A 72,089-nucleotide genomic window follows, 5' to 3' on the forward strand; every position below is an offset into this window, starting at 1 on the left:
GTGATCCACCTGCATCGGCCTCCTAAAATGTTGGGATTACAGGCATGAGACACCGTGCCTGGCCTAGAGCAGAGTTTTATACAGTGTTGCAGTGTCTTCCCATGGCCAGCTACTGAGCAAGCTGGGAATGAAATGGGTGCCTCTGCCAGGCTTGCTTTCCCTCCCTTTCCAAAGCTGGCAGAATATTAGTCATTCTACAGGGGTGATCCTGGAAGCTCTAAAGCAGGGTTTTCAACCTCAGTGCTATTGACATTTTGAGGTGGATAATTCTTTATTGTGGGGACTGCCCTGTGTGTTATAGGATGTTTAGCAGTATCCCTGGCTTTTACCCACCTGATACCAGTAGCACCCCTCCCACACACAGTTCTGACAACCAGAAATGTCTCCAGATTTTACCAAATACCTCAAGGGGGACAAAATTTCCCCCAGTGAGAACTGTTGGTCTAGAGGAAGAAACAGGGCCAGGCCTCTCATCCTAGGAAGCTCTTCATCTGATTAGGAAAACACAGTTGGGCTCTTTGTTGAGGAGAAAGAAGAGAGGCATGTTGACCCAAACTAGCTGGTCCTGGCCCACCTCAGCCAGCTCCTAGTCTGTACTGCAGGAGGTCTTTGATCCTCAGAGAGCCTGCAACCCTGATGAGGAGTCATTCCTACCATTGGAAATTCTCTTCTCTGATTTTGGTGAGGGTTTTGGGGAACTTGTTCCCTACTCTCAGAAAGTTTGAAGAAGAAATATTGAAGAAAAAGAAACGGCTTCTGCCTTAGAGAATGCTGAATTCCAGGGCCTGAGAGATGAGAGTGTCAGGGCAGGGTAAGCACTGGAGATGATGGCAGGACCCTGGGACAGTGAATCATAGAAGCAACACTCCTATGCTGAGCCACCCCTCTAACAACTGACCATTGATGGATCCCAGGAACCAACAATAAAGACTTAATTTCTCTTCCTAAACAGTGTTTGACAGGGGCCCTTAGGCCATTTGGAGCCTTGGTCAAATGAGCAGTACACTGAAAGCAGACCCTGGGTCTAGCTCTGGTCAGGGCTGTGAGATGGGACAGATTTGCAAGGGCCTTGGTGGTCATTAGGGAGGGCTTCCTGGAGGAGACAGGTTAAGCAAGGGAAAGCTATTGATAGTTACATTTGTTTTACCTTCTTCTGCAGTGTGTTTCCTGGCTGTTAGTGACCTGCCGTCCACCCCTCCCTCAACATTGAGCTCTGTTGTAAATGCATCGCACCAGAGGCCACTGTGATGCCGCTGTCTCCTCCTTCCCATCATGCCCAGCCATGTGACACTGGCTCCCTGTAGACAGGCACCCCAACCTTTTCAAGTATTCTGCCAAAAGCATTGTTTTCCAGGGCCCTTGACCAACATCGGCTTCCCCAGTCTAGGACTCCCCTGCTCCTTACCCTTCCCTATACTGGGGTAGATCCTGCCTGTTCTCCCTGCATTGCTTAGGGTGAAGCCTCCAGATTTGCCATACTGAGCCCCTATTCCTAGTATTAGGCGATGCACCTGAGTCCAAATGTCTTCCCAGGCTCAGGGACCTCCATTCCTTGAAATTGTCTTGGCATGGTCCAGCCCTACCTCATGGGATGGACGGTGCCTCAGGTGGTCCTTATTTTTCCCTCTGAAATAAAATATTAGTCAGGTACCATCTTATCCCAGTCTTACTCTTCCAGGTTTGGAAGACCAAGAGAGGCCAAGATCCCATCCTTAGATACAGGGAGAGGTGGTAGTGGATAGCATGACAAGAAACCAGCCTGAAAATCAGGTCCAGCCAGTCCAAGCACATGGCCTCCCATCTGGGAGAGCCCACTGTCCCACTCCCACATGTCTGGGCACCTGCCCTGGGCTGAGGCCAGGCTGCTCCAGGGTCCCCTTGAGCCCTCACCTGCCGCAGAGCAACCAATACAGCCCATGCACAAAGCCACAGGCTAAAACTTATGGAATTGTTTTTAATCAAATTCAACCATTTTCATAACTGGTTCCTGGAGGTGTACAGTGCCCTCTTGCCTGTTCAAACCTACAGCTTCTCTTTGCTATTTGTGGATTTCACATCACTCCACATAGAAACGTTACAACCTGGCATCCCAGTCTTTGCCTTCTTCCAGCTGCCTCGACACAGCACTGAGGCCTGTCCCTATTGCCCAGGCACGCCATTTCCAAGGGCAGGAAGGGGCAGTGTCCTGAAGCCCATCTTTTCTGTGACTGTCTTAGGTGATGTGTAGCCCCCTCCACCTTTCCACTCAACAACTTCCCACCCCTGTCCTGCTGCGCGGTCCAGAGTCTGGGACCTACTTTGTTTTTTGTTATTTATGACCTTGTTTAAAGAAAATAAATATCTCCCAACCTTTATTGGCCTGGTCTTTCTCTGTGGAGTTGTCCTTATTTCTGCTGACATAAGGACAGGGGACAGCTCATTGGACTTAGTTGTCCTGGAACTCCAGAAACCCCTTTCCCTATAGCCTTTCGGTATATTATGCTCTGCCTGTTCCCCTGATCCAGAATGCCCAGTGGGATGGTCAGAGCCACCCTCCACTGCACCCACGACAGGATTCCAGTTCCATCTCTCCTAATTACTGGCTGTGTCAACTGGTCCAGAGCAGGGTGATCTGTGTACTGTCCATAAGATCTCAGTCACCATAGCTTCACTTACGTGAAACAATCCACAATGCAAATCATCTCCTGAGCTCTGAACAGTTAGGCCCAGCTACCTTCTCTTGTCTCTCCCAGATGACCAAAAACCAGTTCATACTGATTTGTTTCTAAAGCTGAACCCGCCTTCCCCATGAAACTTGCTCTTCCTCCAGTGTTTCCTGGCTCAGTAAGTGATAGGTATCACCATCCCTCCAGTTGTCCAAACAAGATAGGCACAGTGAACTACTTCTCTTACACCCACATCAGTTCTACCACCAAATCCTGTTCATTCTCTTCCATGTCCCCTCTTTTCCATCGCACAGCCACTGCCCTAGCTTAGGCCTCATCATCTCTCACTGTGATCATTTCAGAACCTTCGCTGCCCTCCTCCTTCCCTAGGTGGTCCTCCACACACTGTTGGAGACTTCTTCATAGCAGGCTTTGGGGCCAGGCTGTCTAAATTAGAACCCAAGGCCCACCCCTTATGCTATATAGTGTGGCAACAAACTAACTTTCTGTGCTGTACTTTACTCATCTGAAAAATGGAGATAAACAGTACCTACCCCACAGAGTCTTGAGGAATATACAAGTTAAACTAGGTTAACTGGCTTTCTCAGTAACTGGCACATGGTAAACACTTAATAAGTAGTCCTGTTAGGACACTATTACATTACTATATTATAGTTAAGACCTTTCCTCAGGGCAGTCTGTGGGCCAGTAGCAACAGTATCTCCTGGAAGTTTGTGAGAATTGTGTCCTCATCCCAAGACCTATTGAATCAGAACTGATCTGCATTTTAACAAGTGCATCAATGTCTGAAAATGTCTGGTTTAGTTGATGACTAAATATTTCAGGGTAATGAATGAGCTCCCTAGTAGAGGAGAGAGAAGTTCCTTATGTGTGGTTGATTTCTCTCATGGGAACCCTTTGCCGGTGCCTTTGCTGGACTGTGTGCCCTTTTGTCCACAGGAGGGCAGCATGATCACTTGTGGTGTTTTCAGGGGCACTCAGGTTCGCCAGGTGAAAGTCATAATGGTTACCAAATTTTGAGTATCATCTAATTCACTTGACACACATCTCATTTAATCCTCACAGCAACGCTATGAGGTAGGTTTTGTTATGTTCCAGGTCCAAATTCCTACCGCTTGGAAGTGAGTGACAGTGTCAGAATTCAAAGCTGGCTTGTTTCCAAATCATGCTGCTCCTGGATGCTACAAGGGACCCTGGGCAGAAGTCATTTTGGCCCAGATACCTGACTTAAAAGAGCAGAGGAGGATGACCATGGAGACGAAGCCTCTACACTTGATGGAGGAGGCTGAGAATGAATGAAATGCTCGTGAGCTTTGTGGTTGGTTGTGTTTTAGGCACTTTCATCTCCATCCTTTGTATCTTTGTGAAGTATAGGCATTATCCCCGATTTAAAGGCAAGGAAGTGAAAGCTGAGAGATTTGAAATGGCTTGCCCCCAGCCACGGCCAGGGTTGCCCCACCTTGTCTTCTGATTCCAAGTCTACTGAGCATTCCATTACACCCCAGTAGAGAAGAGACCATTCATGTGTTCACTTAGCATGGCTTTAATGAGCACCTACTGTGTGTTGGTCATAACAGTGTCCTTGCAGAGCCTAAAGATCAGCATGTATGAACTCAGGAAGGGTATAAAGAAGGAGACCCCAGGATCTTTGAATGAAGGATTGCCACAAAGCAAGGAGCATGTTTTGGGTCAAACCAACATTCTGTCACATAGACAGTAGTGAATGTCCAAGGGAAACTCCTTCCCCAAAAAGGAAGGTAGGCAAATTTTGGAGGCAGACAGATCTGATGGGAGACAGGGAGAATCTTCAGACTGGGAGGACTCAAGAAAAAGGCATGAGGGGAATGGGGCATGACTTTGTAGCCCCATGCTCTTACCATATTATTAGGATCATTTATTTGCTTATTAAGCAAACCCAAGCACCCAGTATGTGCTAGGCATCCAATGTACTTTGTAGACAGAGGTAAATAATGAGGTCCTTAAAATGAACTCATTATCTAGAGAGACAGTGATAGAAATAGTGACCACGTGGTAAGAAGGTTGGGGGTGGGGAGCAACAAACCTATTTGGAAACAGGCCAGGGATGGTTTCACAAGAGGTAGCAATTTTTATTTATTTTATTTATCTTTTTTTTTGAGACAGAGCCTCCCTCTGTCACCCAGGCTGGAGTGCAGTGGCATGATCTTGGCTCACTACAACCTCTGCCTCCCAGGTTCAAGCAATTCTCCTGCCTCAGCCTCCTGAGTAATTGGGGTTACAGGTGCCTGCCACCACACCCAGCTAATTTTTGTATTTTTAGTAGAGACGGGGTTTTGCCATGTTCATCAGGCTGGTCTCAAACTCCTGGCCTCAAGTGATCTGCCTGCCTCGGCCTCCCAAAGTGCTGGGATTACAGGTGTGAGCCACTGTGCCCAGCCAAGAGGTAGCATTTGAGTTGAGCCTTGAAGTATCATAAAGTGGAAGTGGAGGAGGAAGGACAAGACTTTTCAGGTAGACAAGCACTAACACCACACACAAGCGCTGGAAACTAGAAAGTCAGCCTAGGAAGATGACTGGCTGGAATATGGGCCGAGACAGGAGAAGAACCAGGAGAGGAGGTGGGAGTCAAGGCACAAAGGCCTTAATTGGCAAGAATTAGGAGTTTCCAGAAGTTAATACGCAGGATGTGACAAGGTCAGGTCTTTTTTATAAAGGAAAGTCACTCTGGTAGCCTGTGTAGATGGATTGGTAGGTGTCAGACACGAGGCCAAGAGGTCAGTAAAGGGACAGTTGTAGTCAGGCAGGTAAAAGACACAGGTATACTTAAATAGGACAGTGGCCACCGGTCTGAGAGAACAAGATAATCTCAATGTTTTCGGAGGTTTAATGAACAAGAAAGAAACTAGTTGGATTTCAAGAGTGAGGGGCCAAGAACCTTTAAGTTGGATTCGGGGGCCTGTCATGAGAAGCGGGGGTTGGAAGTGAAAGGTCAAGATTTTACCAAGAGAAAAGCAAGAAGAGTGCCTACACTAGCAGCAGAGAAAGCAAAAGGCAGTCACACTCCCCTGCAGTCACTGTTTTGTTTGCAATCTTGGAGCCAACTCTGCCGCTCCAGCTGGCCACCCCATCAGCAGCCAGAATCAACACATTCTCAGTCTGGGGCCAGGGCTCAGAAAGTTATGTCAACTCAAGAGGCTCCCTTATTCCTCAAGCTGGCTTCCTCTCCCAGCAGCTTGCTAGAAAACTCCAGCCCATAGCCAGGCAAAACCTTGGAACCTGAGACTAGTAGAAAGGCTGGCCTATTGCAGGTGCAGGGAATAGGTGACTGGGGAGTGAACTGAGTGTCGAGGGAGAACATTTCTTCCTGATTAATGACAGTGATGTCATTCCATAATGATTTATGGAGTGACTAATCAAACAAGCATAGAATAACTGACACGATACAGTCTGTACCGTTTATAAAGCACATTTACTACCTTTAATACCTCATAACTCCTCTGGAGTGGGGAGGGCAGACAAATCAGCACTTCCTACAGATGAGGAATTCGAGGCTCTGTCAAGGAAAGTGGTTTGTCCAGGGTCATACAGTAACACAATCTGGACTAGAGCTCAGGTGACCTGACTTCCAGATCAGTGCCTTTTTAATCCCACACCAAAGCAGACGGAGAGGAGGGGAGCGGCAGGGGCGTGGAGGATGAGGCCTGATGATGAGAGGAATGCTTCAAGCTCAGTTCAGCCTCCCACCAGCTGGGTGACCTCTGGCACATCACTTCCTTCAAAACTTCAGGTTCTGTGTCCCCAGATGGGGTGATAATCCCTAATTTGATAGGTGTTATGAGAGTTAAACGAGACCTCAGTATCCAAGTAAAATCTGCTGCCTGCAGTAGGCAAGGTGAAAAATAGTAAATGCCATGGTGCTAAAAGACAAGGGGATTAATTCATCCTGACTGGGAATCCCAAAAAGGAGAGGAGACCAAGGCAAAGCCATCCCACCCCAGGTGTGCTGGTCTGCTTTCCTACTCCTGCTCTGTGGGGCCGCTCAGGCAGAATTAATGGAAGCTGGTGTGCCCCTGGGGCTGACCTAGGAATGTTCTTCTCAAAAAACTTTCGGCCTGTAATCCCAGCACTTTGAGAGGCCAAGATTGACGGATCACGAGATCAGGAGTTTGAGACCAGCCTGGCCAACATGGCGAAACCCCAACTCTACTAAAAATACAAAAATTAGTCAGGCTGTGGTGGCAGTGCCTGTAATCCCAGCTGCCTGGGAGGCTGAGGCAAGAGAATCTCTTGAACCAGGGAGGCAGAGGCTGCAGTGAGCCGAGATCATGCCATTGAACTCCAGCCTGGGCAACAAGAGCAAGAGTCTGTCTCAAAAAAAAAAAAAAAAAACTTAAAAAAATTATTTTATTTATTATATTTAAGTTCTGGGGTACATGTGCAGATCGTGAAGGTTTGTTACACAGGTATACACGTGCCATGGTGATGGTTTGCTGCATCCATTGCCCTGCCATCTACATTAGGTATTTCTTCAAATGCTATCCCTCCCCAATCCTCCCCAGCCCCTCACCCCCAACAGGGCCTGGTGTGTGATGTTCCCCCCTCCCTGTGTCCATGTGTTCTCATTGTTCAACACCCACTTATGAGTGAGAACATGCAGTGTTTGATTTTCTGTTCTTGTGTCAGTTTGCTGAGAATGATGGTTTCCAGTTTCATCGATGTCCCTGCAAAGGACATGAACTCATCGTTTTTTATGGCTGCATAGTATTCCGTGGTGTATGTGTGCCACAATCTCTTTATCCAGTCTATCATTGATGGGCATTTGGTTTGGTTCCAAGTCTTTACTGTTGTGAACAGTGCGGCAATAAACATACATGTGCATGTTTCTTTATAATAGAATGATTTATAATCCTTTGGTTATATACTCAGTAATGGGATTGCTGGGTCAAATGGTATTTCTCGTTCTAGATCCTTGAGGAATCACCACACTGTCTTCTACAATGGTTGAACTCATTTACATTCCCACCAGCAGTGTAAAAGTGTTCCTTTTTCTCCACATCCTCTCCAGCATCTGTTGTCTCCTGATTTTTTAATGATCACCATTCTAACTGGCGTGAGGTGGTATCTCAATGTGGTTTTGATTTGCATTTCTCTAATGACCATTGATGATTAGCTTTTTTTCATATGTTTGTTGGCTGCATAAATATCTTCTTTTGAAAAATGTCTGTTCATATCCTTTGCCCACTTTTTGATGGGGTTGTTTTTTCTTGTAAATTTGTTTAAGTTCTCCATAGATTCTGGATATTAGCCCTTTGTCAGATGGCTAGATTGCAAAAATTTTTTCCCATTCTGTTGGTTGACAGTTCACTCTATTGATAGTTTCTTTTGCTGTGCAGAAGCTCTTAAGTTTAATTAGATTCCATTTGTCTATTTTGGCTTTTGTTGCCATTGCTTTTTGTGTTTTTGTCATGAAGTCCTTGCCCATGCCTATGTCCTGAATGGTATTGCCTAGGCTTTCTTCTAGAGTTTTTATGGTGTTAGGCCTAATGTTTCAATCTTTAATCTATCTAGAGTTAATTTTTGTATAAGGTATAAGGAAGGGATCCAGTTTCAGCTTTCTGCATATGGCTAGCCAGTTTTCCCAGCACCATTTATTAAATAGGAAATCCTTTCCCCATTGCTTGTTTTTGTCAGGTTTGTCAAAGATCAGATGGTTGTAGTTGTTTGGTGCTATAGCTGGTACCTGGATTCAGGGGTTCTTGAGCTCTTGCCCTCTGTCCAAGAAGAATGAGGATATGCTAACAATTTGAAGCATGAGGATGGGCAGAGAAGAATTTTATTGAGTGATGGAACAGCTCTTGGTGGAGAGTAGAAGTGGGGGGTGATCCTCCACCCCTGCAGTCAGGTGCTTTCTCTCTCTCTCTGGGGCCGGGGCTTTTTATGGGCTTAGAATGGGGAGTATGTACTGATTGGTTTGTGAGTATGTAAAAAAGTTTAAAGCAAAGACATCACTCAAACGTGGGCACGTGTAAAAAACCAATTAGGAAAAGGTAGGTATATGTAAAATAGGTGAAAGGTAGGGAGCAATCAGAGCAGAGTGTACTGAATGGGAAAACAAGTTCTCAATCTGGTCCATGGATTTACCTGGGACTTGTAGTTAGGCTTTAAACCATCTTTGGCTTGAAGGTAGGGTTTCACTGGGGACCCGAACCTATCTGCCTAGGCATTTTTCTGCTTTATATGTCCCTCTTTTTTTATATGTCCCTCTTTTCATTTTATATGTCCCTCTTTTCACTAGTATTTCACTGGGGTTGTAACTATTTTCATATATGTCAGCATTTTCACTAGTATTTCACTAGTATAGTCATTGTGGGTTCTCTTTTCTGGGAGCTCTTCAAGGTCAGAGACTCAATCAGTCATCCCAGCAGCCTCAGCCCCAGCAAAGGTCCTGGCATAGAGGCAACATCAGGAATGCTTAGCTGAATGAATAAATGACAGGCCACACTGCAGTCTGTGCCCATTAAAACGCCATCAAGGGTTGGTACCATCATTTGCCCACTGTGCATCTGTTCCAAGAGGCACCTATGGCACTTTGGAAAAAGCATGGATCTCTGAGCCAGGAAACCTTGCTTCTAGTCTTGAGCTGACACTGACATACTGTGTAATTATGGGCAAGTTGCTTTACTTTTCTGGGGCGAGGAACCAACTACTGCCCTCCAGCCCCATAAGGTGATAAGCAGATGAACAGGAGATGTGGTGGTCATTATTTTATAGTTATACTCCATCTGAAAATATGGTGAGCTTTAAAGATGGTAGAAATTATCTATGGGGCTGCATCTGAGCTATGCCCTTGAACCCTTAACCAAAAACACTGTTACCACCCAGGCATCCTGGTGCCTAGAATCCACCCCTAGGACCTCATTCCTTTGAGATAATCTTTCATTTCACCACGCTACCTATTTCTAATGCAAATATGCCCCTGGCAAGGACAGGGAAACTCTGTCACTCAAACCTTAGAGAGAATTAGTAGATCAAGCACTTGATTGGAGGGGTCCTATGACCAAGGAAATGAATATGAAAGAGGGATGTGGCAGAGAGGAAGAAGGGAAAGAGGCAGGCTCTGATTCCGAAGGGGGAGAAAATTGTTGGGGGTCCACAATGGGGAAGAGAGAAAAGTCCAGAAAGAGGTTAGACGCAGCTAAGGGAAGGGGGAGACCCCCCCAAGCTCCAGATTCTGGCTCTGCCTCTGGCTGTGTGACCTCAGTGACATCTTTTCTTTAAACCCCACTTTCCTCCTTTGCCAAAAGGGATGATAATTGTGAATATGATACAGGAGAGTGATCCATGGAAAGAGTAGGCACAAATGTTTGTTTCCTCCCCCTAGCCCTTAGCCAATCTCATAGTTCTACTGAGTACATAGCAATCTACAGGTAAATGACTCTCTCTCTCCTCACCCCAGCCCCTACACACAGGCTCCTTTGGCTTCTCCCAGCTTGAGCAGCCAAGGTCCCCAACAGGAGACTCTTTCAGTGGTTCCATAAAAAGGCAGTTTGTGCTGCTGTTGGCATTACTGGACAAGAGTCCCCCAGAATCAACACGCTGTTGCTTCAGACAGCTCTCAACACCCTCAGACAGCTCTCTCTGCTGTGCGTGAAAGGGAAAAGGGGGGTGGCTGCTGCACCCTGCGCTTCATAGGCACACATTCTTACTCTTTCCGTGTATTCCTGGAGCTCCAACGTGGACACCCTCAGCATATTCTGGCCATAGGGCCCTGCCCTCTCTCTAAGCTCCCACAATCCTTAGGATGAACAGCACACAACCTCCCACTTGATTCTATCCAATTCTTGCTTACATTTGGGCATGTACCAATTCTGCCTTAAGGAAGGGCGGTGAGCAGGCTGTCTTCTTTTCCTGGATTTTCATGGAGCAGCTAGCATGGGCAGGTCACTCAGCAAATGATCACCATCATACATCTGTGAAACTGACTCATTCCTAAATTCAACAGACATCGACATCTGACAAGAGTTCTTAACCACTGGGCAACAGTGGCACAAGGGATAGACCTTTTCAACACCTGGGAAAATGTTGGAGACGCCCCTTCCCCTAAAACAGTTGGCTCGAAAAGATTATTGCTAATGGGAGCACAGCAATGACAGCAGAATAACATGGAATGCAGACAACAGAGGGCTAGTTAAGGTGTTTGGTGACAGATTGACATGGATTTGAATCCTGCCTCTGTCATTTTGTACTTGGATGACTTCAGACAAGTTATACTTTCTCTGCCTCAGTTTCCCTCTCTATAAAATGAGCATAATAGTACTCATCTCATTTTGAGGATTAAAGGAGACAAATACACCTAAGTTCTCAGCACAGTGACTGGCCTATCATAAATGCTGTGGTTACTAATGGTAATAACAGACTTTAATGTAAAGACTATTATCTGGAATGAGGCTTGCAAGTGATATACAGGAAAATGCCAGAAGTCAAGGTTGGACAAGGCTGTTGGAAAACAGCTCACAGAACAGTGCAAGAAAGAAAGAAACAGGCTGGGTGCAGTGACTAATGCCTGTAATCCTAGCACTTGGGAGGCTGAGGTGGGAGGATCACTTGAGCTTAGGAGTTTAGAGAAAGGAAGAAACAAAATTATAAAAAATCAATGCCCTAAGCCACAGTTGACCCTACTTAGAATTAGCCATCTATCTACTAAGCGGGGCCCAACACCATACCACTTTCTATCAGGATAGTCAGATTCAGAGGGCATGGAGACTAGTGAAAATATAAAATTAGGCAAATATAATAATTAGTTCAAATATAAGCATTAGGTCTTTCTACTCTAGAAGCAACATGGCTTTGAAAGCTGTCTGGTGGAAAGAGCACTGGTGAGGGATACAGACCAGCCCCAACTCTACCATGAAGCCCCAAGAAACGACTAACCATTCCCACCTTGTTTTCCACAGTACCTGCTATGCTCTCCTCCCTGGGGAGGTGAAGTTCAAGTGGAGTGGTAAAGTGTTTTGAAAATGAACGTGGTGGCCGGCATGGTGGCTCATGCCTGTAATCCCAGCACTTTGGGAGGCCGAGGCAGGTGGATCACGAGGTCAGGAGTTCAAGACCAGCCTGGCCAACGTGGTGAAATCTCATCTCTAATAAAAATACAAAAAAAAAAAAAAAAAAAAACTTAGCCGAGCATGGTGGCAACACGCCTGTAATCCCAGCTACTTGGGAGGCTGGGGTGGAGAATTGCTTAAACCTGGAAGGTGGAGGTTGCTGTGAGTTGAGATCGTGCCACTGTACTGTAGCCTGGGCGACAGAGCAAGGCTCTGAAAAGAAAGAAGGAAAGAGAGAAAGCAAGAAAGAGAGAAAGAAGAGAGGCAGGGAGGGAGGGAGGAAGGAAGGAAGGGAGGGAGGGAGGGAAAGGAAAAGAAAGGAAAGGAAGGAAAGAAAAAGAAAGGAAGGAAGGAAGGAGGGAAGGAGAAAGAAAAGAAAAAGAAAGAAAGAAAGGAAAGAAAGAAAGAAAAGAAAAAGAAAGAAAATAAAGTAAAATAAAGTGCTGGCCAAAAGTAAGGTGTTACTATCCCTACAGCATGCCCCCTAGTACATGCCCAGACTGGTCTCTCCTTCTCAGCCTCTAGGGACCCTCCTTATCTTCAAGACTTGCTCAAGTCCTCCCTTCCCGTGAAACTTCCAGGGGTTGGGGAAGCCTCTTAATGCAACCTGATTATGTCTCCACTCGTGGCCACATGGTCTCATGATGATTTGACGGTCTATCTCCATTTCTATGTGCAGGGTCAGCATCTAATTCTCCTTTCCCTCCCTAGTGCCAGCAAGGGTCTGGCACTGAGTATGCACTTTGTGCATACTCAGTGTGACTTGAATAAACAAATGAGGCTTTCTCAACTACCCTAAATCACAAGGCTCTCCTCCCTCTTGATGGCAGCATTCAGTGGTAATTCATCTCTTCCTGCATACAAGATTTTCATATTGTGCTTACATGACACTGAACTAAGGATGCATTTTGTCTTACTCCCCTACTGAACCAGCTTCCAGGCCTGCATCCTCTGTATCCCCACAGCATCCACTGAGCCTAGGGCCTGCCCCTGAGGAATGCTTATTAAGCAGTTATTAATTTGCAGCCAGACTTTCCTGAGTCTCAGTCATCTGGTCAAGATGTTTGATAATTGCCCCATGTCAAACATTGTTAAAAGCACAAGATTTGGGGGACAGTCTGTGGTACTCTGAACAAGTGACTTAACTCTATAAATTTGCCTCCTTATATGTAAAATGGAGATAACTGTATTGACCTCATAGGGTTGGAATGAGCATTAAATATTTAATGCATGAAGCTCTTAGAATGCTGCCATTGCTCTGATTAGCTCAGACCCATCCTGTAAATCTGAGAAGTCCAGGTTCTATGAAGAAAACAGAACAGCCTCCCCTGCAGACAGTCACTTTTCTGCCTTTTCTCAGGCCTGTTCCTCTTGGAACTGGAGGAGGCAGGTTGTGAGTAGTGACGGTAATTTAGTAAGAGGATTTCCAGAATCCTGGTGTGTTCTGCAGAAATCCTGGGAATGTGACAAGGTGTACTTCAGACTCTGAGGAAGCTGGGTATTAGAACATCAGAGGCTCTCGCTTGGGGCCATAGAGCTCTGGGAAGCTGAAGTCCTACAGGCTTGCGGGGAAGGGGCAGAGACAGCGGGCATCCAACCACCCAGTCCTTGCACTGTGTGGTTTCCTTGTAAGCAAGACCATTCCCACAGCCCTGTGGAGGAGCCTGAGCCAAGTGGCCTGAAATGTTATCTTGGCACAAGTACCCAAATATCACAATCACCCATACATGCAGCTTTAGTCCCTGCTAGGCCTTCTGCTGGAAAACACTTCTATCATACCCTGCTTATAAAAAGTATACCTGTCCTCCAGAGCACAGCTCAAAGGATGCCTTTGCAGAACTACTGAATGCCTACTTATGTTGAAGCAGACCTTCTGCTGGGGCTACCAAGAGGAATGAGGAACCCAGAGCCTAGTGGGAGCAGCCTGGCAAATACATAAACATTGACATTCAGTGACCTGAGAGCTGGAATAGAGGCATTTACGAAGTACCGCACAGCCACAAAGCACTTTCCCTGCAAAGAAGGCAACTGACCAAAATTAAACAAATGAACAAAATCATTTCAATCCCGATAAGTGTTTTGAAGAAAATAAAGTCAGTTCATATGAAAGAAAGTGGCTGAGTGGTGTTATGGTCACAGAAGCTCTGTGAGGTAACATTGAGCCACTGCATTGAGTGGAATGAGGAAGAGCTCAGCAGTGGGGAGACTTTGGGGATGGCAAATGCCAAGGCCTGTGAGGTGGGAGTGATGGTGGTGGTGATGAACATGGTGATGATGGGGACAAGAAAGAATTCCAGTCTGGAACATAGCTGGGGACAGTAGTGGGAGGTGAGCTACACTGAGATTATAGCATAAGTAAAATGCTCTACAGTCATCCCTCAGCATCCATGGGGAGTCGGTTCCAGGACTTCAAGAGGATATCAGAATCTACAGATGTTCAAGTCTCTTGTATAAAATGGTGTAATATTTGTATATTACCTGCAATCTGCACACATCCTCCCAGATACTTTGTCACCTCTAGATTACTTATAATACCCACCACAATTTAAATGCTATATAAGAAGATGTTATACTGTATTGTTTAGGGAGTACAATATCATCTATTGCATCTGTGCTGAGCATGTACAAAATAAAGCCTGTTGTTATCCATGGTTTTTTTTTTCAAATATTTTCAATCTGAGGTGGAATTCACAGATGGAGAACACATGAATGTGGAGGGCCAACTGTACTCTGCCTTTTTTTCACTTGGCATTATAATGTAAAAATATTCTCAGTTGGGAAAAATGATTTGTAAACATTTTTAATGACTGCATTTTAAAAAACCATCATATAAAAAGAAAAGAAGGTCACTTTCAACTTAAAAAAAAAATCATCATATGATGTACTGCTCATCTGGGATATGCTTCTGGGAGGGGGACACTCCCTGCTTGGCCTGCAGCAGAAGGCAGTGGGGAGAAGGGCTTAAAGTTGTGGGAGTCAGGCTAGCCCCTCCCACAGGTGTCCTCATTGCCACTTCTTGGTCCCTGTGGTTAAGGTTCAAAGTGGCAAAAGTCCCACTGATCAAACCTGAAACTGTCAAGATGTCCTGTTCCCAACAGAGAGTATCTGAGCTCCAGAAACTTCCCTCTTAGGCCTCCACTCCCCCTTCCTTTGTACTATGCATTCTATTCTGACTCCCATGGCTGGAGCAGATCAAATGTACACTCTCAGTGTTCCCTGGTAACGACCTCTCCCCTGCCTCTGATTTCAAGGCACAGGCAAAGCTAACAAGGCCTTCCTCCAGGAGGCTGCTCTTCTTTCTCCTCTCCTACCCCAGCTTTTGGCTCCTGGCTTCTCTGGAAAGCCGCAGGACTCCACCAGCTTCTCTCTGCCTGAACAGTTCAGTCTTCAGGGCTGGAGCTGCAGGGTCTGCGGAATTCCTGTCCATACTCATGTATCCACTTGTTGGCCACTGGGAGAGAACGGGGAAGAAGGAGACAGCAGGCTCAGCAGAGTGGACAGCAGCAGTGCTGCAAACCGATGCACACTCACAGGGCTATGTGAGCACCGCCTTAAATTCTGCATCCTAGGCAACTCACTTGCCCATCCTAGTCCTGGCCTCACTACTAGACTACAAGCTGTTTCTTCCAGCAGATAAATAGCAAAGAAGACGTTGTCCTCTGGAAAAAATCTGGCAAGTCCTGTCTCCTGTAAACTCATTTTCAAACATTTGGGAACTAGGGTCACTCATCCTTCATTTTAAAAGCCCATGTCCCCCATGAAGCCATTCCAGAGTACTGAGAGAAAAAAGGGTGGCATCTCCTGGCAGCCTCCATCTCAGCTCATGAGCCCCCTTCCACTTCTTTGTCTTCAGAGCTAAGTGCTCCTGGACATATATGTGACATAAACACGTCCATCAGCTTATTTATCTCTTCTTTGTTTTTCCACTTCCTCATGGGGAGCACTAGACGGGAGAGGCAATGGCTTGACACGTCTTTCCTTGGGGTAGAGTGGGGATGGGATACCATATTCCTTTCTGGCAGTACTCAGGAATCAAGGCGTTATCTGGTCAAGTGAACAAACCTTTACCGACACTTACCCTGTAACAGGAACCCCTGCCTGTTATGGGCTCCCAATCTGCTGGGGCACCTGATTCATAATCTGATCTTCTCAATATAATGTGGCACTGTAATGAAGCATTTGGAATGGGAAGGCTGTGCTAGGTCCCACCCATTCCCTGTTTCACTCTACTCTGTACCCTGTACCCTCTTCTCATGCCCAGAAAGGCAGGACTTACCCCACTTATTTCCCACCAGGACAGGACAGCCAGCATGAAGTGTGTCACTGTCCCCTTCACCACTCCTGTGCAGATTCCACCAAAACAGCGCTGCATTCTGAAACAAGAGGGCCCACCCCCAGCGGGGGTCAGTCCAGAACCTCAGTCCTCGGGAAGCTCACACTAAGGACAGATGCAGGCATGTCATTTAAGAACCTCTTCATGCAGTCTGGGAGCAATGCATGCATAAAATGCTGCAAAATGGCATAAGTTGCCATTTACTCATTCATGCATGGGTCACTGACAGAGTCTACTGCACCCCAGGTCCTGGGGATGCAGAGACAAATCATATCCAATTCTGCTCTCCAGGAGCTCACAAGAAACAGACATAAAACAGACCTGAACAAGACAGTTTGGTGAGTGCTGGGAGAAAGGTGAGCACATTTGTCATTGGATCACTGAGGAGAAAACACCCAACAAAACCACATGGTGGAACAAAATACTCCATACAGCTGAGCACGTCATTAACTCAGAAGCTTTTTCTCCCTTAGCCACTTATAACTAACACCTTCAGGGAGTAGGCAGTATCATAATCCCCATTTTCGTAGCAATGAACTGGAGGCTCAGGCCTTTAAATAACGCAACAGAAGAAGGAGCCAAGTGAGGACTCAAGCCCAGGTGTTCTGATGCTAAATCCTGTATGTTTTTCCCCCATACACTGCTTCTTTGCCCTATCTACTTACTGTAGTCAAATTACTTTAGCCTTGGCCCTCAAAGTAGACAAAACCCAGGTCATGAAACCTTCCAGGATGCATTACCAGCCTCTATGTTCCCAAGCCTGCAAGAGGCGCCCAATTCCTAGCATTCAGAGATACCTGGCATTGATTTATCAGCTGCTTAGGATGCACCAGGCACTGTACTACCTGCTTTACAGGAATGATCTCATGTAGTTCTCATCATTTCATTACTGAATTAGGTAAGGGCTGCCAGGGAGTTGGACTGATCTGAAATTTGGAGGAAATATTCATGAAGCAAACCTCTTACACTTGGTTTTTCTCGGTGCCTATCCTTTCCAAATCCCTATTGCACTGCCATGATGCCTGCTGACATCTCTGTAAACTCCTAGATCAAAGGGCTATGAATTTTCCTCTGCAGTCTCTGTGCCCCTGGCTTTCAATGTGGACTGAACTAATGACCGAAGGAACTGGATGCTGTAGAGGATTCAAAGTAAATAAAACAGAGCTCTTATCTTGAGGAGCTGTACTGTGACAGGGAATACAGATGTGTAATCATCTACCTGCAATATAAGTATAAATAAAACAACAAATAGAGGCACAAGTGACAAGGATACGTGTGGTAGTAAAGAAGACTGTGGGTTCATCTGTGATTCTGGGAATCAGGAAAGACCTCTTTTTGGTCCACCTCCCAGGAATGGGCTTGCAAGCACAGACAACATGAAGGTTAGGGGGTTAGCACTGTACTCCCTCAACCCCATCCTGTGGGACCAGGGCCCCACTCACCTTAACCACAGGCACGCTCAAGTTGGCATAGATGAAGGCTGTGGCTCCTCCAGCTTCGACTGAGCTCAGCTACAAGACCAGAGGAAGAAGCCGGAGTTAAAATAGCCACCAACTTCCCTATGGTCGTACGATGTCATTTCTGCATAGATTCCTTCCCCTAGTCTTCTATTCGACTCTGAGAGAAATACTTGAAAGACAATGATCCAACTTAGGAACTTTCAGAGCCTACTCAACGGCACTGGTGTTTGTTTTGGTATTCCTCCTTTATTTTCCCACCTAGCTAACATCCTTTTTGAGGGCTACAATTAGTAGATTCAAACTTTTTTGATTAAGGCCCTTAGGAAAAAATACATTTTAAATCATGACCCAAGACACACACACACACACACACACACACACACACACCACACACACCCTGAAATACAATTTTCATAAAGCATTCTTACTGTCTGAGATAGCTTGTGATCTTTTCTATTTTATTTTATTCTATTCTAGTGTAGTTTTCTTAAATGTTCATCAGAACCATTAAATTAATCTCACAACCTATAATGGATCATGACTTGTGGCTTGAAAACCAGTTTAGATTATGATTTGTTTTGAAAGCTAGGCATCATAGGAACTACTTATTACACCTTTGACGTATTCTCCAGATCACGCCACTCCTCTCCAGAGAACCTAAGCTAAGGAGTTTCATCACTGGTCTGTTCTAAGATTATAGATATATTTTCTTAATGTGAAGGTTTTTTTTTTCTGGTTGTCACAGAAATATATAATAATTGCAAACTTTTCTAAAAGAGGAAAGTATTTTAGAAATACTATCCTTACTATTGATACTTATCAATGTCCATCCAGAAAAAAAGTTACAGTTTACATAGTGATGGTTGACATTTATTGAGCACTGACTATATGCTAGACATTACACTACATCCTTACAAATATATTATCTTTTATTCCTCACAACAATCCTAGGAGTTACAATTGTTATTGTTTTTAATTCTTCACATTTTACAGATGAAGAAACCAAGTCTTAGAGAGCTTAAGCACTTTATAAACGGTCACATGACTCTCCTGTGACAGAGCCAGCATTTGAGCTGAGCCAGTGACATGTGACTACAAAGTTCCTGCTCATACCATTATGCTACACCTTTGGAAATTTAGGTCATATCCAAATGTTTGCTATTATAAACAACACTGCACTGAACAACTTAATGAAAAAAATTGCTTTGCATTTTGGATTATTTTCATAGGAAAGAGTCTTAGCACTAGTATTACTGGGTCAAAAGGATATGTGTAAGTTTCATACTCCTGATACATATTGCTAAATTATTTTTTCAGCAGTTACATCACACAAGAGTGCCAGTTTTACCTCACCTTGCCTAGCACTATCTGCCAGAAGGTTCATGCTCTTTAATCTTAAGGCAGTCAGATCCCAGTACATTTATTTGTGTTATAGAGCAAGAGCTATAGGAGGTAGGATGCTGGCCCTTGGTAGATCCAAGTGAACTGACGTGGTGATTCGAAACATGGAAATGGCAGTGGTAACTGTTAGCATTCCTTGGCTCCTCCTGTAGCACACTGGGAAAGCTGATGAGAACAACAATTGGCTCCCTGTGTTCAGGTAACTAACAAATCAGATAATTCTATTCTAGACCTTGTCAAGAATGGGTCACCTGCACTTTCCTGCATTCTTTTACCTGTGGTTTTACAATACAGTGGAAAGGAATGACATATCCAACACATTAAAAAGAAAGTCATATTCTGCATGCAATGAAACTCATGAGCACAGCATGGGCTATGAGAACAGTGGGGAAGGGAGGTAAATCTTCCCTCTGTATACCTTCTACTGTTTTGTACTGGAGCTCATTTTTTTTTTTTTTTTTTTTTTGGTAGAGACAGGGTCTCACTATGTTGCCCAGACTGGACTCAAACTTCTGGGTTCAAGTGATCCTCCTGCCTCAGCCTGCCAAGTAGCTTGGACTGCAGGTGCATGCCAACACACCCAGCTTGGGACTGGTCTTATGCCCAATCTGAGCAGAAAATCACCAACTGGACTTCAACTCAATCCTCTGTACTTCTTAAAGATTATTTTCTCCCTACAATATGACTCTTAGCTTTCACACAAACCTTAACATTTGTCTTGAGAAATGTTTGTCTTGAGAAATCCCAATATGAAGATGAAAGCCTTGGACATAATTTAGCACTTCCCAGGTCCCACAATACTGCTTCCCCTTTATGAGGCCCTTTCCTTTAATTGCTCTGTGGGATACAATGACAGAAACATATAGTATGAAACTTTCCAGAGTGACATCCCTTCTTACATTATCTCATCAGATCCTCACAACAACACTGTGAGGAGGCATGGGGCAAAAAGTGAGCTCAAATAATAGATGTAATTTGTGCTGAGGCTACATAGTAAGTGGCAGAATCTGGATTAAGTCAACTGACTCCAAACCCAAAGTGCATTCCATTCCACTGTGTCTCAAATACCTAAAGCTCAAATGCACATGCATGCACATATATGTGAAACTGTGCAAGAGTATGTGCATGCACGCATGCACACGCGCGCGCGCGCACACACACACACACACACACACACACACACACACACACACACACTTGCTTTTGCCATTTAAAATTACTGGGCTACCTTCACCATAGTAACTGAGGCCCTGTAACCAGGGAACCAGCCATAGGAGATACTAGAGGATAGAGAACAGAGATATATTGTACCCTAGATGCCCTTTTTTTTTTTGGCAGTAGTTCATTCTTTCACTGCATGTGACCTCCCATGACAGTTGGAGTGATCAACCAGAGATGCAACCAGCTGCAGCTCCAAGATATGTCCCCTGCCTGATAGCTGACTTCAGAACGATCAGAATGACCACTACAGAGGCCAGGCACCATTGTAAATGGAAGCCTTTCAGTTCCACAGGAAGTACAAAACTGAGCCACATGGAGAAACATATTGGAATTGCTGGCATTAAAGAATACACAGAATGCTGGCCTCTGACTGCCCTTTCTTGGCTGTACTGTGGAGACCAGAGACAGTCCTCATAGAAGAGGGAAAGCTGGGGTAGAGGATGTCTGCTATTCTAAAGAGCCTGAAACAAGGACTTCATCTTTGGTTTTTATATAGAGCCCTTATACATAATATGTTTGTCTCTTCGGTTAACAGTAAGATATCTCTTCTAATAAGTGATTACTTCTAACAATCTCTTCCAGTGACAGGTGACTGGAATTATGGCTTGGCCATAGAGAAGGAAGTAAACCCACATGATCTGAAGGGAAGGGGATAGGTGAGATGATACAGACTGGGACCAAATCCTGATCAGGCCAGGAGTTAGGAGAGAAGTACAATTTACTGTTTTATTTTGAAAGGGGTGTCATGGAGATTTTACTGACGATTTTATAGAGAGATAAGGAAGAGAATTTTCACTGACTATCACAGGCAGCACTCACTGAATTCCTCTCAGTGTCTCTGTTCTTCCCTCTCATAAATCTGCTGCCTCATTCCTCCTCCCTCTCTCTTCCCACAGCTCCACAACCTCATCTACAGGTTGTTTTTCAACATTGACTAGTTCATGAAACCTCAGGGACACAAACTCTCATATCTTCCTCTTGCATTGTTCAAGTCCCTCTATCTCTTGTCATTCAATGGAACTCCAGTTCCCATCCTAATCCACTGTCCATACCAAGGTCATATTTAGATTTACACACTGTCAGCACTTTGAAGGTAGAAAACTTGTCTTGTATTTATTCACATCTCCTATAGTGCCTATCAAAAATGCTGTCTGAAATTTGCAAAATTCCTGGAGATTTTTTGCACTGAGTACCAGATAAAATCAATATGTGAAATTGCTTTGAAAACTAGAAAATAAAGCAGAGCTATAAATAGTCATGAAGTAAGAAGCCCAGAGCAAGACTCACATAGATCATAAACGTTGCAACTCGGTTTCCAGACTTCATTCTGTAGAGGGGGCTGCTTGGTGACTAAGAAGAAAACAGAACATATCATTATTTTATGCAGATGGCACCAGTGGAACAGCAAGGATTCCACTATTAATACACATAGAAGTAAAATGGGGGCATCAAGGATGGGATATAGCTCTTAGGTATGTGCCTGTCTTTGCTGGCAGGTACTCAATACAATTTTTAAAAATAATTTATTAGATATTTATATAAAAGAACTGTATACTAACCAAATGGCTACTTGTCAGTAGTGAAAGTAGTATATGAGGGGTTAATTTCACCTTTTAATTCTCTGTGAAATACAGAAATTAATATATATTACAGATAATTATTCTATAGGAATATCAAACCATAAGTCCAGAGTTCTAATTACTTGCTGAAGAGACATACTCTTTTTTTTTTGACATGGAACAGTTTGAGATATGATTTTCATACCATAAAATTCATCCTTTGTAAGCGTACTGTTCAATGAGTTTTAGTAAATAAACAGTTGTCCAGTAATTCCCATAATTGAGGTTTGGAACACAGAACACTTCCATCTGCTCAGAAGTTCCCTCATACGAGTCAGTGTCAATCCCTGCTCCTACCTCCAATCTCAGGCAACTCACTTATCTGCTTTCTCTCTATAGCATTCCATTGTGCAGATATATCAAAATTTGTTTATCCATTCACCTGTTGACAAGACATCTGGCCTGTTTCCAATTCTTAGTTATTACAAATAAAGCTACTATGAACTTTTGTGTACAAGTGTTTGTAGAGACATATTTTCTTTTTCTTTTGGATAAAATACATAGGAGTGAAATGGCTGGACCACAAGTAGGTGAACCTTTAACTTCTTAAGAAACTGTAAAACTTTTTTCCAAAGTGTCTGTATAATTTTCCATTCCCACTAGCAGTGTATGAGAGCTCCAGTTCCTCCACATCCTCACCAACACTTGGTATAATCTTATTTTATTGTAGCCATCATAAGAGAGTCAAGTGTTATCTCATTTCTCTAATGACGTTGAGCATCTGTCCATATGCTTCTTAGCCATTCATTTATCCTCTTTGGAGAAGCACCTATTCAAATAATTTTTTGTCCACAAGAAACTGAATTATCTTATTACTGAGTTATAAAGGTTTTATAGGTATTTTGGATACAAGTTCATTACCAAATATACAATTTACAAATATTTTTTCCTAGTTGGCAGCTTGTCTTTTCCTTTTCTAATGGTGCTTTTTTGAAAAGCAAAGGATTTTAATTTGTTCCAATACCATCTATTGAAAAAATTTTATCTTCTTCACTGAATTTCCTTGGCACCTTTATCAAAGCCAATTGATCATAAATGTGTTAGTTTGTTTCTGGACTCCGTTCTGTTCCATTGACCTCTCCCTTACACTGGTACCACACTGCCTTGATTCTTGTAGCTGTATACTAAGTTTTGAGATCAGGTAGTGTGTGTCCTCCAATTTGTTCTTTTTCAAAATTGTTTTGGCTGCTCTAGGTTTTTTGCATTTCCATATACATTTTAGGATCAGCTTATTAATTTCTATAAAAATAAACCTCCTGGAATTTTTATAAAGTTGGGGTTAAATCTATAGATCAGTTTTGGAGGGGTCATTTTAATCCTCAAAAATTACTACTGGGTATCTACCCAAAGGAAAAGAAAGTATTATATTAAAGGAAAAACACCTGAACTCAGATATTTATTGCAGCACTATTCATAACAGCAATGTCATGGAACCAACCAAAATGTCCATCAATGGTTGACTTGATAAAGAAAATGTGGTGTATATATACATAATGGAATACTATGCAGCCATAAAAAGAGTGAAGTCATTTCCTTTGCAGCAACATGGATGGAGCTGGAGGCTCCTAAGTGAACTAACTAAAAAGCAGAAGATAAGCTATTGCATGTTCTCACTTATAAGACGGAGCTAAACAATGGGTACACATGGACATAAAGATGGAGGTAATAAACACTGGGAACTCCAAAGTGGGGGAGGATGAAAGGGGAGTGAGAGTTGAAAAATTACGTATCAGGTACAACGTTCAATCTTTGGGTGATGGGTACGCTAGAAATGTAGTCCCCACCATTACACATGCAATACCCATATAACAAGCATGGCTGGGTGCCATGGCTCACTCCTGTAATGTCAGCACTTTGGGAGACTGAGGTGGGAGGATCACTTGAGCCCAGGAGTTCAAAACCAGCTTGGGCAACATAGCAAGACCTTGTCTCTACAAAAAAAAAAAATTTTTTTTAATTAGCCAGGTATAGTCCTAGCTACTTGGGAGGCCGAGATGGGAGGATCGCTTAGCCCAGGAGTTCAAGGCTGCAGTGAGCTATGATGGTGCCGTTGCATTGCAGCCTGGGCAACAGAGCAAGATCCTGTCTTATAAAGAAAAAAATACATAAATAAATACATACATAAAAAACAAACACACATACCCCATGAATCTAAAATCTTAAAAAAATTATTTGCTATTGTCAGCAAAGATGGCCAGTTGAGATCATAAGGATAGAAGAGTGACTGGAGGAAGGACAACCCTCACGAGGAAGTCCCTGAATGAAGCAGTCAGATGACTCCATGACATGCCACATTCTTCCCTCACCAGCAAATTTTAGAAGGTGGATGGTGGCAGACAAGAAAATGAGTCAGCAACAATATGCTTGAAACTAAGGCTTTCAGATATTTCTGGAACAAGAAACTTTGTTCTAAAATTTCACTTAGTATTCCCTGAGAGCCTACAAGAGCTCTGCCTCAGAGAAATAAATAATGTCCTGGCTCCCTACCCCAGGGGATTTGTCATTGACTCCACCATTACCGTAGCGTGGTCAAAGTGAGGCTCATAGTGCCCTCCGATGCCATAGTTCACCACCTGCAGATACTCTGCATAGGGAGGCCGGACATCAAGGCCTGTGAGGGCAGCAATGCGGTGGTTGAGGGTCACCAGCATTGGGTCAACGGTGTCCTTCAGCCAGGCACTAAAACACACCACAGATTGGAGCATCAGTGATCTGATGCCTGAAATGATTAAATGATGTCTCTGAATGAATGAAAAAACAAATGAATTACATTAATTGCCAGAAGGAAGGCTGGAAGGAAGGAAGAGAGGAAGGGAAAACAGACATCAATGTCTAATTACCTACTCATCCCTCAACCACCAGGTGTGGTTGCTCACACCTATAATCTCATCACTTTCAGAGATTGACGCAGGTGGATCACCTGAGGTCAGGAGTTCGAGACCAGTCTGGCCAACACAGTGAAACCCCATCTCTACTAAAAATACAAAAAATTAGCTGGGCATGGTGGTGGGTGCCTATAATCCCAGCTACTAGGGAGAATCGCTTGAACCTGGGAGGTGGAGGTTGCAGTGAGCCAAGATTGTGCCATTGCAATCCAGCCTGAGCAACAAGAGGGAAAGTTTGTCTCAAAAAAAAAAAAAAAAAGAGAGAGGTTAATGGTTAAGTAGTTGGTTTAGGATCACAGGGGATCAGGGACTGGTCACATTTCTCTAAATCCCAAGCTTTTCCCATAGTACCCAGGTCCCTCTGTTCAGATGTCTCTACAACATAACAATTTTAAAGGTAGGTGTTGTGTTGTATTCCTCTTTGTATCTCAATATTGTTGAGGTAGAGAACAAAGTGAACTGGTGAGGTGACAGGCATGGGCCACCACAACTGGCCCAACCATTAACCTTATAAGGGTCAGTGTGCTGTCTATAAAACTGGGATGATAACAATATCTACTTCACAGACTTGGAAAGATTCTGAGAGGCAATGCTTACAAAGACGCTTTGTGAATTATACATTAGTGTTACTGTTAAACACAGGAAAATCTCTGCTTTACTGCAAGACAAACCAGAATAGGGCAAAGGCCAAACGGCAGAGTTTGGTCTCTTCCTAAATGTCTTGTTGAGGTTCTGACAAAGTGGCAATTTTGGAATCAGAATTTACGTCCCTGGGAAATGAGGAAGTACTCCCCAAAGCCAGTAGGTCTCCTGGAGAAACAATACAGCTCTGAAGGAAGAGCCTTGGCATGATATGAACGACAATTTCTTTGCTCTGTTTTTGATGGGTTAATGTGTTCATTCTTTCAAATAAAGTGCAAGCAGAGTGTTATGCCACATGCTCTCAGGTTTACAGAGATCCCCAAGACAGAGCTATTGCCTTCTAAGAGCTCATGGATTATGGGGGAAAGGACAAACACAAATGTAACTAAGAACAAAGTGAGGTACAGTGAAAACATGAGAAAGAGACTTTGGTGCCGAGGAGCACAGAGGAAGAGGTTCATTCTAGTGGGGCACTCAAGATGCTGACATTTAAGCCAAATTTTCAAGGGTGCATAAAATTTCAATAGATGGAAAAGATGTAGGAGTATTCCAGCCTGAAGAAACAGCACAAGCACAGACAGGGAGGTGTGGCAATAAATTATACATAAGTAGATAGGAAGAAGTAATGGGAGATAAGGCTGGAGAAGCAGGCTCAGGACATGATGTAGAAAGCTGAAAACACTGTGATATGGAATCTGGACTTAACTTTATGGATAATGGTCTGTGAAAGTGTGTGAGCAGGAAAATTATTTGGCAATTAGGAGTTTCCTGGTGACCTTTGGGAGACCAACTCCAGTGAAGTTGTGAGGACAGAACCAAAAGTCAAAGAGTTGAAGAGTAATGCAAGTGGAGAAAGATAAAGTAGTTTCTTGTTCTGAAAAGGGAAGAAAATACCACCTGCTCCCCTAGAAGCAATTAATCTAAGGCTGAATTTTCTCTCTGACACTAAAATATCAGAAAGATTAGAAAAAGCAATGAAGCTGAGGTCATACAGACCCTTCATAGTTTAGAGAATAACTACTAATATGAAATGCCCTTAATATACCAGACCAAGTAAGTTAAGCCAAATGATTCTGAATCACAGCTTTCATCACTCACCTCCTTTCCCAGACAGCACAAACTAATCTCCATCCTGAGGTCTGGCCTCTCCCCAAGGATGCTGACGTCACTGTCTCACATGTCTTTGGTGGATGCAAGTAAAGGGCTGCAGTGGGTGGTGGGCAGGGCTGGAGGAGTTGGATAAAGCTGGGCTCTCACAGCTGAATCTGCCCCTCTAGAGAAGCCATCAGAGCCAGAGAGTCTATTCCTCCTTCTGGTCTCATTGTTGGCAAGTTGTGCTTTGAATATGAGTCAGGAGGTGGGAATGGAATTTGTAAATTACAAACATGGACAGGACTATATTTTCTGGGAAAGAAATACTGTTTAGGAGAACAACTATAGACTTATTTTTTGGTTTAGGGCAGAGGAGCTCTTCTAAGTCTCTCTTGAATGGCCTTCTAGTTAAATCATCAGATGATCTAACAACCTGGGAAAGGAAAGTTGAAACTTCTTACTCTTGAAAAGAATGTACAGCTATAAATGTGAACTAGGAATTCTCCACCTCCAGCCTGAATGGCTGTTGCTGACAGTCCCTGAATGGCTGTTGCTGACCTGGCAGTCAGCTATGTTACAGGCCCAAGGGTGGGCAGCAGGTATGACCAAGGAAGGGCCCTTCTTACCTTTTGCTGATGCGGTACTCCACTTGTAACTGCTTCTCCCCTGATGCCACAACTGATCTCTGTAGCTGGTGGGAAGGATGTAAGACAAAGTCCAAGTGGTTATGATGCAAAAGGAATGGCTTGTCACTTCCACAGACATGCTCCTCTATTAAGCATAAACATGACAGACACCAGTTCCTCCCTAATTAGAGGACATTTTGCATGTGGGACTAATTAGTGACAGCTATCAATCCTGAAAATAAAAGATCATAAGTGACCAAAGATCGTAGAGTTGAAAATAACATTTAGCACTGTGTGTGGTCGACAGTAAGCACCCAATAAAAGTTTGCTGAGTTAAATTTAACTGTTAATTGAATCCCTTTTGTATCTGCAAGACTGTGAGTTAGGTAAGAACAGAGGCTATTTCTCACCCATCTTTGTTTTCCAGGGTCAGACATAGGGCCTGACCTATGGTAAGCACTTCATGTTTGTTGAATTAAATGAATACCTCCAGCAAAAGGAAATCCTCTACACTCAGAGGCAGCCTGCTCCTTTTGAATATCCTAACGAAAGCCTTTCCTTACAGAGACTCAGAATCTGTTTTTGCTACAACTACTTTTTAAAAAATTGATATATAATAGTTACAGATGTTGAGGGTACTTGTGAGATTCTGATAGCTGCAACTGCCTTGATTATGAAAAGACAGCAACAGGTTTGATATCACTAGTTTAACTAAATGTCTCTCTTTTGTTCTGAATGTCTAGGTATAGAGTTTAAATTATTATCATTATCTTTAGAGACAGGGTCTTGCTCTGTTGCCCAGGCTGTAGTGCAATAGTATGATCATAGCTCACTACAGCTTCCAACTTCTAGACTCAAGCAATCCTCTCACTTTAGCCTCCCAAATAGCTGGGACCATAGGCACATGCCACCAAACCTGGATTTTAAAAATGTTTTTGTAGATATGGGGTCTTGTTTTGTTGCACAGGCTGGTATTGAATTTCTGGTCTCAAGGGATCCTTCCACCTTGGCCTCCCAAAGTGCTGGGATTATAGGCATGAGCCACTGTACTGGGCCTAAATTATTTTTAAATAAAGTGCCTCCTAATTGCAAAATCTAGGAACAGAAAGAGAAATATTATTTATTTACATAAGGGTAAAGGTGTCTACTTCTGCCTCTGTCATCAGAATATCAGCTCCATGAGGGCAAGGACTTTGCCTTTTTCCAGTGCTAGATCCCCAGGGTCCTGAGAATGCCTGACAAGGGAGTAGGTGCTTAGTACTGGTTAAATGAACAAATGAATGAATTAAACAGGGAACTGCACTTAAAGGCACTCATGGGGCTCAGACCCAGCTCTGGTGCTTCTCAAGCAGGCAGAGCAGTGCAATGAGCTACGCAGACAGAAACTCTTTCCCTTCCCTGAAGCTTCCATAACATCATTGTCCCTCCTGCTAAACCAGGTAGACAGTCTGAGAAAAGCCTCTTCCTTTCCTTGGGCCTGTTTCCCCATCTATAAAATGCAGCACATGAACAACATGTTCTTGCAAATTCCTCTCATCATGTGGCTCTACAATCTTACAAAGCAGGAAATCCATTGTCCCTGGTGTCCTCTCCCGGGCCATTTGCAGAGGAGAGACTCATGGAAGAGAGATGCTCCCTTCTGTTCTTTTAGGGCAAAATCAGTGGTTTCAAAAAAGCCGCCTAAAGAATCCCCCCCCACCCTAAATTAAGGAGCCACCTTATGCTTAATTCCTTTAACAATCATGAATTGTCCACCTACCAGTCACTAGTTTTTTGGAACAAATATTTATTGGTTGGTCTAAGTTGTGCTAAGCACTGTGCTAGGCACTGGTTGGTCTAAGTTGTGCTAAGCACTGTGCTAGGCAATGGAAAAACAATCTGTTATCCCAGACAATGTCCCTGACCCTAAGTCACCTAATGGGGCCATAATAGGTAAGTATAGAATGCAGTGGAAATATAGCAAGGGGCACATAGCCCACTCTTATGAGGGACAGGAAGTCTTTCCAGGATGTTCACAAGACACACTGGAATCATACAGGTGAGAAGTCAAGAGCAGTGCGTTCCAGGCAGAAAGAAGAGTGTGCAGCTAAAGCATCAGTGCTAGGGGAGATGAGGTGGAAGGGGTTGGCAGTGGCCAGGCCACGGAGCCTTGTAAGCACTTGAGGGCAAAAGTGACCCATTAAAAAGTTTCAGCAAGGGCTTAAGTGGTCACACCTGACCTTTTAAAGATAACTCTGGCAGTAATGGGCAGAACATTGGGCAAAGCATTTGCAGAAAGATGATGCCTGCTAGTTTACAGTCTGACTGGGGAGACAGGATGCTGACCCATGAAACTGTCAGTGATATCAGACAACACATAAACAGTAGAATACATTTAAAAGTTAAGTACCAACCAGTGAGAAAAAGCTTAGAGTTTAGAGGAGGAATAAGTAATTGTACATGGCTTCAAAAAGTGCTCTGAAAAAGAACAAAAGGAGGCCAGAGTGGTCAGGGCTAGTGGGCCCAGTGAAGGTACAGGGCTTCAACTGAGTCTTCAAAGATGGGCAGGATATGGCAAGAAAGAGAGAGAGGTGATGAGTGAGTGTGCTTTGGGGAAGGGACAGTGACTAGGAAGCAGAGATATTCAACACAAGCCACTGAGGCATCTGTCTTCAGTTCCCATGGAAGAACCACTACCAGGTAAGCCCAGGGCTTATTCCTGGGAGAGCCACAGACAAGACAGGCAGCAGCAGCCCCAGAGAGATGCTTGTAGGGGAAGGAAGTGTAGCAAGGTCTGTGCATGCCAAATGGACAATCTGGCCATGAACATTTAAATCAACGTCTCTGGGTGGGTCACTTCTCCCGTTACTATGGCAACGGGACTGTCCTAAGGAAAAAGCAGCTGCTGGCCAAATGCTGCTACTACTGGTTCACTGCAAAGCTGAACCTGTTTGCTCCAATTCACCAATGAGGCTTAATCATCTCAAAAGACTTCTGTGCAAAGATTCTAGACTTTCCTGGAGAGGCTTTTAGATGAAATGATGATTGCTTCCCTTCTCCCTCCAATCCATATCTGCTGTCACAGTCTTCCTTAAAAATCAGACATGATCATGCAACTCTTTCATTAAAACTGTCCAACAGCTCTCTTGCTGCCTACAGGATAATATCCAAACTCCCCAGCATGGCATTTATAGCATCTGCTAATGGTGTCTCACATCTAGCCTCATCTCCTATCACCTCTTGCCCCCATCCCTTCTTGTACACTTTAGCCACCAAGCATCTGCCCAGTCTCTGAACATACCACATATCAGGCCCTTGCACATACTGTTTTGTCTTTCTGGAATACCCTTTGCCACCTTCTTTCTCTGATAGATGTCACCTCCACAGTGAAGCCTTCCCTGATTCTTCCTCTGTTCCCCACCTGTTCTTTACCCAATTGCCTTTTCTTCAGAGGAAGCCTCGCTTTTTTATGTGCATAGCACAACTCTCTGTACACACCTTTATGACAGCATATATCCCAGCGTAGTGTAAATTTATGTTTTTCCCCATTATGTACTAAGTTCCCAAGAGGAAAGAACAAATACTTCATCTCACTGTAAAAGCCCAGCATCAGGCCAGTGTCTAGCACACAGTGGGCTCTATTCTATTGATGAATGACTAATGGCTGCCTGGATGAACTGCACACGTTAAGGTAACAATGTCTGGCTTGACAGCAATAATTCTGAGGCAATATTAATGTGCCATCTTTAAAGAGACAACATGCTTATAGAGGTGCATTTCATTTAAAAATATATATTTAGCACACTTCCTAGTGGGAGGATGAAATGTCCTCTTCCCATTGACATCCAGCTTGGCTTGGTAACTTGCAGTGCTTTCCCTGTGGAAGATTTAGAGCCTTTCTGTTGACCAGATGGCCACATGCTTTGCTCTGACCAATGACACACGGGTGGAAGTAACATCTGGCACTTCCATGCAGAAGCTTTATGAGCCCAGCTCATGTTTGCCATTTGTCTTTTTCCTCTTCCATGAGACTGGCAATGTCCTATACAGAGGCTGCTCTGTCAAGCTGGGTCTCAGAGTGAAGAGAGTGTGTGGGGCGGCTTTAATAAAAATTTAATTTAATCATGATTGTGATTTAATTGTAATAATAATTACATTATAACTGAATTATAACTAAATTTTTCCTTAGAACAGCCCTGTTATCATGGTAACAGGAGAACTGACCCACCCAGAGATGTTGATTTAAATGTTCATGGCCATGTCATCCATTTGGCATGCACAGACCTTGCCACACTTCCTTCTCCTAGAAGCATCTCTCTGGGGCTACTGTTGCCTGTCTCGTCTGTGGTAGATTCAGCCCTGAGCTCACATGATAGTGACTCCCCCCTGGGAACTGAAGACAGATGCCTCAGTGGCTTGTGTTGAATATCCCTGCTTTCTAGTCACTGTCCCTTTCCCAAAGCACACTTGCTCATCACCTCTCGCTCACCACATCCTGCCTGTCCTTCAAGACTCAGTTGAAGCCCTGTACCTCCATTGGGCCACTAGCCCTGACCACTCTGGCCTCCTTTGGTTCTTTTTATAGCTAAATTATAATCATATTATAATTAAATTACAAAGTTTAATTTATAATTATGTTATTATTCATAAATCCATACATGAGGCACAGAAAGAGATTAACAATAATAAAATAGAATAAATATATACTGTAATAAAAGTTACGTGAATGTGATCCCTCTCTCTCAAAATATCTTATTGTATTACACTGAGTGTAACTTAAACCACAGAAAGTAAAATTGCAAATAAGGGGGGACTACTGTACCTCTAAGTTCTAGCTGTGGCTCCAGTTACATGTGTGACCTTAACAAGTCCCTTCTCCTCTCTGGGCCTCAATTTCCTTTTTAACAAAATAATGAAGTCGACCTTTCTACTCTAACTCTGTAAATATGTGCTAGGATTTTACTACTTGCCCCTGTCATTTCACCCATTTTTCCCCTTCTACCAATTATATGGAATGGTTAACATGTTGGAAGTGTTCTTTTTTATTTGTCTTTTTTTAGGTTAAATTTACACACAATGATATGCACAGGTCTCAAGTGGACCATTTGGTGAGTTTTGACAAATGCATACAGCCACATGTATCATGTCCCTAACAAGATATTGACAGCACATTTTCAATACCCCAGAGACTCCTCTTGCATCTCATCCAGTTAATCCTTTCCCTCCAGAGGCAACCACTATTGTGACTTTTTTCCACCATGGATTAGTTTTATGGAATGGTTGGCATTCTGAACTCCTTGGTTATTTGAGGTGTCTTAGTTGTTCAGGTTGTCTATTCTCACACTCCTGAACTCTAGGCATGTGAAGACACAAAGAGAAATTATTGGCAGGTTCTCAGGACACTCACCCATGGTTCTGCAAGTTCTCTAATTTTCTGAGCCTCTGAGTCACTGACAAAGTCATGGTAGAGAGCAATGTAAGGCTTCAGGTGGAGGACCTCCTTCTGGATGGGCTGGAGCAGCAGGTAAGGGTTGGAATTGATCTCATAGGAACAGTAGAGGCTAGGGATCTGGTAGAGAGTGGGCTGGAAAGAAAGAATAGGATCAGCATAAAAGAAGAAGGGTCTAAGAGCAAAACGCAACTTAGGGGAACTATGGCATTAAAAAATTGGAATGTGCCTGTAATCCCAGCATTTTGGGAGGCTGAGGCAGGTGGATCATGTGAGATCAGCAGCTTGAGACCAGCCTGACCAACATGGTGAAATCTCATCTCTATTAAAAATATAAAAATTAGCTGGGCATGGTGGCATGCGCCTGTAGTCCCAGCTACTTGGGAGGCTGAGACAGGAGAATTGCTTGAACCTGGGAGGCAGAGGTTGCAGTGACTGGAGATGGAGCCATTGCACTCCAGCCTGGGCTATGGAGTGAAACTCCGTCTCAAAAAAAAAAAATTGGAAGGCAAGAGATATAGAATGTGGTTACTCTGATGCTGCCCAAGTGAGCTTTATTGTTTTTAATAATACATCATCTCTTTCCCCTCATGTTGTCCCAATTCTAGCTTCTCACTCTCTAGCCAGGTCTCTCCCCCTTTCTGTTTCCCTAAGGAATCCTACCTGGGAACCCAGTGTCTGACATAGCCCCTCATAGGTGTCTCTGGTCTGCAGGTGGGGTATATTGGGCCTCTGGATGACAGCCTCAGCTACCACCTGGTTAGGGCTCTCTGCCAAGAGTTTTTCATATTTCAAGACATTCCTGGCAATCCTCTTATTATCTGGGCCTGGAAGAAATCAGAGAAGGGAATACAAAATAGAGATTAACAAATGCTGGCCTCAAGGAGTGCCACAAGGTTTCCTCCAGCTTCACTGCTACATGGGATGGGCAAATGGTCTCCTGAGTAACTCCTCATGTCAACACACAGGAGGATGCAAGGCCCTCACTCCCAGGAGAGTACCTGGTATTTTTAAAAAGACTGACTTGGTCCTGGTAGATCTGAAGGTGCAAAGGGCTTTGGAAAGCAAAGTGGAACTTAAAACTCTTAGGCCAAGGGATCAGGAGGATGGCTGCTCTGGGATAGGGCTCCAGGTGGATGACCTCCCTATGGGGAAGATGAAGCTTAATTCATTCATTCGTTTATTCACCAACCCATCAGTAAATCTTCAGTGAATATTTACTATGTACCAGGTACTGTGCTACAGGCTGACCTCCCAGAGTTTAGAGTCTAATGGAGAAAAGGGACATTAAATTATCACTTATAACAAAACATGATAAGTAAGTGCAATGAAAGAAGTCCAGAAAGCCAAAGCCTATTGCAAAAGAACCCAATCTATTCTTGCTTAGAAAATTGGAAGCCAATTCATTCTTGGCTCCACTAGAGCTTTCAAATCTCCTAACTGGCTCAGACCCAGGGCAAATAAGTGTGGGGCAGTGGGACTCTAGACTTTGGCTCTAGGCTGGATTCCCATAGGCCTTGGAAAACCCAATAAATATTGTATCTTGTTTGTGCCTACTTTGACTGCAAGATGCCCCATGGATTGGCAGAGCTACCTGTGGCCTTGCTGGCCTCTTTGCCTGACTCTCAATGCATCTCAGAAGGAGATGCTGAATTGTTCTAATGCTCCCAAAGCATCTTTCTCTGAGGCACCCAGTGTGCTTCTAACCACAACCATCACCCTGGCAAAGGAGGAAAGGAAGAGGCAGAAATTACCATTCTGTTTTAACAAGTGGAGAAATGAAGTTTTGGAGAATGGAAATTACAAGCCCAAACCCCAGTGAAAATATTGCAAAGCCAGAAATGAAACTGGGAATCTCAACTTGCCATGTTCTATTAGCCACCTATAAAAGCACACAATTTGGGTGGATAGCAAAGATTTTAATAGATCAAGCACAAAGAAATAAAGGAAGGTTGTGTTATAATTTTGTTTTTACCACTAATTACTCATGTGTTTGCAGATATACAGCTACTTCCTTATTCTACTGTTTGCTAAATTATCAGAAGGGAATAATGTTACTACATTGATTCATTAAAAAGTTATGAATACATGCAATTGTAAAGTCCTACATGAAATACTTTATAAGTATTAAAACAAAATAGGGATTTTGTATCTGATTTTAGTATCTAAATACTAAATACTCATGCCTGTAATCCCAGCACTTTGGGAGGCCAAGGCAGGTGGATCACTTGAGGCCAGGAGTTTGAGACCAGTCTGGCCAACATGGCAGAAACTCATCTCCACTAAAAATACAAAAATTAGCTGGGCATGGTGGCATATGCCTGTAATCCCAGCTACTTGGGAGGCTGAGGCACAACGATCACTTGAAACGGGGAGGTGGAGGCTGTATGAGCCAAGATCACACCACTGCACTCAGCCTAGGCAATAGAATGAGACTCTCAAAAAACAAAACCAAACAAAAACCACATCCCAAAAACCAAAAACAAAGCAAAACAAATACTGTATTAAAGAAAAACCTAGGAAGCCATCTACCACTAAAATGTTAAGCAAACACATACATGTAACTTTGAAGCAAACATTTCCAAGCAGATAGGTGAGTTAGAAAGCATCTCCCTCCTGTTTAACTTATTTTGTTGTCAGCAAGGCACTCCCTGAAGGGGGTTGACGCTGAATTCTGTGACCTACTGCCCGGGTGGGATGCTTGCATTGCAGAGTGAGATCTGGTTTAAAGGGAAAAACTGATATCTGTGAGCAGCCGAAGTGAATAATCCTGCTGAGTCACTCTCCTTGCATACACAGGGCACACTCATTTCATTCATTTTTGGGTCTGCTTCCAAAACCTGGGTCTTTAAAATGTTTCTGAAGAAACTGGCTCCCACTCCTGGACTTGTTTCCACTGAAACAACACTAATATATCATTGATGGGTGGAGGAGGGAAGGGACAGGTTGATATCTTCTCAGCATTTTCCAACTAACTTCAAAATTCCCCCCTGATGCATTGAACAGTATATAAGATTTCATCAAAATTTGAAATGTGACCTGGTTTATGAAATTAAAATAATAAAGATAGGGCTGGGCACAGTGGCTCATGCCTGTAATTCTAGCACTTTGAGAGGCCAAGGCAGGGGAATCACTTGAGGTCAGGAGTTCAAGATAAGCCTGGGCAACATGGTGAAACCCTGTTTTACTAAAAATACAAACATTAGGCAGGCATGGTGGTGGGTGCCTGTAATCCCAGCTACTCAGGAAGCTGAGGCAGGACTATCTCTTGAAGCTCGGAAGCAGAGGTTGCAGTGAGCCAAGATCGCACCACTGCATTCTAGCCTGGGTGACAGAGTGAGGTGAGATGCCATCTCAAAAAAAAAAAAAAAAAAAAGGTAATACAGATAGATAGCTGTATTTCTCTTGCAGGAATTAAAGGCCGGGAGCAGAAGGGAGTTTCCCATAAGTCAGACCTGTGGCTGGCTTATCTTTTATTCATTACGTACTGTAGAGAAGAAACTCCCGGGAAAGGCTGAGGGCACACGAAACATTTCCTGCCTGTTAAAAAAGAAAAAGAAAGAAAGAAAAGGAAAAGAAAGCATTAACTTCACTGAGGATATCTCCTCTGAACAAACCATTAAATGGGTTTTTTAAAAACCTAAATATTCTTACCTTAAGTAGATAACAAGGCTCATTGAAAGAAACGGCAGACCAGAAATGCAGAGGTCCTGTGACCTTGCTGCAGATCAGGTCTCACCAGTCTCCTCATTTACAAATGACTTATGACCATCCTAACCAGGCAAGGTAGGAAAATAAATGAAAATAAACCTTCTTAAAAGTGCCCTCAAATCTTAAAGTGTGCAAAACCACTTAATTGCAGGGTGTTGTTATTTGGTTATATTTAATAATATTACCAAAGTTAAATATATTTAACCTAATATGGAACTATAAAAACGCTAGTAAAAATATAATTTGTTCTCCAGATTCAGTTCTTCCTAGAGTCTACAAAATTAGTTGGGGGAGGCAAAGAAAGAACTAAAACGGAAACATTGCCCAGTGCACAGGAATTAACTCTCCCTGCAGCCATTCAACCTTGGGCTCAACATAGTCAAAAGGAAACAGAGCTTTCCAGACAAATCTGGGGAACAGAATCCCAGACAGGTGTCCGGCAGTCCTATTCTGGGTGCTTCCAAATGATGATTAACTGATAGAAATGTATTTCATTCCAAACATTTTACTTTAGCATATTAACAATTCACTTTTAATGATAAAGCAATAATAAGCACATTATAAAACATATGAGAAATGGAAAAAATTACTACATCAAAATCCAGGCACTAAAGCATTTTGGATAATATATAGTTTTTATGAAGTTATAAGCATATTTTCATACTTTTCACATCCTGATTGTTTCACTCTATATTATCAGGAGTATTTTTATAAAATCATTACATAATCTTCACAGACAGTATTTTTAATGGCTGAGTTTTATTCCACCCAGAAGATACACCACAGAGAACCTAACCATTCCACTATTGTTGGACAAATTGATTGTTTCTAATTCTTTGATATCATGAATTACTCTGTTCTATATTCAACAAGGAATACTTGAGTAATCTATGAATATCTTGTAATGTCAGGTATTAACTCAAGGTCATATAGCTTTTCAAACTCTTCATGAGATGAAAAGAACCAAAATACAATTTCACATATTTTTAAAACTTGGGAGTCTTGTAATGAAGTAAAATTATATTTTACGAAGAACAAAGAGTTACTTTTGGTGTCTCAGTTAAGGTTAGTTGGAAATAGGTACACTAAGTAACATTAAATGAAAAGAGAACATACACATGTAGTGTATCATGTAATAAGAGCTGCCATTTATCCAGTAAGTAGCATGTGCCGTGCATGCATTCTGTTAAGGGCTTTGCCTATATTAGCTCACTCAATCTGCACAGCAACCCATTTGAGGTGAGCATCGTTATTATTCCTCTTTTACAGACAAGAAAACTGAGGTCCAGGGAAGGTAAATAAGTTGCCCATGTTTACACAGCATTTGAACCCTGGTCTGTCTGATTCCAGAGCCCATAGCTTAACCACTATACTCTACTATGTATCATTATTAGCTGCTACTAAAATTTTTTTAACTAAAATATATGATGAAATAATAAAATACGTTAAATTTTATATGATAATGAAAGGTCCATTGGGATATTTACCTCTAAGTTACTGGAGGGTGAGGGGGAACATAAATCATCTATGAGATAATGCCCTATGTGTTCTGTTACTGGGGAACAAAAACATGCTGTAAGAGCACCAAGGAGGAAAGCCTGGGGAGTGAGGAGAACTCAGGAAGACTTCACAAAGTAGGTGACATTCGAGCTGCGCCTTGTAAAATAAATAGAACTTGTAAAATAAATAGACAAAGCAGGATATGTTAAGTGAGTAGAAGAGAAATTCAAGCTATCATAGTTAGATGGAAACAAAACAAAATTAATCAATAATTGGATACAGCATTTGAAACCCCATCTTTCAGGGTAAGCTGCTTTAGTTTGTCTTCTCTGAGTCTTTCCACATTTCCACATTCTCCATTTCCTTCCTCTATTAAAACTCAATAACTTCTCACCCTTTGTTACATCACAATTATTCTATTTTGGCTTTAATACACAGCAATTCAGCAGGAGAGTTAGGAAGAGCACATACACAGTTTTACAACAAATATCCATTCACCGGGAACTTACATGAAAGGAAGAGTGCTGCACTGAGAGGAAATCTGTTTGGGCAGCAACACATGGGTTTGGACCACCCACATCCTCCTCCCCTTTCTCAAGAAAAGGAAGAAAGAAAAAAAAATGTAGGGAGCAGAAATGGTTTACTAGTTTTGGAAACTCTAGGGAACTAGTTCCATGGAGATTTCTGCAGCCTACCCTTGAAGACTACACAATTTGGGTAGGAAATGGGGTTACCTATACAAAAGCTATATCGTACCCAATTATTAATTAGTTTTGTTTATTGGCTGCTGCTATATTTAGGGAAACGAACTCCTACATGAGGCATAACAGGGAGTAAGTAGATCAACTGTGCCAAGGAAAAATAACACCTGGAGGAAGCACTGTGGCTGGTATCACAAAACAGTGTCTCCAGCTCTAACCAGACACGAGCCACATTACAGTTAGACTCAGCTGCAGATGGGAAAAGCTAATAATCAAACTTCTTTGTTCGTGGCAATATCGTGGGTAATACCTGTGAAGAATTATGAGTGGCCAAGAGCACAAAAGAGTGATTGACATTTACTGTGAACCCACTAACTATTTGTGAATAAAGCAGCTGCTGCGACAGGTGAGAGACTGCTTCCTATATGGGAAATAATGATTGTAAAATAGTCAATGCATTGAAAAGAGCACTGGACTAAGAGTCTAGTCCTAGGTCTATGGGTTTTGTAACAAGAGTCTTTTGGAGACTTAGTTTACTCCCATGTGATATATGAAAATGATAAAATAACTGCCCTGGTTGACTCACATTTAGTCCAATTGGGAAGATGAAACAGATGAAGACGTGAAAATGCTTAGAAACTGTAAAGCAGCTATAAAGGATTACACTTAGTTTAATAAAAGCAGTGAGCTTCACTTACTCCCTTACCTGGAAACAGGCAAAGGCCAAGTGATCCAAGGCATCTTCGAGACTTGCTTCATCCTCTGTCTTCCACTCTCCGTAAGATCCTCGGAAGAGACTGACAGCCTCCTCCAGCCATGGAATGGCATGGTAATAATCCCCCATGTCATAGGCCACCTACATGGAGCACAAGTACCATCGTCAAAGCCTTATTCCATAGGTAGAAAAAGAAAAAGACAATTCAAAGAGTAAAAGGGCCTTTGGAACCCAAAAAGGCAGGTTTACTTTCAAATTAATTTTAATTCAATTTATTAAGCATCTACTATATACAATGCATAGTACTAGGCGGAGAGGACACATAAGGGATCTTGAATTTAAGAAATTTATAATCTGAAGGAGAAGAGAACATGACCTCAAGTAACTCTAATTTGGGGCAGAATGTCATGAGTGCACCAAGGAAAATGCATATTATGCTGTGGTGGCACAGAGAAGGGAGGAGACTTGGGAATCTCAGAAAGCATCATGCAGGAGGTGGCATCTGAGATGGGCCTTCCTTGAAGAAGGAAAAGGATTTCAGTGAGCAGAGATTGGAAAGAAAAGTCTTTTAAGAAGAAGAAACGGCAAAAACAGAAATCTAAAGCAAGAATGTGTTCAAGTAGTCCATCATGGCTATAGCTAGGGTGAAGAGAAGCAAAAAGTAAACTTGAAACAGCAGCATAGGCTAAGTAAATGACAGTCTTGAATGTTATTATTTTTAGGAAGATATTGCTGGTAGCAATGTGAAGAATGGATTACATTCGTTCATTCATTCAATATTTACTAAGTATTTATTATGTACCTGCTGGCCCTGTCCTTCAAGAGCATAAATCAAGAGGGGGTATGTGAGTAGGCCAGTAATTGTAACACAATGCATTAGACACCATAATGAAGGTTGACATGGGAGTGCTGTGGAAGCTCAATGAATCTGTTCTGTATTAAATGCTGGAATACTGGCAACATGGCAACGTGTACCAGACATAGCTCCTGTCTCTTCATAGTTTACAGTTAACTACAATACCAGAGCTGCAAGTGGAATTTCCTGGAAGTTGATATTGGAGACCACATGGAACTGTAAAGTTACAGACTAGGAAGAACTCTTAAATGATCTAATTAGGGTGTAACTTTCTGACAGGGAAAAATCCTAGAGATACTACAATTCTGCGGACTAAATAATAAATCATGTTTCCTTCAGGTCTGCCATTAACCTGTTGTTTTATTTTTCTGTACCTCAAGTCCTGTTTGTAAAAAGGTTAAGCTGAAAAATGCTAAAAATGACTGAACTTTTCCTGCCAAGTTAATTTGTTTAAAGTTTCCATGAGTAACTTCAAGTCCTGGCAATATGGTAGACTGAAACAGCTGGAATCCTTCCAAATACAAACACTCGGACATTTTGAATAAACTATAAAAAGCATTTTATTATATAGTTTCAAGAAAAAAACAGAGAATATCAGGTACCAGAAACAAAAAGGGCTAAAAGCCCAAACCATAAGCTTATGAGTGGATACTGACGTTCCCTAGGATGGGGGTGGGTGTAACCTTGCATTATAATGCCCATTTGAGGATAGAAGATGAGCTGTCCTTAGACTTGCCCCAAGCCCAGGAGCTGGAACTAGGACAACTTCATGAAACTAGATTCCATAAAAAACTGCACCTTAAAATAAAAGGTAGACCAGAAAAAAAAATTGCCTGCTGGCTTAATGAGACAAGAAGATTTGTTTGTTTCTGCCTAGCTCTGTGTAAGAATATTCTCAATTTTGAGCCTCTACCTCATGTGAGTATAGGGATTAAATCTGCAATATTCATATGGTCAAGGAACTCCTAGGTCAATAAATAAATATAAAAATATATCTAAGGCCAATGATAGCACCAGAGTTTCTGGAAGAAGAAAACCTAAAACTCTCTGGAGGGATATTCCTACAACTCTGGACACATTGATTTTCTTAGGGGGAAAATGTCCTGCTGAAAATAAGCTCCCAAACATGACAAATTATATTAGGAAATAATCTATCATGAGCAAGAATCAACAGACACAATAGTATGATGACAGAATTAGACAAGAATTTCAGAAGATAGGCTAGGCGGAGTGGTTTATGCCTGTAATCTCAGTGCTTTGGGAGGCTAGGCAGGAGGATCACTTGAGGCTAGGAGTTTGAGACCATCCTGGGCAGCACAGTGAGACCCTTACTAAAAATTAGCAGGAGGCACATCTGTAGTCCTAGCTACTCAGGAGGCTGAGGTGGGAGGATCACTTGAGACCTCCCAGGTGGGAGGATCACTTTGATCAAGGCTGCAGTGAGCCATGATTGTGCCACCGCACTCCAGCCTAGATGGCAGAGCAAAACCCTAAGGAAAAAAAAAAAGAATTTCATAAACTAGAAAGGCTTTAAAATAATAGAAGAAGGAATTGGGGAAGTGTAGATGAAACAAATTTGCACATGTGTTGATAATTAGTGAAGTTTATTCTGTGACTTGGCAATATCACTCCCAGGTATTCATCTAAGAAAATAAGAATAAATGTCCATAGAAGGACATAAAAGGATGTTAATAGCAGTTTTATTCACAGTAGCCCAAACTAGAAGCAATCCAAGCATCTGTTAACAGAAGACTGGATCAACAGTTTGTGGCATATTCATAGAATGGAATACTACTCAGCAATAAAAGAAATGAACTACTAATAAATGATACAATATGGATGAATTCCACGGATATAATGTGCTGAGTGAAAGAAGCTGGACTCAGAAGGGCACATACTATATGATTCAGGATTGTGGCTATCTGGGCAAGGATGCAGCAGAAGGAGTGGGGTGGTGGGTGGTGGGGAGGATGAGTGGGGTTTTAGCTGTATGAAATGTGTTGTTTTAAATATTAAAGAAAGAAACAAAGCAAAATTTGAATATATATTCATTACAATAATAGATATAATTGCTTGTTATATTATTTTATATTCTTTTCTTAAATTTGAAAAGTTTTATGTCTCTAAATAAGTAAATAAATACCGAAAGAAAAATTGCCAGTAAGACTTTCAGGAAGTGACTTACTAAATTTTCAACGGTTTTACTTTCAGAAAGGCCTCACTAATGAAGCATATGTTAGTACCACACAGCAAACTATATTACCTGGCTTAAATTTAAATCAGCCATGAACATGATAATTGCGCTCTGATACCGCTCAGGATCCCAGAAAAGAGAAAACAGCATGTAGAGAGACTCAAGCAACCCATTCTGCCTTAATTTGAAAGATTGACTCCCAAAACTTGGAATCAGGACACATGAGACCCACTCCCAGATCTGGTGACGAATACTGTAGGAGTCAGGAAAAATACCCCTTACTGAAATAAACATGTTCAAAATTAAAAAGGGTTTGCTGCATTGCTTTTTAAGGCAAAGGCTGGCAAAAGTATATTATAAAATGATCTCAAGTGTGATTACAACTTACAATCAAAGATCAGTTAAATACCACAGATGGGGATGGGGGCGTTCCTGAAGTCTAATTCCTCAAGTAATGTTAAAGTGAATGACCTTAGATTTTGGACACAACTTTAATTTTGTATTTCTAAATGCTTAGGAAATGTTGTGTTGGATTCCAGAAAGTCTCAGGAGACTGTTTCCATGATCCTACCTTTCTACCACCATCTCTTATCCTTTTCCCCAACCTTGCCCTCCCTTCCCCCTGCTTTCCCTTTCAACCCATCTGTTCATGCACTGGCAGGGTGCTATAGTCAGGGTGACCAAAGGGCAGTTTTCCCCAGTTCATGTCTGTTGTCCTAGCATAATTAATAACACCCCTTTCAATCTCAAGAGTGTCCTAAGTATATAATCACCTTAGTTTTATGGAGAGGGCCTGAGATTTGGAGTCAAAAGACTGGGTTCAAGCTTTAGTTCTGCACTTAAAATTGTATAATATTAGGGCAAGTTATTTCCTCTCTATGAATCTTGTTTTCTTTCTCTGAAAATGGAAATGATATCAAATTTCCAAGTTTAAGTATTAAAAAGAAGTAAAAGCAATCGGGACATAGTTATTTTATCCATAAGAAACTATAGCCAAACAATTGGCCCTCTCTCTGAATATTGTTACCTTGCCGACTTGGAAGCAATCATCCCCTGTGAGAGAGAAGAGCCGTTTGGGGCTGTACAGGTCAGTGATGGCAGAGTCAGTGACTCTTTGAAAGACACCTCGGGCCAGGCCTTTCACATTGAGCATGTACACGTCCTGCAGCCGCATCAGGGCCCTTGCTGCTCCCTCAAGGTCCTCAAAGGCTGGAAGGTCTTGCTCCACCTTCTCATAGCCATCCTTCAGAGCTATAAAAGTAGTAAAAACGTCAATCTGCCATTCAAGAAACAGGTGGTGAGCATTTAATACATATAAGGCATGACCACCTGTTCAAATATTTAATGAGACCAAATTGGATTTGTCTTTGTGGCACAGAGTGGATACTTAATACAATTTTCTGAATGAGGAACATTCAGAATGAGTGAATGAGGAGTAAAAATTAAGGCACACAGCTTTATCATATTGTCCTATCCTGTATGTTTCCAGGAGTCTTGCCCTTTAGGGAGACAACTTTTCCCCTCCCCTCCCCTCGCCTCCTCTTCCCTCTTATCTTTCTTTTAATAGAGATAGGATCTTGTTCTGTTGCCCAAGCTGGAGCACAGTGGCATGAGCGCAGCTCACTGCAATCTTGAATTACTGGGCTCAAGCAGGGTAGGACTTCAGGCACACATCACATCCATCTAATTTAAATAATTGTTTTTGTAGAGCAGGGTCTCACTATATTGCCCAAGCTGATCTCAAACTCCTGGCCTCAAGTGATCCTTCCAACTCAGCCTCCCAAAGTGTTGAGATTATAGGCATGAGCAACTGTGCCCAGCCTCTTCTCACTGTTAACTTCCCAAGTCAACAAACTTCTTTTTTGTTTTTTCTTTTTGAGACAGGGTCTTGCTCAGTCGCCCAGGCTGGAGTGCAGTGGTGCAATCTCAGCTCACTGGACCCTTCACCTCCCTGGTTCAAGGGATTCTCGTGCCTCAGTTTCCCACGTCTACAGGCATGTGCCACCATGCCTGGCTAATTTTTGTATTTTTAATAGAGACGGGGTTTCACTATATTGCCCAGGCTGGTCTTGAACTCCTAAGCTCAAGCGATCTGCCCACTTTAATCTCCCAAAGTGCTGAGATTACAGGCATGAGTCATTGCGCCCAGCCCAAAAGTCAACACTTTTTTTTCTTTGAGACAAAGTCTCACTCTGTCACCCAGGCTGGCGTGCAGTGGCTTGATCTTGGCTCACTGCAACCTCTGCCTCCCAGGTTTAAGTGATTCTCTTGCCTCAGCTTCCTGAGTAGCTGGGATTATAGGCATGTGCCACCATACTCGGCTAATTTTTGTGTTTTTAGCCGAGACGGGGTTTCACCATGTTGGCTAGGCTGGTCTGGAACTCCTGACCTCAGGTGATCAGCCTGCCTCAGCCTCTCAAAGTGCTGGATTACAGGTGTGAACAACCATGCCTAGCCATCAACAAACTTCTTAAAGCACAGAGTAGAATAAATTAGGAAAGTGATCTCACTATAGATGACACAGTAGTGACAACTTAATGAAACGGAAACTACTAGAAGACCATTATTTTCTACACATACATAAACGGAATGATTTATCTTGTACTTCACAGGATTGGAGTGAACATCAAATGAGACAATTGAAATGAAAGTGCTTTCCAAGGTATAATCATATAAATCGATTACCAAGGGAGCCTAATTCTTTGTGCTAGCTAGAGCTAAGGATATCAAGTAATATCCACCCACTCCATTACCCTTTGAAATAATATCCCAACAGAATCTCTCTCCTTACCACTGTGTCAGGAGATAGAATCTTCTCTCTTACCCTCCAGCCCTCCTTCTCATTACCTCGGATGTTCTCACTGGCCTCCAGACTATGTACCACATTTCTCCAGTCAGACTGCAGGCGTTTGATGAGAGTAAATGCAAGCAGAGGGTTACCCACAGGGGTTGTTGAATCCTCATGCAAAGAAAGTACCTTTTCATAGAATCTGAAAGAGAGGAGTAGAATGATCTCACCTCCTGATACAACCACTACATGTAGGGAAGGCTGGCATGGTGTGTGTACATTAAGAGTAGCTAAGATTGACATGCTGAACCTCTTGAGATTCACATAATAGTACAACCAAAAAGCCATGCAAGCACAAAGAATGTGAAAATTACAAATACAACAAAAGTAGGGTCCACTCTTTTGTTCATTGAATGAGTCAGTCTGTGTTAATCAATTACTATAAGTCAGGCACCATGCTAGAGATATAAAGGCAAGAGAGGGTCCAGCTCTCAAACGGATCACAAAGTCTTCTACTCCTGTCATCACTGTATATGCAATACTTATTATCTGGTAGAAACTTAAAAACACTATTAAATTAATTATAACCACTGTGATATGTGCTATACAGTGGTCTCCAAACTTTTTGGCACCAGAGACCAGTTTCTTGGAAAACATTTTTTCCACAGACCGGGAGGGTGGGGAGGATGGCTTTGGGATGAAACTGTTCCACCTCAGATCATCACCAGTTAGATTCTCCTAAGAAGCACGCACCCTAGATCCCTCGCATGCGCAGTTCACAATAGCGTTCAGGCTCCGCTGCCGCAGATCTGACAGAAGGCGGAGCTCAGGCAGTAATGTTCCCTTGCCCACCACTCACCTCCTGCTGGGCGGCCCACTTCCTAACAGGCCATGGACTGGTACCTGCTCCCTGGCCCAGGGGTTGGGGACCTCTGTGCTATGAGAGAAGTTAGCATATAACGCTGCTCACCCAGGTGGGAGTTAGAAGGGGGAGGGAAGGAAGGACTTCTAAGAGATGGCATTTGATCTGAATCTTGAAGGATTTGTTTAAATATTGAAAGCTGGCTGGGCGCGGTGGCTCGCGCCTGTAGTCCCAGTACTTGGGAGGCTGAGGTGGGCGGATTGCGAGGTCAGGAGCTCGAACCCCATCTCTACTGAAAAAACAAAAAATAGTTGGGTGAGGTGGCGTGCGCCTGTAGTCGCAGCTACTCAGGAGGCTGAGGCAGGAGAATCGCTTGAAGCCGGGAGGCAGAAGTTGCAGTGAGCTGAGATCGTGCCACTGCACTCTAGCCTGGCAACAGAGGGAGACTCTGTCTAAAAAAAAAAAAAGAAAAAGAAAAGCTATTACTTATTGAGCTCCTACCATGTATTGGCCTGTTGAGTGCTCTAAATAGACTGTCTCATTTAATTGCCCCCCACCTTCCGACATACCCTTAGTGTAGATTTAATTTTACTCATTTCACAGAAGAGGAAACTGAAACAAAGCCCCACTGTCAGTAAAGGGCAAAGCCAGGATGGAATCCAAGTCTGACTGACTCCTAAACCTGGGTTCTCAGCTCATTATGCTATATGGTTTCCTATGGAGCTAGAACAAAGAGAAGAGTGTTTTTTGAGCCAACAGGAGCCTTGTGTACAAAGGCACAGAGGCTTGACATACATTTGTAGTAAGTCAGTCTACACTAGTTATTTGCTAGATGTCAGACTCCACACTAGATGCTAGGGATACAAAGGCAAGACGGGGTCCAATGCTCAAGAATTTCAAGGACAAGAAAATAACTTTTTCTCATCACTCTATACCTAAATTCAATATATATTTCTATGAAAGAATGAATGACATATACTCTCCTAGGAGCTAGGGACAAAATTCTGAATAAGGAAACAATCTTGGTCTCTAGGATCCACAGTTTAGTAAGAAAGACACAAATAATTACATTATAGATGTAATACCAGATTTAAGAACAAGGCTTAGTAGGGAGGACAGAGAGGGGATGATTAATTTGGCCAGAGCAGATTAGAGAAGGCTTTAAGTGAGAGTGGCTGTTAAAGCTATGACTTGCTCACATATATAAATGTGTGAGAGGGTGAGGAGGAGACGACTTCAAAACTGCAAGCACAAGACAAGGAGAGTCTGAACCATGACAGCGACAGTGGGGGCAGAGAATGGGCTGCGTTCAAGACAGGAGTTTAGGAAGTTATGATGACTATAAAAGGGAATAAGAGGTAGCGTTGTCCAGCATACTTCCAACTTTTCTAGCTTGGCAACAATTGCAAAAAAAGGCAGAAATGGTAGGGCCTGAAATGATCATCTTTCTAGTTAATTTCTCTTCTCCAGTGTCCTTCAAGAATATTCATATAGGCAAAAGATGCTGTTTCCTGGTATACTATGGCTAATTCCATTTCTAAAACACCGATGGAATTTATATTACTGAAATTTATTATCAATAACAGGGCAGATTCAGGGTACTATTCCTGCTCTCTAAGAGTTCTATTCCTGCTCTATAAGAGTTTTCACCCTCATTTAAAATTATTAACTTCAAAAACAATATAACAAGAATGGAAGTAGAGAAAAAAAGAGTTTGTGCAAAGTGAAAAAAAATGAATGTGTGCAAGAGCACAGGAGACTATGAGTCCTTTGGCAAGAGTGAGAGCCTTCCATGAAGAGACAGAGATGAAAGTGAAAAATACAGGAAGTGGCAGGGTGGTAGAATTTCAACCCCTACAAGCAGAGTCTGATCTGAGGATTTCTAACGAGTGAGGTCCTCAACTATGAAATGAAGCCTGAAATACAAGATGATTGTCTCGAGGTTTCCAAGGAGCCGAATGTTCAATTCAACATAAACTAAGGGAAAAGAACCTGGACCTGGGTCTCCCAGTGGGGAAATGGGAACCCTGTCAAGTCCCAGGGTGTCTCTGATCCCAAAGACAAGGCAGTCTGTGAGTTGCAGCTCTAGGGTTTTGAAAGGAAACCAGCCTCCAGGGTGTGGGATCTTTACTACCCACTGTTTCCTGCTTCAGCTCCATATGGAACTACTTAGGGAAAGACATTCCACCGCTAGATGAAAAAACTTACAAGTGGAGACTTGGGCTTGAGTCCAGTTTAAAGAGTAGGTGTCCAGGAACACTTAAGGCTGAGAGGGCAGTGATTTTATAAGACAGCTGGATATGAAGGAGCTTGGGGGAGACTTGAATTTTGACCCAGCCTTCAACTATTGCTGTTTCTTCCTCTGTAAAATGAAAGAACTGGGGCCGGGCGCGGTGGCTCATCCCTGTAATCCCAGCACTTTGGGAGGCCGAGGTGGGTGGATCACCTGGAGTCTGGAGTTCAAGACCAGCTGACCAACATGGTGAAACCCCATCTCTACTAAAAATACAAAAAATTAGCCAGGTGTGGTGGTGCATGCCTGTAATCCCAGCTACTTGGGAGGCTGAGGTAGGAGAATCGCTTGAACCCGGGAAGTGGAGGTTGCAGTGAGCCGAGATCGCGCCATTGCACTCCAGCCTGGGCAGAAAGAGCAAAACTCCATCTCCAAAAAAAAAAAAAAAAAAAAAAAACAGAAAGAAGGAACTGGTCTGGTCTAGAAGATTTCTGTGGATCTTTTCAGCATGCATGTTCTATTGTTTCTTCCCATCGCCCTTTCCACAACTGAATAAAAAGATTTTCTTATTAGATTGAGGACTCATTTATAGGCATCTGAGGAAACTGAGGCACAAAGGCAAAGTGGTAAGGCAGAGAGGTGAATATTTGCCCCAAGTCATGCATCAAAAGTGCTGTCTACTTCCCTGTTCTCTTAGCACCCCTCTTTGCATTCTGGAGTTGATTTGTTTAGGTCAGGGGTTTGATCTCTATTGCAGCACATCAATTCAATCCAGTGTTTAGACATGCAATTTTTCTGTCACACAAACAAAAAAAAAATATCTCAACGGATAACTGAGGTTGGCTTAGAATCCAGAAGTTGGCCCTATGCCCAGCCTTTGAGCACATAGCAGTATCCAGAGACTGGAAACTGAGTTACTGGATGCTGAATTCAAACCTCAGGGTTTCCTAAATGTCTTTTTGCTTTAACAAATACTGCTGAGAATGGAAAATCAGATCCTTTCCTTTAAGAATCTGCACATAAAATTTGCAACCCAATCCCTGCATTAAGCATAGCCTGGGCAGGTTATCCAACCACAATACATGGGTTATTTCACTTCAATACATTTTTGTCTTTGGAATTCAGAAATGGTTTTGTCTCAGTTCTTCTGGAACATTCTTAATGCTTAATCCTTAGCACAGAAATAATTGCTGTGGACACTTCTCTTTCACTCTTGGTAATGTTTTAAACTGCAAAAACAGCAACAACAAAAGCTAGGGTAAACTCTCTTTATATATATAACTAGTATATGTACCATGCTAGTATATAACTATATATACTCTAACAAGTATAATTTTTATTCATTAACTTGGAGTAGGGAGTAGTTTCAACCTCAAAAATATTGTATTTTTCTATATCAACTGAGAGCCTTGGAAATAACCTCTCAAGTTACATAAAATCGCCAGATTGGGAGTATAGAAAAATTATCAGGAACTGCCAAAATTCTTGTTTTAAAAAGCAAACTTAAAGGCTGGGCGTGGTAGCTCATGCTTGCAATCCCAACACTTTGGGAGGCCAAAGGGGGAGAATCACTTCAGGCCAGGAGTTCAAGACCAGTTTGGGCAAGATAGCAAGACCCTGTCTCTACCAACAGAACAAAACAAAACAAAACAAAAAACCCTATCCACACATGGTAGTGCACACCCATAGTCCCAACTACTTGGTAGATTCAGGCAGGAGGATAACTGGAGCCAGGGGTTTGAGGTTAGAGTGAGCTATGATAGAGCCACTGCACTCTAGCCTGGGTGACAGAGCAAGGCCCTGTCTCTTAAAAAGCAAACATTTCACTGGGTTTTAGAGAAGTCACTAGAGAACAGAATGATAGAATGCCAGTCTTCAAAATATCAAACTAAACTACAAAATTAACTGTTCATAACTCACCTGAGAAAATAGAACTTTTTCTGATTTGTTTATTATCTAGGCTGTCACAATCCTAGTTAATACTTAGGGCCAATTGTGGGGCCTATTTTCTCTAGTTGGTCTTAAAATAAAATAAATAGTAAGCATAAAGACTTAGCATTTGTCCAGCAATTGTTCCATGCCAGGCACAATGATAAATAATGTTACATGGTACTCTTAATCCTTCCAACAACCCTATGGAGGTAGGTACTATTTTTATTATCATTTTACAGATTAGGAAACTAAAGTTCAAAGAGGCAAAGTAACTTGTCCAAGATCAGAGCCAATGATTCAAATAGAGAGAGGTCTGTTAAACTCCTGAAAACCACCATGTACTGTGATAATTATAAAACCTCAATTAGTTATGGGCTTGGTCTATGTCTTGGTATAATAGATAAAGGAAGTGGTAGGGACAACACAGCATAATGGGAAAAAAGTTGGATAAATAATCAAAATAACTGTGTTCTAGTCCTGGATTTGCTACCTACTAAATTTAGTAATACAATCTTGGGTAAGCCACTAAACGTTAGTTTTCTTGGGTTTTAACTGATTTCTCAAGAGTTAACAGTATAATACAAATCTATTTTAAAGCATTGTGTGTGAGAGAATCAAATGAGATATGGTTTGTACGAGACTTCCTGCTCTGACAAAGTTGTGACAATGACAATGGTGAAAAGACAGTGAAGGAGACCAACATGGGGGAATGGGGTTGGCCAGGTGCTTTAGCCAAAAAGCTTTGCGTGCTCTCATTTGAGAATGTTACCTGAAAGACCAGCACAGGGATTCTGACCTCCTACTCCTGTCTCCATCTGAGCTACCCAAAGAAAGAGATTACTGTTATGAGAACAAGCATGGGTAGCAGGGAGCATGCTGGGCTCCGAAATCAAAGAGAACAAGGTCTGTCCTATTTCCACCAATAAGCTTGGACTCCAATGACTCTGGACTATGAACAAAAGGAAAACATTTGGCTCTGTCAACATGGACCCACAGAAAACTGGACAGCTATGCTATCCCAAAGAGAGACAATAATTATTGAAATGATCATCATTTATTGTTAAAATTAATACATAAATATATTGTACATTGTCACACTATTTCAAATTGTTTATATGCAAGCCACATACTTAAGGACAAGCACCAAATTACCTCATTCAGTCACTATTAACAAGATGTCTTGCAAAAACCTCCACCCACAAAATGCTTCTCTTCTACATGGCTTTCTCTCACAGTCATGGGGTCTCAAAGTTTCACACAGGGTGACAATGGATTTGGAGTCACACTGGGCCTCAGAGTCACTCCCTATTCCACATACCTTCTTCTCATGTCACCCTAGAATCAGTATTACTATCACATACATACACTCATGCAAAGTTTTAAAAGCAGTGTGTTGTGCTGTCTTAGCTCCATAAGGTCACATGATATAAATACAATATTAATATATCCAAATAGTGACGTGGTCACAACCACTCTTTCTCACAGTGTTGTAGCCTTCTCGATGTCCCAAGCAGAGAAGGCACAGCACATATTCATACAGATGGTATCATATACAATCATTTATCTTTCATAGTTGGACACTGACAAAGTTGATACATGACTATAGTGCCTCAGCATCCCAAGCCTAATAATCTTTTATGCCACAGTGTGCAGCACTAGAATTTGTTGATCGTATAGCAAAACAATATTAGCTGAGAATCTGCTGCTGTGTGCTACACTCAGTATCTTCTGCAGCCAGTATGTTTTTTCACAGTGATTTTCTGATGTCAAATATGTTGACACACATGTAACATCTCAGTTATCGTTTATTTAGTATTTAGAGAGCTTCTACATGTGTAAAGAGAAGGAAGAACCGAAGACATAGAGGGCGGTGGGCATCTCTGATTAACAGTCATGGTGCTACAGACCCAAACTCCTTGAGGGCAGAGTTGGCTCTTGTTCACCATTTTATCCCCAGTGCCTGGAACACTGCCTGGCTCTTTAGTAGACACTCAAAAAAATTATGTGTTGTATGAATTAATCAACTGAAGCATAATTCATGCAGTGACCTGTACAGTTACTCAGCATCATTCACATACAGACTATGATATCCACAGTGTCGTGCCCACCCAGTCCCAATGACATGTAAATTTCACACATAGTGGAAGACTGTCACCTAACTCCTCACAGTAAACATCAGCTCACTGAGTCATGTGGTGTTTGACGATCACCCCTTGAAAGGTCAAGACTTGGGTAGCTACAGTGTCACCGTATTCTCTCCACCTCACTCTCACAGTGTCTCTGTCACAGCACTGTCCACTGTGTCTGTGTCAGTGTGACACAGGGCCTGGAGCCCACAGAGCTTCACACAGCACCTTGTGAGGTGTCACCCCACCCCACTCTTCCACAGTGTATCGACTCTGCTGTGTGATGCTGGATCTGGAGGGTGTCACTGTGTTGAAGTCTGCTGTCCCACAGAGTGTGACCCAATCCTCGCTACTACCTCATGCCATGGAGCGTTAGGGTCCCACACAGGGTGACAATGGGTCTAGGGGGTAACACTGTTGGAGCCACACCCCAACCCACGCCACAGAGTCTTAGTCGCATGGTGCGACAGTGGGTCTGAGGTCCCATTCAGCAAGACAATGTCACACTCAACCTGAGTCTCCCCCCACCCTGTGGCACAATGTCTCTCACTGAGGCCCCTCGGTCGCTCCCACCCACTGTGCCCTCACCTAGTCAGGTCCCGCAGCCGCGCCTTCTCCTCGCGCAGGTACCGCCGCAGCAGCCCCAGCAGCTGGCGCTCCGGCGCCAGGGCGCGAGCCACGCTGGTCAGGGCCGAGAACGTGTCGCCCCGCGCCGCAGCCCTTTCTGGGTCTCCTGTCCCGAGGACCAGCACCGCCAGCAGCGCCGCCAGCCGCGCCCCGGGACCCATCGCCGGCGCTCGCGGGGTTCCCCTCAGACAGTCCTAGCCGCGGCGCCAGACGCTCCCGCCTTGGCCCGCCCCGCCCCCGCTCCCGCCCCCTCCCGGCTCACGCCCCGCCCTCTGGCCCCGGGCCGTCGCCTCAGCAGCCCAGTCTCGCCCCACCCAGGGCGGCTGAGGCGACGGGCCGGGGCCAGAGGAAGCCCCTTGACTCCTTCCTTGCACGCGTCCTGGCTGCTTCCCTGTTTCGACGCCTCGCCTTGCTCTCCTCAGCTCCTCGGAATGCGTGGGGGCTTCTTGCTACCTCAGTGTCCGCCGCCCTCCACTAAACCGCGACTCTGGGAAGGTATTTCCACTATGACCCTCATACTAGGGGAAATTGAGGCGGGGGCTGGGTGAGCGATGAATTCACAGGTCGAAGGCCTTGACCATCCCCAAATAGTAACACTATGGTGACAGCATCCCCCAAAATATCCGCCCCTCTGGACCATGGAGTGGGAATACACAAACGCCACTGGATCCCCACGGGGACCTCCAAGAGAGTCAATTATGAGTATGGGAATAGCTGCGCAGGCAAAGAGCGTCAAGAGGGCAGCAAGGAGGAAAACCCTCAAAAAAGGCCGGACATCTGAGCCATCTGAAGGATGAATAGGACTTTGTCAGGATCTAGGACTTACAGAACCTGAAACTCTGGGGTCCTAAAGTCACTGCTTTACACAATATACCTAGAATCACTTAAGCAAACAAAAATATTGTTATTATTATAACCTATTAGGCTACTTACTCTATTACCCACCCCCCATGCATTTCCCAGGCAATGTTCATTCATTCAACAAATATTTATTAGCACCCATGTTACTGTGCTGAATACGCAGAGAAATAGCAAATGCAATCCTGGACTCAAAGGAGGAGACAGATATGTAAACAAGTAATCACAGTAAAGTAGTGTCAGGGTAACTGAGGGTTGTGCAATGTGCTATGGCAACAATGAAGAAGGGACCCTGATGTAGGGGGTGAAGAGGGCTTCACGGAGGAGGCGATGTGCGCTGGTTCAAAAGGATGAAAATAATTAGAAGTCGACAGGCAAGGAAGGCGTGGGCTTTCCTGGCAGAAGGTACCTGTGCGTGACAAGGTTTGGAGGTGGTGGAAAACAGTTTGAGTTCCAGAAATGATGAAAAGTTCCTTGTGCTTGAAACTATCCGATTGTGAAGGGTCTTTGCATGTCATATTAAGAAATTTAGGTGCTCATCCTCTATGAAAATCCAGTGAAAGTTTTTAAGGTGGCAATAATTGTAATAACAATGGCAGCAGTAAACATAGTTGTTAATACTTACTGAGTGTTTCCTGTGTGGCAGGCACCATCCAGAGTATTTTTACATGTATTAACTCATTCACTTTCTGTCCAGAGTATTTTGCATGCATTAACTCATTTAATTCTCATGCTGACCCTATAGCCTAGGTAGCATTAGTATTCATATAGCATTATTGGCCCTACTTTGCTGATGAGAAAACTGAGTTGTAGGGACAATCAATAACCTACTCAATGTTTAATCACTTGTGGATTACATTCGAGGTGTGCTGGTAAACCAGCTCTCCAGGAAAACATAAAATTTCTGATTTGTGGCATTTGCCAATTTCTGTGGTGTCAATTCTCCCACAGCGGCTGATTTCAATATGCGAAGGTGTCATCACTGACTGTGGCTAGATTAAGATGCTAACAGCTCTTATGAGCTGGGGTGAGCAGCTCCAGCACACCACTGTTTGTGTGGACTTGGAGATGTACCACACAGATCCCCCTTCAAGGAAGGACTTGTTGCACAGCTGCAGGGAATGTGATCAGAAGAGTCTTTAGTGGTCAGCTGCTTTAGGGTCCGTCCTACAGCAGAAAGCAGTCTTACCTAGGGAAATTTCCTTCCTGGGGCAGCTGTAATCCAGCAACGGAGCAAGGTAAGGGATTCAAGGCCTAACAATTTTGGCCCGTCACGAGACAATTCTTACAGGCAATACTAGCTCCAGTGTGCCTGCTACCTTGATCAAAGCTTCATCAAGCCTCTTTGACTTCTTCCTCTACCTTTTCCTGCTTCCTTTCCCTTTCGTAGATGCTGATCTCTAATAAGCATCTTGCACCTGAAACTCTATCTGAGCCTCTGTTTCTAGAGAACCCAAGCTGTAACATCAATTCAATCAACATACATAGTAAGTAGTAGAGAAAAGGGACTTGAACCCAGGTCATGTGGATCCTGATTCCATATTCTTAATCACTACAGAGGCAGATTTACCTGGAAGGTTTTGAAGCCTAAGCTTCAAGGCTCCTAGCTTGCACATACCCTTTTCAACTGAGTAGCCTTCTTATAGAAGGTGTTCTCACCACAGAAGATTAGGGACTGTGGTAGGCAGAATCATGTCCTCCCTCCAAAGATGTGCATGTCTTAATTCCCAAAACCCATGATTGTGTTACCTTATATGGCACAAGAGACTTTACAGATGTGATTAAGTTAAGGATCTTGACACTGGAGGATTATGCTTGTTTATCTTGGTAGTCTCAATGCAATCATGAGGGTCCTTAAAATTTGTAGAAAGAGATGTGACAATGGAAGCAAAGTCAGAAAGATTCAAAGATATTTAACACTATATTGCTGACTTTAAAGGTGGAAGAAGAGGCCACCAGTCAAGGATTGTGAACAGCTTCTAGAAGCTGGAAAGGCAAGGAAACAGGTTCTCCTCTGGGGCCTCCAAAAGGAACAGAGATCTGCTGACACCTTGAGTTTAGTCCAGTGAAACCCATTTCAGACTTCTGAACCCCAGGACTATAAGACAATATATGTGTTGTTTTAAGCCACTGTGTTTGTGGTCATTTGTTTCAGCAACAGTAGGAAACTGATAAAGGAACCAAAAGTTATCTGTTTTGTATTAACTCTCTCTTTGGCCCATGTGGGCAGTACTTCTCTTAATAAAATAATCTTAAAACTTTTGAGGGTTTATAAATTTTATTTCCGTTAGACAAAAACCGTAACTATATTTCTTCCCAAGATTTGCCCTTCTCTAACTCGGGCTGAGACTTAGGGTGGTGGTACAACAGTCTTAAAAGTCTTTTAATTTCTTTAGAGATAGGGTCTTGCTCTGTTGCTAGGCTGGAGTGCAGTGGCACGATCACAACTCACTATAGTCTTGAACCCCTGGGCTCAAGTGATCCTCCTGCCTCAGCCTCCTGAGTAGTTGGGACTACAGACACATGCCACCATGCACAGCTTATTTTTGTATTTTTTTGTAGAGACAGGGTTTCACCATGTTGCCCAGGCTGGTGTTGAATTCCTGGTCTCAAGTAATCCCCCTACCTTGGCCTCCCAAAGTGCTGGGATTACAGGTATGAGCCACCATGCCCAGCCAGGCCTTAGATTCTTAGAAGCGTTTTTTTTCATGGTTAAAATATAAGGTACACCCATAAGATTCTTAGAGACCTTCTACAAAACCACAATATAACCACCAATATTAGGCAACTGACATTGATAAAATACTAATACCTCTAGTCCACATACCTTCTTCAAATTTCCTTGATTGTACCAATTAAATGTGTTGTCAATCTAGGATCCTATCCATGACTATTGGTATGCTTAGTTGTCATATCTCTTTAGTGTTCTTCCATCTGGTACTGTTCCTCAATCTTTCCTTACTCTCTGATATCTTGACATTTGAAGATAACAGGCCAGTTGTTTTTTTGGACTGTCTCTCAATTTGAGTTTGTCTGTTGTTTCTTTGTGAGTAGGTGCAACTTTGGCAGAAACACAACAGGAATAATTATTTGTTCTTCTCAGTGCATCATGTCAGGAGGCACAGTATGTTGCTTTGTCCCATTGCTGGTGGTGTTAACTTTCAGTACTTGATATAACTGATGTATGCCTGGTTCCTCCAGCATAAAGTTAATGAAAAAGTATTTTCTACTTATTAATTAGTAGGTTATTACTACTTATTGGCATTCTGTGGTAATATAGAGCTTTCTCTTCTGTGCCAGTTATTAACTAATTCGTTTATTTATATCAATATATATGAATTCATATATTTTTTGAATAAATTATAATTAACTATTTATTTTGATGCTCAAATTGTCCTGGAGTTGTCCTGGCCAACACAAGTTGACTAACTCCTTCAATATGGCTCTTGTGTCCTTTTGATATGTCTCCTTCATTCCCCTCATTCTATACTTCGTTATTTATAGGCTATTCCAGGTAATCTTATACTTTCTTTCCCAGCTCCAGTCTTAGAATCAGGCATTTCTCCAAGGAGTGCTTGTTCCTTTTAATGGAAAAGAGTATTTAGAAACTACGATTTGGGTGCTGGTGTGCTTACTGTGACTGGGGGATGCTGCTTCCCCCAGGTTCTTTCAGCAGCTAGAGCTAGGAAATTTGTATATAGTTTTTAAAAATTTATTCCTAAGTATAGTCTTCTTTATAAAATTGAAGCATAATTCATATAGTATAAAATTTACCTTTAGTGTACAATTAGTTATTTTTTAGTATTAATGTTATCACAAGATTGTGAAATCATCACAAATATCTGATTCGGGAGTATTTTCTCTACCTCAAAAATGAACCCTGTACCCCTCAGGAGGCTGAGGCAAGAGAATCACCTGAAGCTGGGAGGTGGAGGTTTCAGTGAGCCAAGATCGCGCCACTGTATTCCAGCCTGGGTGACAGAGTGAGACTCCATCTCAAAAAAAATAAAAGGAAACGCTGCACCCATTAGCAGTCACTCCTTCATGGCAACCACTAATCTACTTTCCATCTATGTGGATTTTCTTTATTCTTGGCATTTCATATAAATGGCTTTGTGTGGTTTCTTAATGCTATTTTAAATTAAATGTTTTCTTAATTTTATTTTCAGATTGTTCATTGCAAGTGTATGGAAATACAATTGATTTTTGTATATTGAGCTTAAATCTTGTAACCCTTTAGTCTTGTTTAATGGATCTAAAGTGTTTTTTGTGGATTCCTTATGATTTTACATATAGACAATCATAACATCAGAAAATAGATTACTTCTTCCATTCCAATCTGGATGCTTTTTATTTATTTATTTATTTAGCCCAAATGACTTGGCTAGAATCTCTAGTATAATGTTAAATAGAAGTGGCAAGAGAAGGTATCCTGGTCTTATTTCAGATCTTAGGGGCAAAGCTTTCAGTCTTCTGCCATTAAGTATGATGTTAGTTGAAGGTTTTTTGTTAATACCCTAATCAGGTTGAGGAGGTTCCCTTCTGTTCTTAGTTTGTTGAATGTTTTTAATTTGTAGAATACATTTTCTACATTTGCTGAGATGATCATGTGGTGTTCACTCCTATTTTCTTAACATGATGTGTTATATTGATTGATTTTTAATGTTGAACCAACCTTGCATTCCTGGGATAAATCTTACTTGCCATTATGTATAGTCTTGTTCATATATTGTTGGATTTGGTTTGTTAATATTTTGCTGAGGATTTTTATGTCTATATTCATAAGAGATGTTGGTCTGTGGTTTTCTCTTTATCTGATATCTTTGTCTCTTTTTGTGTCATAATTTTGGTCTCATAAAATGAGTGGGGAAATGTTCCCTCCTTTTTATATTTTTGGGTGAGTTTGTAAAGGATTGGAGTTAATATTTTGTTAAATATTTGGAAGAATACATCATGAAAATCATTTAAGCCTGGGCTTTTATTTGTGGGAAGTTTTTTTTATTGCTGAGTCACTATCTTCAGAAATTCTTCTAGGGCAAGTCTGCTGGCAGTGAACTCTCTTAATTTTCTTTCTTCTGAGAATGTAGTTATTTTACTTTTATCTGAAATATATTTTGACTGAATGTAGAATTCTGAATTGACTTTTTCTTTTTTTCTTTTCTCCTTCCTTTCTTCCTTCCTTCCTTCCTTCCTTCCTTCCTTCCTTCCTTCCTTCCTTCTCTCCTTCCTCCCTTCTTTCCTTCTCTCTCTCTCTCTCTTTCCTTTCTACAAGGTCTCACTCTGTTGCTCAGGCTAGAGTGCAATGGTGCAATCATGGCTCACTGCAGCCTTGATCTCTGGGCTCTGGCAAAGCCTCCTGAGTAGCTAGACCCATAGGCACATGCCACCACACCCAGCTAATTTTCTGTTTTTGTAGACACAGGGTCTTACTCTGTTGCCCAGGCTGGTCTTGAACTCCTGGGTTCAAGTGATCCTCACACCTTGGCCTCCTAAAATGTTGGGATTACAGGCATGAGCCACTGTATGTTGCCATGCTCATTTAAAAAAAAATCTTTTTCTCTTATTTGGATTAGATAATTTCTATGGGTCTATTTTCAAGTTCATTGACTCTTTCCTATGTCATCTGTATTCTGTCATTAAGTCCATTAGTGAATTTTTTATTTTGGTTATTATACTTTCAGCTCTAACATTTGCATTTGGTTTCTCTTTATGTCTTCTATTTGTTTGTTGATACTTTCCATTCATTTCAAGAGTGTTCACCTTTACTTCTTGAAGCATTTTATAATGCCTAGCTTAAACTCTTTAACAATTTCAACATTTATGTTCCCTCTTCATTGGCATCTGTTGACTGCTTTTTCTCCTGAAGATTGAGATTTTCCTGGTTCTTTGTATGCTGAGTAATTTTGGATTAAATACTAAACATTTTGAATATTATACATGTCTAGATCTTGTTTAAATCATATGGAGAATATTCATATTTTCATTTTAGCTTGCAAATGACCCAGCTGGATTAAAGCCACAAATTGTGACCTGTCTTTTGGCTGTGGTTCCAATGTCAGTTCAGTTTTCAAAGCCTTTGCAATGCTATTCAGACCTCTTCCAGTTGTTCATACTCAGTGGACAGTCTTGGATCTGGATATGGTTTATCTCTTTATCCCATATCGCAGTACACAAGCCTATGGTATGCTATTTAGCATCAGATCCATGCATGCACAGCTCAGGGGTGAACCCGGGCATTATGGCATTGCTCTCCTGAGCTTGTCTCTCTCTGTGATGTTTGATACGTTCCTGTCCCCTGATGCTCCCCTTTTAGGTCCTCTCACCGAAAACCTGAGGTTTCACTTACCCCATTCTGCTATGTACTTATCATGACTGCATGTATCCAGGGCCAAGTAGCAGGAAGACAGAGTCCTCAAATGCCTGCCCTGTGCATTCTGTCCAGGTTTTACAACTGCCAGGGTAGAATGTATCTATTTCATCTTCCCCAAAATCAGAACCTCCTAACTATAATATTTTGTTTTACTTCTGGATCAGAGAGGAATTTTTGAAGTCACTTTAAGTAATAGCAGTGTTCCAAGTTTAACTAACACAAACTAAAATTTAATGAAATTATGCTACATCATGTAATTATGCTAAATAATTACATGATGACATTAGAACAGGTATTTTCCAAGCACTGGTAAGTTTGTGAGGGTTCAACTTACATTCCTGCTTGAAACAACTTGTTAAATAGCAAGTTTTTGTTTAAACCTGTATTATTAGACCATCCCTATTTCTGAACGTCAAAATAGTGAAAAATGTATATTAGCTTTGAGGAAATGTTACTATAATAAGACTTTTGACTATTAAAATGGAAAGAAAATTGACAGATAATATAAGGATTCAGGAAAAGATACAGATTTTCAAATAATTACCAAGTCAGGAAAAGAGAAAGGCTTCTCTGGAAATAATAACCACCCTCGGCTTCAGCTTGTGCCATTCTCCTCTGCTTGCTCCACTCCAGCCATGCTGGCTTTTGGTCTTTTCATTTCTCCTGTTGCCAAGCTCTTTCCTGATTCATGTGGAATTTCTGACAGACTAAATCCTACTAATCCTTTGAGTCATTTCCTCAGGAACATTTTATTTATCTGCAGACTAGGTTCGAGTCCTCGTATTATTCAAAACACACCCTATATTTTCTCTTGGTAGCATTTCTAACAATTATAATTTGTTATTTGGGCCAGGCACAGTGGCTCACACCTGTAAACCCAGCACTTTGGGAAGCTGAGGCAGGAGGATCGCTTGAGACCAGGAGTTCGAGACCAGCCTGGGCAGCAGTGAGACCCTGTTTCCAGAACAGAAAAATTAAAAATTATCTGGTTGTGGTGATGTGTGTCTGTAGTCCCAGCTAGATTACAGTGAGCCATTATTGCTCTGCTGCACTCTAGCCTGGGTGACAGAGTGAGAGCTTATCTCAGAATAATAGTGATAATAATAATAACAACTATTATTATTACTTCTTCTTTGAATAATTAATGGCTATCTGCCACACTAGATCATATACTTTATGTAGGTGAGACGGTTCCTAGCTGAGTGCCTGGCAATTGCAGGTATTTGTTTAAAAGTACAGAATAGGCTGGGCATGGAGGCTCATGCCTGTAATCCTAGCACTTTGGGAAGCCCAGGAGTTCAAGACAAGCTTGGGCAACATAGGGAGACAAAAATTTTTTAAAATTAGCTGGCTGTAGTGGTGCATGCCTGTGGTCTGAGCTACTTGGGAGGCTGAGTCAAGAGGATCTCTTGGGCTTCGGGAGGTTGGGAAATCAAGGCTACAGTGAGCCATGATTGTGCCACTGCACTCCAGCCTGGGCGAGATAGTGAGACTGTGTCTCAAGATAATAAAAATGAAAATAAGAGAATAGATAAATGTAGTAGAAAGGCATTCAAAACAATCCCGTTAATCTCTTTATTAAGTGTCTCTAGTGCCAGTCGTCTGCCAAATCTTTTGAATTGCCTGTCCTCACAATAAGCCTATGAAGTATGTATTGTCCTGCATTTTACAGTTGAGAAAATCCGTTTATGGAAATGAAGTGACTCAGCTGCAAGATGGTAAAGCCTGAAATTGAACCCAGGGCCCCCAGCTCTCAGTCAAATGCTCTTTCCATTGCATCATTACTTCACATTGCTCATTATCAGTTCCTGGGTCAGCCTCCCTTCTACTTCCAAGGAGTAGTTCCAGGGGACTCACATTACCTCAGTTTCTCCTGATGAAAGGATGAAGCCAATAAATCAGTATTTCTCGGTGTGGTCCATGGTCTATCTGCATCAGAATTATTCAGGCAAATGTGGACATTCCTATGAAAAATTCAGATTCCAAGGTCCACTCAGATTTATTGAATCGGACTGTAAGAGGGTAGAGGACAGGTAAAGTCCAAAAGTCCAGGAATCTGCATTTTTAACAGGCTCTTGCGGTGATTCTTAACACATGTCCGGGTTGAGAACACTTCATTAGGTGATCTTCAAACACTTCGTTAGGTGATCCTTTCTGCTTTAACAGTCTCTGCTTCTAAGACATTAAGTTGGGATTTTCCCTCTGGAATCCCCTTCCACACTGTTCGTGGAAGCCTTTCTCTTCTTTCCTTCTCTTTCTCTACCTAAATAAAATCATCTTTCTGCAAAAAAAAAAAAAAAAAAAAAAAAAAAAATTAAGTTTGGGGGGGGGTCTTTTCATCTCTTTTTCTTTTTTTTTTTTTTTTTTTTTTTAGTTTGAGACAGAGTCTTACTCTGTCACCCAGGCTGGAATGCAGTGGCACGATCTCGGCTCATTGACACATCCACCTCCCAATTCTTCCGCCTGGGCCTCCCAAGTAGCTGGGACTACAGGTACACGCCCAGCTAATTTATTGTATTTTACTAGAGATTGGGTTTCACTGTGTTGCCCAGGCTGGCCTTGAACTCCTCAACTCAGCCGCCCACCTTGGCCTCCCAAAGTGCTGGGATTACAGATATGAGCTACCATGACCAGCCCTATCATCTTATCATCTTTTACGAGCCTGAAACTCAATATATTTTTAGTAAACAAATACATTTTGATTTGAAAGACCCAGATTCAAGTCCCTGCTTTGGTAGGTACCAGCTGTGATTCCTTGGAAAAATTACTGAACATTCTAGAAATATCATTTTTAAGATGGAAATAATAACAATTTCTATCCTGGCTCCCAACAGCTGATGTGGAAAATAAATTAAATCATGTTTGTGAAAGCTGTAACGGTGATTCCAAGTTGAAGAACCACTACAAGCATAAAGTGGGCACCAGCAGGGTTTACTAAGTCCTTCAGACTCACAGGTGGCTCAGATACAGCTCTCTCCAGTGGACTGAATGGGGAGCTTATTAAAACACAAAAGAAAACCACCACCGCCTTTGAAAAATCACATTTCCATTCAAAGTAAGTAAGGTCATTCCATGGAAATGACAGGATTTTTAAAGAGAGACGCTGAGGCATTGCCACAGTGCCCCCTAGTGGAACTTTTAAGCCAACTCAAATCCACTGTCCTAGTCCCGCATTTGCTGTTGGCTAAGTAGAGAGATCAATTTATTAATTCAATATATCTGTTCTTCACATAGGCTAGGAAATTTGTGTGAAGCTTCTCTTTGTCCTCAGAGCCTAGCATTCATTCATTGATTTAACTGTTACTGAGCATCCTGGGTGCCAGTTGCTGGGCTTGGCCCCAGAGGGATACAGAAGAGGAGTCAGATGGGATCCTCACCCTTAGAGCCAGGTGGGGACAAGTCAAGTAGTGGAGACAGAGAAGTAAACAGCAAATAACAAGAGTGACACATGCTCCAAAAGAGGAAGTACACGGAAATATACAAGCCACTTTCTTTGGCAAAATCTCGATGATGTGTTTTGAGAATAAGCATGGCACATTGAGGGATAAACGGCAAAAATGAGGCGTGAAGTGTAAACAGGAGCCAGATGGCGAAGAGCCTATAAATAAATTTGGATATTATTCTAAGGTCAACGAGAAACAACGGAATAGTTTTAAGCAGAGGAATTATTCGATTTTTGTTTTTTAGGATCATGCTGGCTTCAGTAGATAGTTCTGATGGAAGGAGGCAAGACAGGAAGGGGCTGCATAGTCCAGGTAAGAAGTATTGAATATTAGGTTGGAAGGGGCATACAGGGAGTTTAAAATATATTGGTAAAATTGCATTTCTTTCTCTGGGTGGTAGGTACAAAAGCATCCTATTCTTTATACCTTACATTTATACTACACAAATTATTTAGTATGTGTGAAATAGTTTATTTAAAAACATATAGAACTCACAGGGGACAAACTATTTGTGATATGTACATATGTCACATAAAGATAAAAATTTGAAAGGGAAGGATGCCCTCCCACTTTGTGATGAGGGTGGCTTCTGAGGAGATGTGGTATATTGTAAAAATAGCCATGATCCTTATTCCTCTCCATATCCACACCCTTTGTTGTATGACTTTGTATCTCCTGCTTGAATCTGGGAAGTTCTTATTATTTTTTTTCATCAATAAATTGAAACAGAAGTAACAGTGCACCAATTATGAGCCTAAGTGTCCAGAGGCCTGGCATGCTTTGGCCCTCTTTCTGGGGCTCTGCCCAGGCACCCAGCGAACAGCCTGGGCTAGCCTGTTGGAATATGAGAGATCATGTGCGTCAGTGCTCAGCCAACCAGCCGCAGCCATCTGAAATTAACCAGCACCCAGTCAGCTTGGCAGCTGACCACTAACAGATAAGTGGACTCATTCAAGACCAGAAGAAATACCCAGCTGACCTTGGTCAAAACTGCTGACCCACACAACAGTGAGATATAGAAACAGCTGTTGTTTTAAGCCACTAAGTGTTGGGGTAGTTTGTTTTGCAGCAAAAGTTGACTGATACAGAAATTGGTGTCTGAAAGTGAGATGTTAGGCCTTTAAAACAAAATCCTGAAATTTGTGACATTGGCTTTGAGATTGGGAATGGTTGGAGACTGGGAAGATGGCACGCAAACAGAGTGAAGTCTGGGAAAATTATATGGAAATTATTACTACAGGCTGGAAAAACAGTAATCTATGTTTCATAGTGGCACTTTATACAGACCTCTGCAAGATTTAAAGTAAAGTCTAGTCGACCTACAGACAAAAAAAAAAAAAAAAAAAAAACTTCTTGGAAACAAGAGTGAGATCCCACAGAAGCCCAATTCAAAAATACCAGCAATAAAATCTAGAGAGATGTCATAAAAGAATTGTGTCATTTGGAGTATGAAATAGGCTATTATCAGATACAGAGAAAGCCAACAAAAGTTTTAAACGAGTTGTGTGTGTGAAGGTACCACCAGCCTGGATTAAAAGGGACTGAAATTATTCAAATTGCTACTCAGCTGCCAACATGGACATCTTCAGAAGTAGCCAACGAAGGTGACAGACAAGGAAGTATGTTCCAGAGGGTATAGTCAAGAGCCACAGAGATCAGTGGAGCAGGAACCCCCTCCCAGTGAGTAAATTCTAGACCCAATTAAGAAATACACCCTCACCTGGGATATTTAGACTTGTAAACATCTGCCCAGCTGGAGTTGAGAATTGCTGTGTTTAAGGATGACTATGTGTCTCTTGTTCTTCCCTTTTTTTACTTTGTTTTGTTTTGTTTTTGTTTTTTGAAACAGAGTCTTGCTCTGTACCCAGGCTGGAGTGCAGTGGTGCCATCTCAGCTCACTGCAACCCTTTCCTGGGCTCAAGTGATTCTCCTGCCTCAGCCACCTGAATAGCTGGGACTACAGGCTTGCTGCCCCAGGCCTGGCTAATTTTTGTATTTTTAGTAGGTTGGTCTCGAACTCCTGGCCTCAAGCGATCTGCCTGCCTTGGCCTCCCAAAATGCTGGGATTGCAGGTGTGAACAACCATGCCTGGCTGTTCTCCCCTTTTTTAAATGGAAGTGTCTATTGAGGTTATCCTGCCTTTGTCTCAATGTACAGTAGGTATGTGGGAGGCAAATAACTTGTCTTTAATTCATAGGTGTCAGGATTAGGAAGAACAACCTCCACCATGTCATATACAAATCTGATGTGGATCACAAGATCCTAGTCTTCAATCCTAATGACATAATTGCAGGAGGTGCTTGGGGATCTTGGGATGGTGGTAAGCATATTTTTCCTGTGGGAGGAATGTGAATAATTAAGCTCAGAGAGTAAACTGCGGTAGATTACAAAATTGGCCACAACCTTTCCATCCTCCCCGACTTTATACTCTGAGTTGTGACTTTGCAGCATCCCCCATCAAGAGATGGAGACTACTTCTCCTCCCCTTAAACCTGAACTGACCTCATGACATTTTTGGCCAACAGAATGCAGCAGAGAGATGGTATAAATTCTCTGTCTAAGCCTCAACATGCATTGCATGTCTCAGCTCTTTCTTTTGAAGTCCTGTCCCACTACTCATATGAAATGACCTGAGCTAGCCTTCTGGAGGACAAGAGATCACATGAAATAGATATGAGCCATCCCAGCAGAAGTTATTCTACATTACCCAGGAACCAGCCAATTGAGCAGCTGGCCTCAGACTCATGAATAAACTCATCCAAGACCAGGTGAACAACTCACCTAAGCTTAGCACAAATTGTTGACTTGCAGAATTGTGAGCTATATAAATACTTGCTGTTTTAAACCACAAAGTCTTTGGGTATAGTTTGTTATTTGGCAAAAGCTAACAAATTAAAATAAATTGAACAAATATAGGAGTCAAAGCATGAAATTGGATGGAGAAGGGCTTAAAAGGAAAGGGAACTATGTGAGACAAATGAGAAAGAGTGCTGACCTTTGTTGTTCTAGATGGTGGGTACATGGGTGTTTGTTGTATCCTTCCCTCTAATTTTCTTTAAAGTTTTTATCACTAAAAAAACTAGATTAAATTATAACTTTAACGTAAAAAGAATACATGTTGGAGTTCGAAAGGCTATGGCTCTGTCTCCTGTCCACACTCTCATTAGGTGATTATACTCATTTCCACAGCTTTAAATACTTTGGTATGTTGATAACTTCCAAATTTATATGTTTAGCTCAGGCCTCTCTTCTGAGATTCCAGACTCATATTTCCAGTTGCCTGCTTGACATTTACACTGGAATGTCTCTCAGGTGTCTCAAATATGACTTGTTTAAAATCGATTATTTAATCTTTCCCTCCACTGTGGCCAGTCCCCAGGATAGCCCCCAGTGATCCCTGCCTTGGGTGCTCACACTGTATGTCCCTTTCACACTATAGCAGGATTGATATGTGTTACCATAGAATTGTGCAGAAGTGACAGTGTGTGACTTCCAAGGCTAGGTCGTAAAAGACACTGTGGCCTTACTCTTTCTCCGGATCACTCACTCTGGAGGACACCAGCTGCCCTGTCACAGAGACACTCAAGCAGCCCTACAGAGAGGTCCATGTGGTAGGGAACTGAGGCCTCTTGTCAACAGCCATGTGAGTGGGCCATCTGCCCACTCCCGCTTTCCTTATTTAGCTCAGGTTAGCTGAAGCCTGGCTGGAAGACATTCAGCAAGTCACAAACACGACTGCCTCCCAGGCGTCACTCAGATAGTCCCTCTGCCTGGAGTTGAATTTCTATATATGCCATGTACCCCTCCCCACCCCTTTGCTTACCACAGCCTACTTGCCTTTAAAAATCCAGTTCAAATTCCACCTTTTTTTTTTTTTTGCTGAGGACTTATGATATTGCTTGGCTTGGTGCTGGGTGCTGGGTGCCGGGGGTACTGCACTGAGTCAGCCGATTCCAGCCCTTAGGGAGCTCTCAATCCACTGAGTGAGTCCAATTATTCAGTCTGGTCTGGGAAGTGCTGCAACACAGGTGCAAAGGGAGAAGCAAAGGCGGAGCCCTGCCAGGTTGGTTAGGGCCACAGGCAGGAAAGGCTTTTCTGGAGGGGGTGGTGTTTGAGTTGAGAATAAAAGGGGGATGAGTTGCTGGCTGAGGACCCTCTGCTCCATCTGTTGTGCTGCTTCTCATGTCAGATAGAAATCACAGCTTTCTCTACTCTGCACTGATACCAGCATTCCGTGGGTATTAATTTCCAGAGCTGGTTTTTAAAAAACTAACTGCCCATAGGTGATCAGGAAGAGGAAGGGGACCCAAAGCTGATTATATAAGGAACAGCAGCCAAATAATGCATAGATTGGGAGGTAGGGGGACTGAGTGAAAAGGAAATGGACTTTTTTTTTTTTTATAACACAGAATTTCCAAATGCAAAATGTAGAAGCTGCAGAAGGCAGAGGTCAGCTGAACACAAGAAAGAACTCTCTACTGGCCTTTAAAAGAGAACTAACTAGTTTTGGCACGTTATCCTTGGAGAGGTTCAAACATGTATCCCCATTGGAGGTCACATCATAGAAAATTGTGACAGCTGGGTAAGATGTTTAAACTCTCCAATGGGAATTCTGTTCTGCCACCATCATCCCCCAATGACTCTCATCAGCTGCTGATTGAAGTCCAAGCTCCACAGAGCAGCACAAAGAGCCTTTCACCTCTCCACTCACATCCCTACCCACACCCACACTCAAATTCTAAGAGCAACGCCAAACCACTTGTGCTCTGCACACTTATTCCATGTTCAGTGTTTAAAATGTCCTCCCTTCTCCCTTTGCCTAGTGTTTATTTCCCAACACTCTGTGCTGTCACTGTAGTGGATGTTTGTCACTTTTGTTTGCACTATTATTTCCAATTTGGCAACTTAACTCCCCACTGTGTCTCAATGGAAGGGTAACTAGTAGGCTGCCTCTTACTAGCACTCAGGAGGAAGCTGAGGGAGTCAGATCCTTCATCAACCTCCAGTTGCCGCTAGGAGGCAGGCAATGACAAAAATCCGGCCAACTGGCCCTTCTCTCAAGTCACTTAGAATCCAAAGTCATAAGGAATAGATAAAGGTGATTTATCTGGTGGTATGGGGGCAGTGGCACGGTGTCCTTAACAGGCTGTTTAGGCAGTAACATGGTTGTGTCTTCCTTCCTACTTTTTAGTCCTCTGGAGTACCCTTGCTTCTTGTTTTCAGGTTAGTAAATATGTATGAAATGAATGAGTGAAGCAGAGGGATAAAGGTCAAAGACTTAATCTAAAGCAAATTGTGTGCAAGGTTGGACCGCTTAATGATCAGAAATGGAGGTAGAGAGGGAAATAAACAGGAGAATGGTCGTAGCACTAACAGAAATGAGGGGAAGTGTTGGTTTAGGGAAGACAGAGAGGAAGGCTAGCAAATACCAAATCTATATTATAATCCCCCCTCCAAGACATTTCCATTTATATACATACCAACTCTTCTCCTTTGGTGAGAACAAAAACAAAACCCTATATTTTAGGTTGAGTTAGCTGTGTGGTCTCTATATGTGGGTCTCAAGTCAATGGCATTGCCCTTTACTTCAGAGACTCTTAAAAGAACTTATCAAACAGCACATACCCAGTGGCAGGAGAAATCAAAGATGATTTGGAGGTTTTAAACCAGGAAGATATGGGGCCACTCAGGAAAAGTAGAAAGAAAATGTGGAGCTTGAGATTTCAGCAGATATGTTGAGCAGAGATGGCCCGACAGCAGCAACAAGTCTCTAAAACAGGTGGTATTGCTACATATATTTCTCAGGCAATTCTGCGCATATACAGAATCAAGGATTTAGTGTTTTTCTTCTGCAAGAAGAAACGTGAGATGGGTTCATTCATTTGACAAATATTTATTGGGTGCCTACTGAGGGCCATACACTATTCCAGGCAGTGGTAAAGTAGTGAAAAAGCTACACTCATGAAGACAGGTAATACTACTACTTAAATTGTTCATGTTTATGTGCTTTAAAGAACAATAAACTAGGGAAAGTAGTTAAGAACGTCAGCATGGTTCTCAGAATATTCCATTTAGAAGATGATAAAAGGATCTTGCAGAACATTCCTTTCAGTCATCTTCCCTTTGAGCCTGATCTGGGAAAGGCAGGCAACAGAGACCAGGACCACATACTCATAAGAACCCTTGGAAACTCAGTCCTCCACCAATATTGAAGTGTAGACCTATGGTTACTACTTTGAGGGACTTCCAAACTTTAAACTTCTCTATATTATTATAGTAGCTGGTGCTAACATTGGCAAAGAAATTAGATCAGCTGAAGGAGAGAAAAAGAAAAGAAAAATAAGAACTTTAATGTTAGTTCTCACATCTGGGACTTTTGATAAACCAATCAAGAAATATTTCTTGAGTACTGAGCCAGAATATTCATTTAGCTGCAAAGTAGATTCTAGGGTATGTGATGTGTGCATTTCACAAATATTTTCTGTTTGGATAGTAAACTTTATGAACTACACAGTATCTCAAATAAAAATTACACAGAAACTCATGCCTATGAAGAAACCTGTTTATTACTGATAACACTTCATTTGGCTAAAACCACAGGAACTCCACACACAGATACATAAAGTGCAAATTCTCACAGGCAGTACTTATAATACACCCTGGTGTTTTATAGGGAAAAACAAGATGTTGACAGAACTGTTAAAACAAGGGCACAATTTGAACTACTGCTACACACTTTAGTCAGAAAAATAATTCATTCTTAACTGCATATATCTTATCTGGCATATTCAATGAGGCATACAAAGGGTTTATTCTAGCCTAGAACAACAAGGCCTCACCATACACAGAAGTAGACTCTTGCTTGAGTGTCTCTTGTAAGACACATGATGAATCACAACAATGGACAAAAACATACCAAATAGGATCAAATTAGTTGTGACTCACTTGGAAGGTAGTGCTACTAGGCTCAAAATGGCCACTTAGAGCAGCGATATTAAGTCTACATAGACACCATTGCTTTACCTTCCTGGCCAACACCTTGCTTTGAGTGTAAAATACCAGGCATTATATACAATTTCCACAGAGAGAGATGCTTTGCTCTCTCCAAAAAAAAAAAAAAAAAAACTGAGTATTTAAAGGGATGTCTGCTTAATAAACATCACATTATAAAGTTCAGTAATGGGACTTCATTCAAAAAGCTGAATTAGAAAATTCATTTTTTGATTGTTCCTTAAAGTATTTGCTCCTTTAAAATTCCTTAATTCCTATTATCAGCAATTAAACACTCTATAACAGGTACTAGGTGGTGCGGATATGAAAAACAATAAACCACAATTCCTGCTCTCAGGGGGCTGAGCATCAGGTGGTCCTTCTTAGCCAAGGAATGCCAATAGTAACAGAACTGTTTCACATCAGTTTAGTTTGGCATTAATCCTTCTGAAGGTCAGATTCTAAGGGCAGGAAATAGTCTAGATATGTTCTATGTTTACATATGTTGCACTACAGCCAGTGTATATACCCCAGGGATATGCAGCCTTTGGGGGTGAGGGCTTGGGGGGAGAAAACTGAGCAGCCACGTGATGAACATGGTACTCCTTTGTGGTGGCATAAGTTCCAGTAAAGATTAAAGATATCATTTTTATATTAAAAGTTTTATTATAGAGAATGCAAAATTCACTTACATTTTAAATATACTTCATGTCAGTGGTAGGCTGCTTCTGATTTTGCTCTCAGAACCTCTTCCCACTCCATCATGCCCCTCTGCTTTTAGGGTTATGCTGGTAGAAATTTTGAGCAGCAAACTCTAGGTATGTCACTTTGTCCCTATTTGGTCACTCTACACATTCTTATAGGTTCTCTTTTGTAAGTACATAGTCTTGAATAAACAAAGAGGAACGATAGCTTAATGAATGTACAGTATGGTGAATAAGGTAACCAATAGTCAACACTAACTTTGTTTCCAACTAGAATTAAAGTCATGCTGTGCAAGGAGTCAGACAATGAGCAATTCTCATCTTACTATTTATGCTTCTATGGCTTAGGGTAAGATGCTCTGAGGGACAAACGTGAACAAGATTTCCTGAGAGCTTGTGCTTTGGCTCCCCAAGTACAAGAAAAGCTGAAATAGAATGTTAGATCAATTGCCCATTCATTTCGGTTAGTACAACTCTTTCCCCTTAGTTTCTAGACCAATCTCAGACAAGTGAATTGTAAAAGGCTGTATGTCATAAATTAACATATAGCAGTATCCAGCAGACCAAAACAGATTATGAAATAGATTTAAAATTACTTCCTACAATAAGTCTTAAATATAATGACAACGTTAACAAAATAACCAAAAGTCCATAGACAAATGTAGTTTATGACTAAGTTTAAAGCCTTCTGAACGAATACAGTTGAGATTTCTTATCAGTGAGGTAACAGGGCAGTAGTTCTTCACAGTAACAAAATGTTCAAGGGTGCCTAGGAAAAGAGGGAGGTAGAAAAGGCATAAAATTAAATGTATCCAAGTGGAGTTTGGATTTTTCAAGCATCACTAATATCAATGGAAAATGTGAAAAAAAAAATACTTATAGCAGCAGTTCATAGAACAATTTATCCATTAAACTCCAGCTAATATCTCTGTTGCATCAATTCCAGAAGCAACTTGCTTAAGAAATGGGAGGTCTATTTCCTATATAAAGACATTCCAAAGTATCCAATCTCTTAGAACCTCT

The 72,089-nt window shown here is 42.3% G+C and overlaps 3 protein-coding genes and 1 non-coding gene across 5 annotated transcripts in view; 1 reads left to right on the forward strand and 3 right to left on the reverse strand.

Moving 5' to 3' along the window:
- The window catches only part of PPME1 (protein phosphatase methylesterase 1), a 74,396-nt gene extending 72,042 nt beyond the window's left edge, over positions 1–2,354 (forward strand). For both annotated transcript variants that reach the window (XM_032259050.1, XM_032259051.1), the window contains exon 14: positions 1,160–2,354. In XM_032259050.1, coding sequence (XP_032114941.1) covers positions 1,160–1,178 — 19 coding nt within the window. In that variant the 3' untranslated portion in view covers positions 1,179–2,354. The remainder of the gene's footprint in view (positions 1–1,159) is intronic.
- LOC116537132 lies at positions 82–218 on the reverse strand. The gene has a single exon (XR_004262973.1). It is a non-coding gene; the product is annotated as a small nucleolar RNA SNORA7 (small nucleolar RNA).
- Positions 2,355–14,531: 12,177 nt separating the features above from the next.
- Positions 14,532–52,922, reverse strand: P4HA3 (prolyl 4-hydroxylase subunit alpha 3). The gene is made up of 13 exons (XM_032259052.1): positions 52,663–52,922; positions 44,981–45,123; positions 43,161–43,384; positions 39,075–39,224; positions 35,945–35,996; positions 33,120–33,283; positions 32,415–32,591; positions 27,029–27,093; positions 24,303–24,462; positions 21,452–21,514; positions 17,525–17,593; positions 16,026–16,122; positions 14,532–15,200 (listed from the first exon to the last, which is right to left on the reverse strand). Exons 1-13 carry the CDS (start codon positions 52,860–52,862, stop codon positions 15,130–15,132), a joined length of 1,635 nt encoding a protein of 544 aa, XP_032114943.1. The 5' UTR covers positions 52,863–52,922; the 3' UTR covers positions 14,532–15,129.
- Positions 52,923–69,916: 16,994 nt separating this feature from the next.
- PGM2L1 (phosphoglucomutase 2 like 1) overlaps positions 69,917–72,089 on the reverse strand; it is a 62,280-nt gene continuing 60,107 nt past the window's right edge. The window contains exon 14 of the mRNA XM_032259053.1: positions 69,917–72,089. This exon is cut by the window's right edge and continues 3,643 nt beyond it. The gene's annotated coding sequence lies outside the window, so the exon portion shown is untranslated.

Source organism: Sapajus apella, unplaced genomic scaffold, assembly GCF_009761245.1.
Source record: "Sapajus apella isolate SASKATOON/1434 unplaced genomic scaffold, GSC_monkey_1.0 scaffold106, whole genome shotgun sequence".
In the NCBI taxonomy this organism is placed as follows: Eukaryota; Metazoa; Chordata; class Mammalia; order Primates; family Cebidae; genus Sapajus; species Sapajus apella.

Excerpts from the sequence above, each read along its gene's own strand:
- P4HA3 (XM_032259052.1), bottom strand. The coding sequence starts at position 52,862 with ATGGGTCCCGGGGCGCGGCTGGCGGCGCTGCTGGCGGTGCTGGTCCTC. Across the intron at positions 35,997-39,074 it reads TGGCCTTTGCCTGTTTCCAG|GCAGGAAATGTTTCGTGTGC; the intron begins GTAAGGGAGTAA and ends CTTTTTTAACAG. Across the intron at positions 16,123-17,524 it reads TGAGCGTGCCTGTGGTTAAG|AATGCAGCGCTGTTTTGGTG; the intron begins GTGAGTGGGGCC and ends CTCTTGTTTCAG.